The 69196-nt window shown below is 44.9% G+C and overlaps 5 protein-coding genes and 1 pseudogene across 9 annotated transcripts; 5 read left to right on the top strand and 1 right to left on the bottom strand.

The window, feature by feature from the left end:
- Positions 1–23639: 23639 nt before the first annotated feature.
- Positions 23640–33133, top strand: LOC136520375 (E4 SUMO-protein ligase PIAL2-like). 2 transcript variants are annotated; one of them, XR_010775228.1, is made up of 17 exons: positions 23640–23937; positions 24102–24174; positions 24505–24570; positions 25041–25106; positions 25241–25323; positions 25910–25961; positions 26132–26197; positions 26942–27009; positions 27091–27139; positions 27241–27325; positions 27418–27516; positions 29295–29346; positions 30177–30228; positions 30308–30424; positions 30496–31359; positions 31949–32059; positions 32255–32372. XR_010775228.1 is itself a non-coding variant. In XM_066513872.1 (16 exons), exons 1-16 carry the CDS (start codon positions 23726–23728, stop codon positions 32834–32836), a joined length of 2586 nt encoding a protein of 861 aa, XP_066369969.1. In that variant the 5' UTR covers positions 23640–23725; the 3' UTR covers positions 32837–33133. The 2 variants fall into 2 exon arrangements, 1 of the variants encoding a protein (XP_066369969.1); XM_066513872.1 differs by lacking the exon at positions 31949–32059 and having other exon boundaries at positions 32255–33133.
- Positions 33134–33795: 662 nt separating this feature from the next.
- LOC136519572 (uncharacterized) lies at positions 33796–38216 on the top strand. 2 transcript variants are annotated; one of them, XR_010774980.1, is made up of 11 exons: positions 33796–34247; positions 35088–35224; positions 35351–35524; positions 36190–36426; positions 36497–36597; positions 36691–36763; positions 36848–36916; positions 37005–37112; positions 37315–37440; positions 37632–37711; positions 37866–38003. XR_010774980.1 is itself a non-coding variant. In XM_066512956.1 (10 exons), exons 1-10 carry the CDS (start codon positions 33899–33901, stop codon positions 38058–38060), a joined length of 1569 nt encoding a protein of 522 aa, XP_066369053.1. In that variant the 5' UTR covers positions 33800–33898; the 3' UTR covers positions 38061–38216. The 2 variants fall into 2 exon arrangements, 1 of the variants encoding a protein (XP_066369053.1); XM_066512956.1 differs by lacking the exon at positions 37632–37711 and having other exon boundaries at positions 33800–34247; positions 37866–38216.
- Positions 38217–38336: 120 nt separating this feature from the next.
- Positions 38337–47030, bottom strand: LOC136519571 (subtilisin-like protease SBT6.1). Of its 2 annotated transcripts, XR_010774979.1 has the most exons (11): positions 46349–47030; positions 45138–45266; positions 43890–44042; positions 43497–43613; positions 42983–43167; positions 41941–42204; positions 40578–41661; positions 39525–40040; positions 39247–39307; positions 38989–39166; positions 38337–38937 (listed from the first exon to the last, which is right to left on the bottom strand). XR_010774979.1 is itself a non-coding variant. In XM_066512954.1 (10 exons), exons 1-10 carry the CDS (start codon positions 46898–46900, stop codon positions 39069–39071), a joined length of 3159 nt encoding a protein of 1052 aa, XP_066369051.1. In that variant the 5' UTR covers positions 46901–47030; the 3' UTR covers positions 38337–39068. The 2 variants fall into 2 exon arrangements, 1 of the variants encoding a protein (XP_066369051.1); XM_066512954.1 differs by having other exon boundaries at positions 38337–39166.
- Positions 47031–47380: 350 nt separating this feature from the next.
- On the top strand, positions 47381–47530 carry LOC136525084 (U4 spliceosomal RNA; annotated as a pseudogene).
- Positions 47531–48019: 489 nt separating this feature from the next.
- Positions 48020–53230, top strand: LOC136520113 (protein disulfide isomerase-like 1-5). Of its 2 annotated transcripts, XM_066513515.1 has the most exons (13): positions 48021–49117; positions 49248–49377; positions 49515–49680; positions 49996–50114; positions 50328–50408; positions 50505–50594; positions 50870–50941; positions 51026–51094; positions 51459–51536; positions 51638–51772; positions 52634–52687; positions 52786–52896; positions 52936–53230. In XM_066513515.1, exons 1-13 carry the CDS (start codon positions 48636–48638, stop codon positions 52939–52941), a joined length of 1593 nt encoding a protein of 530 aa, XP_066369612.1. In that variant the 5' UTR covers positions 48021–48635; the 3' UTR covers positions 52942–53230. The 2 variants fall into 2 exon arrangements, with proteins under 2 accessions (XP_066369610.1, XP_066369612.1); XM_066513513.1 differs by having other exon boundaries at positions 48020–49117; positions 52786–53230.
- A 91-nt stretch (positions 53231–53321) lies between these two features.
- LOC136520112 (probable auxin efflux carrier component 3b) lies at positions 53322–63006 on the top strand. Its single transcript, XM_066513512.1, has 6 exons — positions 53322–54757; positions 54860–55121; positions 55252–55337; positions 55429–55586; positions 55681–55757; positions 62556–63006. Exons 1-6 carry the CDS (start codon positions 53644–53646, stop codon positions 62623–62625), a joined length of 1767 nt encoding a protein of 588 aa, XP_066369609.1. The 5' UTR covers positions 53322–53643; the 3' UTR covers positions 62626–63006.
- The last annotated feature ends 6190 nt before the right edge of the window (positions 63007–69196 follow it).

Below are 69196 nucleotides of genomic sequence, written 5' to 3'. Positions count from 1 at the left end.
GCAGGCAGTCATCGTCCGGTTCATTCAAATTCAGTGTCCGATCACTTGATCCACGCTGGCATCTCCTCTGTCTTCTTCACCCTTGCTCAAATGTGCTAACTACCAAGTGTATCACCTTGTGCACATGTGTTAGCATATTTTCATAAACATTTTCAAAGGTGTTAGCACTCCACTACATCCTAAATGCATATGCAATGAGTTAAAGCATCTAGTGGCACTTTGATAACCGCATTCCGATACGAGTTTCACCCCTCTTAATAGTACGGCTATCAAACCTAAATGTGATCGCACTCTCTAAGTGTCTTGATCACTAAAACAAAATAGCTCCTACAAATTATACCTTTGCCTTGAGCTTTTTGTTTTTCTCTTTCTTCTTTTCAAGTTTAAGCCCTTGATCATCGCCATGCCATCACCATTGTCATGCTATGATCTTCATTAGCTTCTCCACTTAAAGTGTGCTACATATCTCATAATCACTTGATAAACTAGGTTAGCACTTAGGGTTTTATCAATTCACCAAAACCAAACTAGAGCTTTCACCAACTAACTCAAATATAGCTCCTTTGGGATACCAAAGGCCAATGCTTGGTGTGTGCTTAAGATACCTATGGATTCTTTTTACATCAATTAAATGAGTTTCATTAGGATTAGCTTGAAATCTTTCACACATACACACACTAAACAAGATGTCAGGCCTATATGCGGTTAAATATAACAAGCTACCAATCATAGAGCGGTAGATAGTTTGATCAACCGTGTTACCTCCCTCATCTAGGTCGAGATGTCCATTAGTTGGCATTAGTGTCTTGATTGGCTTACATTCATCCATCTTAAATCTTTTGAGAAGATCATTTGTATATTTCTCTTGAGAGATGAAAATTCCTTCTCTTATTTGTTTGACTTGAAAACCAAGAAAGAATGTAAGCTCTCCAATCATTGACATCTCGAACTCCTTTGACATCAATTCACCAAACTCTTTGCAAGAATCTTCATTTGATAATCCAAAGATGATATCATCAACATACACTTGACAAATGAAGATATGTCCATCAAGCCTCTTGGTGAATAGTGTGGTGTCGACCTTCCTAATGGTAAAGCCCTTCTTAATGAGGAAGTCCCGAATGCGCTCATACCAAGCTCTTAGGGCTTGCTTAAGCCCATATAATGCCTTGGACAACCTATAAACATGATTAGGATATCTAGGGTCTTCAAACTTGTGAGGTTGATCAACATAGACTAGTTCATTAATAAAACCATTTAAAATGCACTTTTCACATACATTTGATATAGTTTCATTTCATGATGTGATGCATATGCAAGGAGGATATGAATGGCTTCTAGTCTTGCAACTGGTGCAAAGGTCTCTCTAAAATCCAATCCTTCAACTTGAGAGAACCCCTTTGTAACTAGTATTGCCTTGTTCCTCACAACTATGCCTTGATCATCTTGCTTGTTGCGGAACATCCACTTTGTTCCAATGACTCTTGCTCCTTTTGGCCACTCTTTAAGAGTCCAAACTTCATTGCGGGTAAAGTTGTTCAACTCTTCATGCATGACATTTATCTAATCAGGATCTTGAAGAGCTTCTTCTACCTTGGTAGGCTCATAGCAAGAGATAAAAGAGTAATAAGCAATAAATGAAGCAAGTTTTTGTGAGCGAGTCATTACACCCTTTGATGGACTCCCTATGATAAGATCTTGTGGATGATCTTGTAGTAGAGGTGTATTTCTTCTATTGACCACTTGAGGAGGAGATTGTGGAGCATCAACATCTTGTGCTTGTACCACCATTTGATCATGGGAGACATGGGTGTCTTCATTTTCTACTCTCCCAACTTTATTATCATCTTGTGGCACACTTGATGAAGAAGGTGGATCAATCACTTGTACATCATCTTCATCATCTTTAGGCTTGATGTCTTCAACCGGAATGTTCTTCATAGCCTCCCTCAATGGTTTATCACCTACATCATCAAGATTCTCATGTGTTTCTTGGGAGCCGTTAGATTCATCAAATTCCACATTATATGTTTCTTCAACCAAGCCAGTGGCATGATTAAATACTCTATGCTTTGGACTTTGATGAGTAACCAACAAGAAAACCAATATCACAACGTCTTTGAAACTTCCCTAGGTGTTGCCGCTTCTTATAGATGTAGCATTTGCAACCAAACACCCTAAAGAAAGAGATGTCCGGCTTCTTCCCATTGAGCAACTCATAAGGTGTCTTGCCAAAAAACTTTTAAAAAAATAGGCGGTTGGATGCATAGCATGCGGTGTTAATAGCTTCCACCCATAGAGCTTCGGGGGTGTTGTACTCATCTAGCATTGTTCTAGCAAGTATGATCAATGTTCGGTTTTTTCTCTCAACTACACCATTTTGTTGAGGAGTATATGTTGCGGAGACCTCATGCTTGATCCCAACTTTATCACAATGTGCTTCTATGTTTGTGTTGTTAAATTCCTTCCCATTGTCACTTCTTATCTTCTTGAGCTTCACTTCAAATTCATTTTATGCTCTTTTGGCAAACTTCTTGAAGCAAGATGCAACTTTGGATTTGTCATGAAGGAAGAATACCCATGTGTATCTTGAATAGTCATCAATAATCACAAGACAATAAAGATTTCCTCCCAAACTCTTGTATGTTGTTGGCCCAAATAAATCCATGTGAAGGAGTTCTAGCACTCTTATGGTTGACATGAAAGCTTTGGTTGGATGAGTATTTGCAACTTGCTTGCTGGCTTGACATGCACTATAAAGCTTATCCTTCTCAAACTTCACATCCTTCAACCCTCTCACCAAATCATTCTTCATTAGCTTCTTCAGTGAGCTCATCCCAACATGAGCAAGTCTTCTATATCATAGCCACCCAAGTGTTGTTTTGGTGAATAGGCAAGTCTTTCAATTTATATCTTCAGAGGTGAAGTCTACTAGATATAGGTTGTTGCATCTAAATCCTTTGAATATTACTTGATCATCATCCTTTTTAGATACAACAACTTCCTTCTTAGTGAACAAGCATTGAAAGCCAAGATCACACAATTGTCTAACGGATAGCAAGTTGAAGCTCAATGAAGCAACATATAACACATTTGAGATAGAATGATCATTTGATATTGCCACTTTGCCCAATCCTTTGACCTTGCCCTTTGAGTTATCTCCAAATGTGATTCTTTCTTGTCCATCTACTTTTTCATCTAGTGAGGTGAACATACGAGGATCACCGGTCATATGTTATGTGCAACCACTATCAATAACCCAATGACTTCCACTGGTCTTGTAGTTCACCTACACACAAGAGATCAAGCTTTAGGAACCCAAACTTGTTGAGGGCTCTTCACCTTCTCAACAAGTGACTTAGCAACCTAAATTTTCTTAGGCCTATTCTTGTTGGGAGGTCCTAAGAACATGACTTTTATCTTTCTACTAGAATCCTTTCTAAGCATGTAGTGAGTATTGAAGGCAAAATGTCTAGCATGCTTGGGCAAGGGTTGTGGTGGTAGAGTTTGGCACTCATGAGCAAAGTGGCCTTCTTGTCCACACTCAAAACACTTCTTTGGCTTTGGCTTTTGTTGTTGTTGAGCTTGAGCCTTCTCTTTGTTTGCCATGTACCCAATGCCACTTCTATCCATCTTTATGACGGTATTCATTAGTAGCTCACTTTGAAGATACTTGCCTCTAGTGAACTTGCTTAATCTAATCTTGAGATGTTCTTTCTCCAACTTGAGCTTCTTGTTCTCTTCCTTAAGAGCATCATTGTTTTTCTCTTCCTTGAGCTTCTTGTTTTCTTCTTTGAGCTTCTCATTTTCAAGCATCAACCCACCATCATGAACAAGAGTTTCTAGTACTATAGACTTGTTGGTTTTGAGTTCTTCAAGATCTTTCTTGAGCTTTTCATTGTTATTCTTGAGCTTGACAAACTCATCATAATCATCGGCCTCAACCACTTGCTTGCCCTTGCTATTAGAACTTTGCTTAATGCTCTCAATGATCAAATCATCACATGATGTAGCTATATCAATCTTAACAACATTGTTAGTAGCATCATGTGGCTCATTGGATAAATATTCTTGAGCAATAACAAGATTATCATGATTAATCTTAAGAGTTGTATATTCTTCTTTTAGCTTGTTATGGCTAGTGATGAGCTCATTATGTGTCCTCTCAAGTTTATTATGTTTTTCTTTAAGCTTTTTCTTAGAAGATTTGAGCTCCTTGAGTTTGGATGATATAGCATCATTTGCTTCTCTAAGCTTAATACTAGCCTTTTCCGCCATATCACATTTTGCTAAAAGTGAATTATTTTTAGCTTCTAGCTTGTCATTCTTAGCTCTAGTCTTTATAATAATCTCAGAGTATTTATTTAGTAATTTAACAAGATCATCATAAGAAGGTGATTCATAATCATCATCATCACTATCGCTATCATCATTACTAGCATGTTTATCACCACTACTCTCATCATCATTTGATACCTTGCATTCACCCTTGGGCATAAGGCATAAGTGTGTAGAGGATGATGGTGATGGTGGCGGTGAAGATGATGAAGAGTTAATAATAATGGTGGGCACCTTCTCGTTGTCACTATCATCATCGGATGAGCCACTAGATGAATCAATGTCCATGAGCCAATCACCGACGATGTATGCCTTTTCCACTCTTCTTCTTGTGGAAGTCCTTCTTTTTGCCATCTCTCTTCTTGTATGGCTTGTCTTTCTTCTTCTCATCTTCATCACTTGAGTCATCTTTCTTACCCTTATTCTTGTTCTTAAACTTTTCTTTCTTGGGCTTTGTACATTAGTGAGCCAGATGACCAAGTTCTCCACAATTGTAGCAATCTATCTTGGAAATTGGCTTCCTTCTAGAGCTAGTGAAGAACTTCTTCTTCTTGCCATTAAACTTGATGCCACTCTTGTTGAGCTTCTTTAGCATCTTGGAGGTTTTTCTCACCATGAGAGCAAGGCTTGCATCATCAACTTCATCATCACTTGAGCTCTCATACTCAAGCCTTGCTTTGCCCTTCTCTTGACTAGCTTTGAATGCTAAGTCCTTTTCTTTCTTCTTGTTAGAGGATGAGCCATCTTGAGGTGTGATATGCATGTATATCTCATGAGCATTGATCTTTCCCAAGATTTGTGTCGGTGTAGCGGTGGAAAGATCACCTTGATGAAGCACGGTCATAATATGCCCATATTTGTCAATAGGGAGGACACTTAAGATCTTTCTTACAATATCGGAATATAGTGTATTTGAGTTAGTCCAAGCCCATTGACTTCCTCTACAAGAACATTCAAATGTGAATACATTTCATTAGCACATTCTTTAGGAAGCATTTCAAAAGAGTTAAGCTTTTTCATGACAAGATGATAGCGTTCCTCACGCTCACTCTTTATTCCCTCCTAGAGCGCACAAACGTCCGACCATAGTGTATGGACGTCTTTGTGGTTCCTCACCCGGTTGAACACATCTTTATAAAGGCCTCTAAATATAGTGTTTCTAGCCTTTGCATTCCATTTTTCATAATTCAACTCATCGCCTTATGGGTGTGCGGCATCCCGAGGTTTTGAGAAACCTTGTGAGGTGGCTCTAAGTATTCCAACATCTAAAGCTTCTAGATATGCCTCCATATGAATTTCTAATATGGAAAATCATCCCCCTCAAAGATAGGAGGAGGTCTATCCCCGTGAGACATCTTTCACTAGGCGGTTAAGCCTAAATACGTGAGCACGAGACTCCGATACCAATTGAAAGGATCAAGATGCCCAAGAGGGGGGTGAATTGGACAAATTTTAAATTTCTTTGCAATAATTAAATTCTACGGTTAGCCCAATTAACCCCTTGTGATGATGAAGGAGCTTATTGCACATGAGACATGACATTGAGTCGTGTGATCAAGGTGGAGAAGATTAAGACAAGACTTGGCTTGATGGACCGGTTGCAAGCGTGAAGGGCAAGTCGAAGGCTTTGGAGTGATGGACCGCGTGGCGGTGAAGCTTGAGCAAGACTTGACGCCAATGGACGATGGCAACGGTGAAGAGCAAGTAGAGTCAAGATCGATGAACCAATATGATCATGTGATGATATGAAGTGGATCATATCATTGTTGATCGTGTTGGTGCATGTGTTGCATCAACATTGAAGGAGATGGAATGGAATATGCAAGGCAAAGGTATAACCTAGGGCATTTCATTTCACCGGTCATAGGTGTGTAGAGAAGTTTATGACCGGGTTTAGGATAGATGGCCGTACTATCAAGAGGGGCAAACTTGTTTGCATATCGGTCATCTAGTGCCACTCGAGTGATCTAACTTTGCATTGTCACTAGGATCGAGTGGCGTGGCAAGTTGAGTGGCTAACATCCTTTGGGAAATGATTGTGAAAATGCTAACACACATACACATGGCGCTTTCGGGAAAATGGAATGCCTATTTTCTATTGCGCCGGATGCAAATTCTGGTGGTTAGCACATTGGTGCAAGGGTGAAGAAGTTAGAAGTGAAAGCGAGTTGATCGTGAAGATGTCGACGTCGGTCAACTGATCGGACGCTGGATCTGAATGCACCGGATGCTGGAAGGCTACGTCCGGTCAGGCTGACGTACGGTGACGCAGTAGCTAGAGTGTGACCAGACACTGGCTGTGTCCAATCGTGTTTGACTGGACGCGTCCGGTCATGCTCGGGAGCTTACTAGAAATGACCGGACGCTGGGGGTTCAGCGTCCGGTCAGTTGAAGTTGCTGCGTCCGGTCAAGTCAAGTGACCATTGGAACCGGGACATGTGGTCGTCTGTGAGAGACCAGACGCTAAGGTCCAGCATCCGGTCAACACGACCGGAGCGTTCGGTCGGCCCGACCGTTGCCCAGTGAAGGGGTAATGGCTAGTTTAGCCCTTAGGACTATAAATAGAAGTGGCCTTCGGCCATGGCTGGTGCTGAGCACCTCAAGGGACTTAGTGTCTATGCTTGTGAGTGTTTGGGAGCCCTCCATCACACATATACTTGATAGTGATCATTCGATTATGTGAGTGAGCGATTCCAGTGCGATTGCATCATGAGGTTGCATCGAGTGGCACTAGGTGATCGAATTGCAAACCGGTGGTGCTTGTTACTCTTGGAGGTTGCACCTCCTAGATGGCTTGGTGGTGGTCTCCGTCGAAGCGCGCAAGAAGCTTGTGCGGTGCTCCGGAGAAGTGCTTGTGAGGGGCATTGTGCTCGCCCCGTGGGAGCCGTGAAGAGCTACTCTAGTAAAGCGTGTCATTGAGATACCCTCACTCAAGGGGTAGGTTCTTGCGGCGCCCGACGTGCGGGCTTAGCGGATGATGCTAATTAGCCACCGAACCACTAAGTGAGTGGTCGACACAATGGGGACTAGCGTGTTGGCAAACACGTGAACCTTAGGAGAAAAATCATCGTGTCAACCTTATTCTTCCCATTGGTTTGCATCCCCGTTACACAAGCTTGCAATTACTTTTATACATATTAAGCTTGTGTAGTTGCTCTTGTAATTAGATAGCTTGTGTAGCTTGCTAATTACCTTCTTGCTTGTGTAGCATAGAAGTAGCTCCCTTGCGTGGCTAATTTGGTTTCAGTAACCTTGTTAGTCACATTGCTTAGTTTATGTAGCTAAGTATTTGCGCTCTCTAATTAGGCATTGGTTGCCTTGTTATTGAGCATTGCTAGTGAGCATCGTTAGCTTTGTGCTTTTACTTACTAGCATGTGTAGGAGCTCCCTTGTCGCTTAAAGTACTAGTGGCCTAGGTTTGTGTAACCTTGCTCCTAGAATTGTTTAGGAGAGCTCTAGCTAGCCCGGCACCTTTGTTGCATAATTGTTATCTTTGCAAGGTGCTAGTGAACATATATAGTGGGGTATAGTCTTGGCTAGACCGATAGTTTTAATTCCGCATTTGTATCGGTTAGCCGACGCAATTAAGTTTTAGAAAAGACTATTCACCCCCCTCTAATCGCCATCTCGACCCTTCAAGTGGTATTGGAGCCCAGTCTCTCATTTGTGGTCTTCACCGACCCGAGAGGATGGCGTCTAATGGGCTAGATGGTTGTGAGAATCACATTTTTAATGGCACTAACTTTGCACTTTGGAAAAATCATATGCTTGATCATTTTCGTGCAAAGGGACCTAAATTTTGGTGGGTTGTCACTAGTGGTCTCTCCCATGTCTTAGATCATAGAACTCTAACCAAAGCTCAAAGAGTCCTCTATGAATTTGATGCAAATGCTTGTTGTTTTCTATTGGATGCTTTACATTTTGATTTGATGAAGCAAGTAAACTACAAGGGGACCGCTCATGAGATATGGGACTCCATCAAGGACACCTTCGGTGATTCCTCCACATGGGATGATGACAAATTCAAGAAGGAGGATGAGCCTAAGAAGGAGGTGCATGAGTGTGTTGAGCATAACCACAATTTGGTGATTGTGGAAGATTGCTCCACCTCATTGTCAAGTGAGGATGATGATGATCAATCCACTACAAGTTCACTTGACAAGGTTGATGATGATGCTACAAGTGTTGCAAGTGATGATGCTACCCCATGCACACTTGATGGTGTTGATGGTTCATGCTTGAGCCATGATGATAATGCTACTACAAGCTCTCCATCTACATCACCACATTGCTTCATGTCACAAGGTGACACTAAGGTATCAAATGATGATGTGGTTGATCATGTTGATTCATATGATGAGCTTGTTAGTAGACTTGCTAGCATGACCATGTCTTTAGAAAATGAGAAAGCTAAAACAATGAAATTAGAAAATGAAAACTCATTTCTAAAGAACTCTTGTGAAGAACATAAGAAATTACTTAATACTTATAAATCTTCACTTGATGAGCTTAAATTGAATCATAAGACACTACTTGCATCTCATGATGAATTATTAGAAAAACAAGCTTCTCTCATTAAAATATTTACAAAGAAACTTAAAAATAATGAGAGCTCATCACATGGGTCAAATGATCAATCACATGTTGTTGCTAACCCTTGTGATGTAGTCAAGAAGCATGTATCCACCTCTTGTGATGATTTATTAGATATGCCATGCTCTTCACATATAGATGCTTGTTCCACTTCTATGTATTGTGAGACTAACCTTTTGAAGGAGAACACTGAGCTCAAAAATGAAGTGAAGAAATTGAGCAACAAGTTAGAGAGGTGTTACAACTCTCAAGTCACCTTTGAGCATATGTTAAAGATTCAAAGAAACTATGGTGACAAGTGTGGCCTTGGCTTCAAGAAGAAGATGACAAAGGGCGAAATGAAGAGAGAAAGAAAGATGAAGAAGCTACAACAAAGAAAGCTCTCTCATACCATGTGCTTCCGGTGTCATGAAGTGGGACACTTTGCAAATGGTTGCCCTAACATCGAGAAGCTCAAGAAGCTAAAAGAAGAAGAGAGGCTAAAGCATGTCAAGTGCTTCAAGTGCGGCACTTGGGGTCATCTTACCTCGATGTGCCCAACCAAGGAATTGGTGAAGCAACAACTGAAGCCTCAACCAAAGCCACAAGTTGAGCAAGAAAAGACACCCCAAGAGCAAATCAAGATCAACCATGAAGATGGTGATGATTTGATGATCAAGAAGAAAAAAACAAGAAGGGGTGGAAAGGCAAAGCATCTAATGCAAATTCAAGATGCCAAGATGATGAGCAAGAATGACAATGAGAACAAAGTCTATGCTCACATCAAGTGCTTCAAGTGTGGAAATATGGGACACTTTGCCTCTAAGTGTCCTACCAAGCTTGACAAGAAGGATCAAGCAATCCATGAGAGGCAAGGCAATGAGAAGCACAACATGAGCAAGAAAGAAAAGGCTCAATCAAAGAGGAAGTGCTACTCATGCCAGGAAAGGGGACATATGGCACATTCATGTCCCCTAGGTAAAATTTCTAAGCCTATTTCAATTAATGATCATGATATGCTTAGAAAGGATGAAAATGGTACCTCTATGATTGCCATTGTAAAACATCCCGCTACTCATACTAAGGCTATGCCTAAGTATGTTGCTCCTAACTTGAGAGGACCCAAACTTGTTTGGGTATAATCAAAAAGTGGATGAATGTATGTAGGTACCATTGGCATTAGAGGCTTGATTCAATTGTCTTCATAGTGATCATCATATGTTGAATCAAAATATGAAGCTTAGTCCACATCCAAATCCCAATGCCATGACAAATTGAGTGAAGTCCAAGTGCTATCAACATACAAGTGCTATAATTCAAGTTGTTGGTGATTCATTGGATATATTTGATGACTTGCAAATAATTAAGTTAAAGCTTGCTAGTTGGATGATCATGAGCTAACCAAGGTATATCTCTTGTTGATCATTTCATTTGGGTGCATATGAGTTGATTGTGTTGGATAAATTCATGAGATGACATTTAGTAAGAGGTTTGAATGGATATATGTCTTATGGAAGTATTCAAACAAGTTAGTATCAAGTTTGATTCATATTTGATGAAGAATAGCTCAATTGTTGAAATCTATCCTATATTGCAAAATCTGAGCTAGCTGTGAACTTAGCCATGTTTGAGTATTGAAAACTTATTGGATTGGCATGAAAATTGGTGTACATGCTCTAGATTTATGGTATGAGATTCTGTAGAAATTTCATGGAAATTGGATAAGAAATGCTTCGGTTTTGGAGTGGTTCTTGTCAGCTATAGTGCAACAGTTTTCAGCATGTAGCAGTGGTGGAAGAATTAAAATTTTGGCAGTCATATGAGATCAAATGAAGCTAAAATTTTTATGGCTGCTAGATAACTTAGTGAAGCTCATCTACACCAAATTTTGTGGTATTTGGATTTGTACTTTGAGAAATATGCTTAGTTCTTTAGAGAGTACAGAATCTGCCATAAAAGTGACAAGTATTGGATTGATCTAGAGTCACTTTGATTGAAAGGTCCTCAAGTTGGAAACATGTTTACAAGTGTTTGAGGTACCTAAGTTTGGTTTTGAGATGATCTAAAAGCATGACAAGCAAAGAGTACAAGGCCATTTGATTGAGGAGTGTACTTTGCACACTTTTGGTACTCAAATTAGAAGATCAAGATCAAACTCAAGATGAAGATGAAGTTTAAGTTCTAGTTGTGATTGGAGATCATTTGGTAGAAAGAAAAGGACTTAAACAAGTAGAAAGAAAAGGACTTAAAGAAGGAATCAAGTTTACTCATCAAGTTAAGTCCATCACTTGGATCAATCAATCAAGTTATTTCAAGTGAGTATCAAGAATGGTTCTTGGAGAGAGGTCACTCCTCCCTAGTGTAGGGGCTTGCCGCCTATGTATAGGTGAACCAAGTGTGGTACTTGGAAGGCTAACATGGAAGTGGTGATCCGAGGAACATTTAAGATGCTTAGTTGAAGCAATCAAAAGGATTGATCAAGAAAAGCAAGCAACACCCAAAAGAGAGATAGTTATTTCAAGTGGTATTTCAAATAGTTCTCTCATGAAAGCAAACATCAAAAGAGAAAGCAAGTCAACCACAACAAGAAAGTGCACTTGATCATAAGTGGTATTCATCTCATATGGGTGAAGAATGTAATTCAAATTGGTATCTATTGGTCCTCACCAAGCTTTTAATTGGACTTCACATTGCTATTGGAGTAATGAATTGGAATCTATGTGACTATCCTCTACTCCAACATAGCAAAGGTATCATTGTAATATGCATGATCATTTCATCCCTTACTAGTATGCAGTTAGTGCATATAGTACATGCTTTATAGGATCATGCATTACAAATGAAATGTTTGAAATTCATAGCCTACCATTATTGCTTGAATGATTACTTGATCTAGTGGTTAGTACGTGAATTTGTTCATGAGCTAGTGAACCCAAGTACTTGACTTAATTTGGATTGCCAACAAGTGACAAGTACAACATTGGCAAGATAACCCTTAAAAAGAGGTGTGAAGAAGCTTGTCATTGGTTCAAACCGGACTTGAAAGCTTAAGCAAATCAATTTAGTTCAAGTCACATAAGAAGCTCATGATAATGATAAGAGTACAAGCACAAGACAACAATGCAAATGGATATCTAGTTTGTATGTTTCAACTCACAAGTGATATCTTATAAGTGGTACTCATGAAGATAACAAATGTTCAAGAAATGGTCTTTATTGATAAATCAAATAAGTGGTTCCATACTAGAAGATTCTTTCAAATGATATTCACTTCCTACAAGTGGTATCTATACATAGTATCAATCATGCAAGATGATGGTTCCACAAGTGATCCTCAACTTTAAGTGATCATCAAATGAAGAATGCATCCCTCACCTACAAGAGCTTAAGTGAAATAAAATGGATGACCCATGCATAAGAATGATAAGATACAAGTAGTACAAGTTGCAAATTCTAAATGGTATCTACTTGTGGTGTCATTCCAATATTCAAGTAATGTCCATCAAAAATGCAAGTCTCAACCATCTACCCCAAAGAGCATACCTTTGCATCAATAAGAAACACACCTTTTATGGAAATTGATGACAAAGGGGGAGAGATTGTACAAAGATATGAAGCTTGATTGAATGGGAGTGAGAATTGTACAATGGGAGAGATGAGATACAAAAGAAATAGAAGGTTGGACATGGACATGGACAAAGAGGGAGCAACATTAGAGAAAAGAGAAGGATCAAAATTCTTGGACAAGAGAAGCACACAAGTAGGGGGAGCAAGCTCATGAACTTTGATTGATTGCATTTGATATGTGCATAATCATGTGCTTGCTTGCATTACATAAGCTTTTAAATTCAATATGTATGCTTGTGTGGTGTATGTTAGTTGTAGAACTTGGATGATGATTTGATAACTAGCATGCATAGGATGATAGCTAGACACTTGGTATGCTTTTTAAGTAATGCTAGTACCTTGCTTTTAATGTTGATCTCACAAGGTATCTAGTGTTTTATTATCAAGTGATATCTAGCTAACCATAGTGCTAAGGATGAACTTAAAGGTGCAACTCCGATTGGTACACGCTTCAAAGGTTTATTCTATACACCTTAGCATCATTTTGTAGTATTTACTCTCCCACAATTTCAATCTATGCATATGTGCAAGCTTCAAATTAAATACTTTAGCACATATGTAGGGGGAGCTAATACTACCATTTCGGGTTTGTGGTACTTGTCCAAAATCATTTTGACATGGTAAAATTGCTTGGGCAAGCAACATGAATCCAAAAGAGCTTAATTTATATATCTTTATAGAGTTGTCATCAATTACCAAAAAGGGGGAGATTGAAAGGTCATTGTTTGGTTTTGGTAATTGAGTGACAACTTAAGTGGACTAATTGTGTTTATGTGAGATACACAGGTGATTAGTCCATAGGTACATGTGTATGAGCAACATATGCCATGGAGGTGAAAATGGCTTGGAGACGTTGCAAAGCTCACACATGTGATGATGAAGGAGCTTATTGCACATGAGACATGACATTGAGTCATGTGATCAAGGTAGAGAAGATCAAGACAAGACTTGGCTTGATGGACCGGTTGCAAGCGTGAAGGGCAAGTCGAAGGCTTTGGAGTGATGGACCGCGTGGCGGTGAAGCTTGAGCAAGACTTGGCGCCGATAGACGATGGCAATGATGAAGAGCAAGTAGAGTCAAGATCGATGAACCAATATGATCATGTGATGATATGAAGTGGATCATATCATTGTTGATCGTGTTGGTGCATGTGTTGCATCAACATTGAAGGAGATGGAATGGAATGCGTAAGGCAAAGGTATAACCTAGGGCATTTTATTTCATCGGTCATAGGTGTGTAGAGAAGTTTATGACCGGGTTTAGGATAGATGGCCGTACTATCAAGAGGGGCAAACTTGTTTGCATATCGGTCATCTAGTGCCACTCGAGTGATCTAACTTTGCATTATCACTAGGATCGAGTGGCGTGGCAAGTTGAGTGGCTAACATCCTTTGGGAAATGATTGTGAAAATGCTAACACACATACACATGGCGCTTTTGGGAAAATGGAATGCCTATTTTCTATTGTGCCAGATGCAAATTCTGGTGGTTAGCACATTGGTGTAAGGGTGAAGAAGTTAGAAGTGAAAGCGAGTTGATCGCGAAGATGCCGACGTCGGTCAACTGACCGGACGCTGGATCTGAATGCACCGGACGCTGGAAGGCTGCGTCCGGTTAGGCTGACGTACGGTGACGCAGTAGCTGGAGTGTGACCGGACGCTGGCTGCGTCCGATCGCGTTTGACCAGACGTGTCCGGTCATGCTCAGGAGCTTACTAGAAATGACCGGACGCTGGGGGTTCAGCATCCGGTCAGTTGAAGTTGCTGTGTCTGATCAAGTCAAGTGACCGTTGGAACCAGGACACGTGGTCGTCTATGAGTGACCGGACGTTGAGGTCCAGCATCCGATCAACACGACTGGAGCGTCCGGTCGGCCCGACCATTGCCCAGTAAAGGGGTAACGGCTAGTTTAGCCCTTGGGGCTATAAATAGAAGTGGCCTTCGGCCATGGCTGGTGCTGAGCACCTCAAGGGACTTAGTGTCCATGCTTGTGAGTGCTTGGGAGCCGTTCATCACACATATACTTGATAGTGATCATTCGATTGTGTGAGTGAGCGATTCTAGTGCGATTGCATCGTGAGGTTGTATCGAGTGGCACTAGGTGATCGAGTTGCAAGCCGGTGGTGCTTGTTACTCTTGGAGGTTGCCACCTCCTAGACGGCTTGGTGGTGGTCTCCGTCGAAGCGCGCAAGAAGCTTGTGCGGCGCTCTGGAGAAGTGCTTGTGAGGGGCATTGTGCTCGCCCCATGGGAGCCACGAAGAGCAACTCTAGTAAAGCATGTCATTGAGCTACCCTCACTCAAGGGGTAGGTTCTTGCGGCGCCCGACGTGCGGGCTTAGCGGGTGATGCTAATTAGCCGCCGAACCACCAAGTGAGCGGTCGACACAACGGGGACTAGCGTGTTGGCAAACACATGAACCTCGGGAGAAAAATCATCGTGTCAACCTTATTCTTCCTGTTGGTTTGCATCCCCATTACACAAGCTTGCAATTACTTTTATACATATTAAGCTTGTGTAGTTGCTCTTGTAATTAGATAGCTTGTGTAGCTTGCTAATTACCTTCTTGCTTGTGTAGCATAGAAGTAGCTCCCTTGCATGGCTAATTTGGTTTCAGTAACCTCATTAGTCACATTGCTTAGTTTGTGTAGCTAAGTATTTGCGCTCTCTAATTAGGCATTGGTTGCCTTGTTATTGAGCATTGCTAGTGAGCATCGTTAGCTTTGTGCTTTTGCTTACTAGCATGTGTAGGAGCTCCCTTGTCGCTTAAAGTACTAGTGGCCTAGGTTTGTGTAACCTTGCTCCTAGAATTGTTTAGGAGAGCTCTAGCTAGCCCGGCACCTTTGTTGCATAATTGTTATCTTTGCAAGGTGCTAGCGAACATATATAGTGGGGTATAGTCTTGGCTAGACCGATAGTTTTAATTCCGCATTTGTATCGGTTAGCCGACGCAATTAAGTTTTAGAAAAGACTATTCACACCCCTCTAGTCGCCATCTCAACCCTTCAACTAGTCCTTGTTGGAGCACCCACGCAAGAGTGTAGCTCTCCCTTGATCTGCGTAAGGATCAAGTGCTCTCTATGGGTTCATTCTTCGACACTCTGTCACAATGAATCACCCACAACCGCTCACAACTTGAGTTGGGTCATCCACAAGCTCTTCGGATGATCACCAAGCTCTCAATCACCACCAAGCCATCTAGGTGATGGCGATCACCAAGAGTAACAAGCACGGACTCTCACTTGACCACGACAAGCCTAATGAGAAGGGTGGATGCACACTTTGCTACTCTTGATCTCACTAATGAGGGCTCTGTTTGGGATTCTCAAATCTTAATCACCTCACTAGGATCTTGCTCTTCTTGGCACTCTCAAAAATGTTTCTCAGCTCTTGAAATGAGCAAAAGTACCCCCACACACGAATGGAGAAAGTATTTATAACATGGGCTAAAAACCGAACCGTTATGTGCCTCTACGGGGTGACCGGACACTCCGGTCATGTTGATCGGACGCGCCGGTCAGTTCACCCTGAACTCCAGTGTTTACAGTGTGACCGGATGCATCTGGTCGTTATTTTCCCTCTCTGGAACCTTACTGGAGTCGACCGGACGCTGGCCCTCAGTGTTCGGTCACTTGACCTCTCAGCGTTTGGTTACTTCCAGATGACTTCACCTTGATCAAATGAACTGACCGGACTCTGCGCCAACGTCTGGTCACACCGAAGCCAGCGTCCAGTCACATGACCTCTCAGCGTTCGGTCACACCAGATGAAAACACCATGGTCAAATGAACTGATCGGACCCTGAGCCAGCATCCGGTCACACCGAAGCCAGCGTCCGGTCAGTATTTGACCCTTCATTCATTTCCAACTTTCGAACGTACGTGAATGAAGTTTGCTCCAATGGATCTAAGGGCATTTTAGGAGCTACCTAGTGCTAGTATTAGCAAGTGTGCACCACACCTAACCCACTAGACTCACCTAGGTCAAGCTACTCGTCCATACCCCCCTTAATAGTATGGCCAAAGGAAAAATAAAGTCCTAAACTACTCTAAGTGTCTTTTCAACTCTAATCGATACTTAGAACTAGTTCATCCTTAACCTCGTCGTTTATCCTTTGAAAACCGAAACGATTTCCATCGTAGGGGAATGACCACCATGATAGCCCAAACGATCTCCATTACCATGACCTAACTTGATTGCCTCTGCAAAACACACGTTAGTCATTGTAATCATGTATTATCATTAATCACGGAAACCCAACAAGGGGCCTAGATGCTTTTACGTGTGTTCATAGGAGTAAGTGTACGTATGTACTCATGTTGTTGGTACGAAAAGTGATCAACTAGTAAATATTTGTTGTTTTATTATATGTTGTGATCGAATGTGGCCTAGCACTTAATGACACAGGGTTTACACTGGTTCAGACAACGTGCCCTATGTTCAGTTTGAGTTGGTCGGTGACTTTATTCCTAAGCCTAGGTGCTCAAAGTTTGCTGTGGGGTTACAAACGAGTGAGAATAAGATGGGGGTATCAGAGGTCCAGTCGTACTCTGGACCGAAGGGCCGAGAATGACAGGAACTCCTATGTGCGCTAAGTATTGAAACGTATGCTCTATGTAGCTTTAGAGTGTCTAGAGCTAGCAGAGAGTGAGTCAGAATGATCCGTGTGTTGTCTATTGTTCATTGAATCGATCATCCTTTTAGGAGAGAGACCATCCTCTTTTATAGATGAAGGGGATGACCTTACAAGTGAGAGAGAGGGAGTGTGTGCTACCAAGTCTTGTTGCCCATGTCATCGGGTATGAGATGGTTTGTCGGCGCCTACAATATTGTTGATGCCTTGATGCATGTGGTTGGTTCCATCGTATTTTTCTGGTATGACAAACATCGGCGCCTACCATACTGTAGGACAAATGTCGTCATCCACAACACTGCTCATGGCCTAACATGTCTGGAAGGTTGCAAAGTACCCTTCTGACATAACCTCATAGTACTGTCCTGTAGGTGTGTAGGGTATGGTCTTTGGTAGTGCGGTTGACTTATGCGCCTTACCTTATCTGCTTCACCTGATTTTTTGGGTCCTCACCGAGCGGGCGCCCCCGTTCGGTCGTTCCTAGTTGGCTCTGACCGCGCTGGTCAGAGAAGAGCCACAAGAAGAGGTTTGGTGTGTTCCCGGTTGGAGAGGCAGGTCGAAGTCGGAAGCGAGTGTCGCCCTCCTGAAAGGCCCTTATGTGGTTTTGGTAATTGAGTGACAACCTAGGTGGACTAATTGTGTTTATGTGAGATACACAGGTGATTAGTCCATAGGTACATGTGTGTGAGCAATATATGCCATGAAGGTGAAAATAGCTTGAAGATGTTGCAAAGCTCATACATGTGATGATGAAGGAGCTCATTGCAAATGAGACATGACATTGAGTCATGTGATCAAGGTGGAGAAGATCAAGACATGACTTGGCTTGATGGACCAGTTGCAAGCTTGAAGGGCAAGTTGGAGGCATTGGAGCGATGGACCGCGTGACGGTGAAGCTTAAGCAAAACTTGGCGTCGATGGACGAAAGCAATGGTGAAAAGCAAGTGAAGTCAAGATCAATGAACCAATATGATCACATGATGATATGAAGTGGATCATATCATTGTTGATTGTGTTGGTGCATGTGTTGCATCGATATTAGAGGAGATGGAATGGAATGCGCAAGGCAAAGGTATAACCTAGGACATTTTATTTCACCGGTCATAGGTGTGTAGAGAAGTTTATGACCGGGTTTAGGATAGATGGCCGTACTATCAAGAGGGGCAAACTTATTTGCATATCGGTAATCTAGTGCCACTCGAGTGATCTAACTTTACATCATCGCTAGGATTGAGTGGCGTGGCAAGTTGAGTGGCTAATCCTTTGGAAAATGATTGTGAAAATGCTAACACATACACATTGGGTCATCCACAAGCTCTTCGGATGATCACCAAGCTCCCAATCACAAGAGTAACAAGCACGGACTCTCACTTGACCATGACAAGCCTAATGAGAAGGGTGGATGCACACTTTGCTACTCTTGATCTCACTAATGAGGGCTCTGTTTGGGATTCTCAAATCTCAATCACCTCACTAGGATCTTGCTCTTCTTGGCACTCTCAAGAATGTTTCTCAGTTGTTGAAATGAGCAAAAGTACCCCCACACACGAATGGAGAAAGTATTTATAACATGGGCTAAAAACCGAACCGTTATGTGCCTCTACGGGGTGACCGGATGCTCCGGTCATGTTGACCGGACGCGCCGGTCAGTTCACCCCGAACTCCAGTGTTTATAGTGTGACCGGACGCATCTGGTCATGATTTTCCCTCTCTGGAACCTTACTGGAGTCGACCGGACGCTGGCCCTCAGTGTTCGGTCACTTGACCTCTCAGCGTTCAGTTACTTCCAGACGACTTCACCTTGATCAAATGAACTGACCGGACTCTGCGCCAACGTCTATTCACACCGAAGCCAGCGTCCAGTCACATGACCTCTCAGTGTTCGGTCACACCAGACGAAAACACCTTGGTCAAATGAACTGACCGAACCCTGAGCCAGCGTCCGGTCACACCGGAGCCAGCGTCCGGTCAGTATTTGACCCTTCATTCACTTCCAACTTTCGAACGTACGTGAATGAAGTTTGCTCCAATGGATCTAAGGGCGTTTTAGGAGCTACCTAGTGCTAATATTAGCAAGTGTGCACCATACCTAACCCACTAGACTCACCTAGGTTAAGCTACTCGTCCATACCCCCCTTAATAGTATGGCCAAAGAAAAAATAAAGTCCTAAACTACTCTAAGTGTCTCTTCAACTCTAATCGATACTTAGAACTAGTCCATCCTTAACCTTGTCATTTATCCTTTGAAAACCAAAACGATTTCCATCGTAGGGGAATGACCACCATGATAGCCCAAACGATCTCCATTACCATGACCTAACTTGATTGCCTCTGCAAAACACACGTTAGTCATAGTAATCATGTATTATCATTAATCACCGAAACCCAACAAGGGGCCTAGATGCTTTTACGTGTGTTCATAGGGGTAAGTGTGCGTATGTACTCATGTTGTCGGTACGAAAAGTGATCAACTAGTAAATATTTGTTGTTTTGTTGTATGTTGTGATCGGATGTGGCCTAGCACTCAATGACACAAGGTTTACACTGGTTCAGACAACGTGCCCTATGTTTAGTTTGAGTTGGTCGGTGACTTTATTCCTGAGCCCAGGTGCTCAAAGTTTGCTGTGGGGTTACAAACGAGTGAGAATAAGATGGGGGTATCAGAGGTCCGGTCGTACTCTGGATCGAAGGGCCGAGAGTGACGGGAGCTCCTACATGCGCTAAGTATTGAAACGTATGCTCTATGTAGCTTTAGAGTGTCTAGAGCTAGCAGAGAGTGAGTCAGAATGATCCGTGTGTTATCTATTGTTCATTGAATCGATTATCCTTTTAGGAGAGAGACCATCCCCTTTTATAAATGAAGGGGATGACCTTACAAGTGAGAGAGAGGGAGTGTGTGCTACCTAGTCTTGTTGCCCATGTCATCGGGTATGAGATGGTTTGTCAGCGCCTACAATATTGTTGATGCCTTGATGCATGTGGTTAGTTCCATCGTATTTTTCTGGTATGACAAACGTCGGTGCCTACCATACTGTAGGACAAATGTCGGCGTCCACAACACTGCTCATGGCCTGACATGTCTGGAAGGTTGCAAAGTACCCTTCTGACATAACCTCATAGTACTGTCCTGTAGGTGTGTAGGGTATGGTCTTTGGTAGTGCGGTTGACTTATGCGCCTTACCTTATCTGCTTCACCTGATTTTTTGGGTCCTCACCGAGCGGGTGCCCCCATTCGGTCGTTCCTAGTTGGCTCCGATCGCGCTGGTCAGAGAAGAGCCACAAGAAGAGGTTTGGTGTGTTCCCGGTTGGAGAGGCGGGTCAGAGTCGGAAGCGAGCGTCGCCCTCCTGAAAGGCCCTTATGTAGTTTTGGTAATTGAGTGACAATCTAGGTGGACTAATTGTGTTTATGTGAGATACACAGGTGATTAGTCCACAGGTACATATGTGTGAGCAATATATGCCATGAAGGTGAAAATAGCTTGAAGATGTTGCAAAGCTCATACATGTGATGATGAAGGAGCTCATTGCAAATAAGACATGACATTGAGTCATGTGATCAAGGTGGAGAAGATCAAGACATGACTTGGCTTGATGAATCGGTTGCAAGCTTGAAGGGCAAGTTGGAGGCATTGGAGCGATGGACCGTGTGACGGTGAAGCTTAAGCAAAACTTGGCGCCGATGGACGAAAGCAATGGTGAAAAGCAAGTGAAGTCAAGATCAATGAACCAATATGATCACATGATGATATGAAGTGGATCATATCATTGTTGATCGTGTTGGTGCATGTGTTGCATCGATATTGGAGGAGATGGAATGGAATGCGCAAGGCAAAGGTATAACCTAGGACATTTCATTTCACCGGTCATAGGTGTGTAGAGAAGTTTATGACCGAGTTTAGGATAGATGATCGTACTATCAAGAGGGATAAACTTATTTGCATATCGGTAATCTAGTGCCACTCGAGTGATCTAACTTTATATCATCGCTAGGATTGAGTGGCGTGGCAAGTTGAGTGGCTAATCCTTTGAAAAATGATTGTGAAAATGCTAACACATACACATGATGGTGTATACTTGGTGGTGTTGGCACATTTATAAAGGAGATAAAGTTGGAGTTGATGTGGATCAACTCGGCGATAGAACTGAGGCGAGAAAGGTTTGAAACTCCACCGGCGCCCTATACAGAAAAGACAGGGTTTCGTAGAACTGATCGAACGCTGGCCTTGGTAGGACTGGCGTGTCTGGTCAGTGGTAGCAGTGAGCGTGCGGTCTTGGTCTCATGATCGGACGCTGGCGCGAAGAGTGACCGGACACACAGGGTCTACGTCCGGCCAGTGCTGACGTATGGTGACGTAGGCAACGCTGGAGTTAGGTGCGCGGGCACAGAACTGATCGGACGCTGGTCTACGTCCGATCATGGTGGACCGAACGTGTTCAATCGCAAAACAGAGGCTCGGGGAGCTCTCTGGAAACGACCGGACTTAGGCGCAGCAGCGTCTGGTCATTCACTGTGCAGTGTCCGGTCGCAACTTAACCGTTGAGATCGGGCAGCTCTGGTTGAACGCAGAGCGACATGTGGACGGCGTAGAGCGACCGGACGCTAGGGTCCTGTGTCCGGTCGATCTGACCGGAGCGTCCGGTCGTCCCGAGTTTTACCCAGTGAAGGGGTAACGACTAGTTTAGCCCGTGGAGCTATAAATAGAAGGTGGTCTTAGCCATGGCTGGAGCCGAGCACCTCAGGGTACTTTGTGTCCATGCTTGAGAGTGCTTAGAAATCCTCCATCTCACATATGCTCGATAGTAATCATCCGATTATGTGAGAAAGTGATTCTAGTGCGATTGCATCGTGAGGTTGCATCGAGTGGCACTAGGTGATCGAGTTGCAAGCCGATGGTGCTTGTTACTCTTGGAGGTTACCACCTTCTAGACGGCTTGGTGGTGGTCTCCGTCGAAGCCCACAAGAAGCTTGTGCGGTGCTCTAGAGAAGAGCTTTGTGAGGGGCATTATGCTCGCCCCGTGGAAGTCGCGAAGAGCAACTCTAGTTGAGCGTGTCATTGAGCTACCCTTACTTACGGGTTAGGTTATTGCGGTGCCCGACGTGCGGGCTTGGCGGGTGATGCCAATTAGCCACCGAACCACCAAGTGAGCGGTCAACACAACGGGGACATAGCATGTTGGCAAGCACGTGAACCTTGGGAGAAAATCACCGTGTCAACCTTGTTCTTCCTGTTGGTTTGCAATCCCTTTACATAAGCTTACGATTACTTTTATATACATTGTGCTTGTGTAGTTGCACTTGTAATTAGTTAGCTTGTGTAGCTCACTAGTTATCTTCTTACTTGTGTAGCATAGAAGTAGCTCACTTGCATGGCTAATTTGGTTTGTGTAACCTTGTTCGTCACATTGTTTAGTTTGTATAGCTAAGTATTTACGCTCTCTAATTTGGTATTGTTTGTCTTGGTATTGAGCATTGTTAGTGAGCATTAGGTGGCTTTGTGCTTTTGCTTACTAGCATGCGTAGGAGCTTCTTTGTTGATTGACGTACTAGTGGTATATGTTTGTGTGACTTTGCTTCTAGAATTGGTTAGATGAGCTATAGCTAGCTCGGCACCTTTGTTGCTTCATTAGTATTTTTGGTAGGTGGTAGAGAACATACATAGAGGGGTGTAGTCTTGGCTAGACCGATAATTGTAATTCCGCACTTATTTTGGTTAGCCGACACGATTAATTTTAAAAAGGACTATTCACCCCCTCTAGTCCGCCATCTCGACCCTACACCTCTTTGGCCAGGTCCTACGGTCGGAGAGACGGGTCGGAGTCGGAAGCAAGTGTCGCCCTCCTTGGCCAGGTCCTTCGGTCGGAGAGGCGGGTCGGAGTCAGAGGACTTTTGGTCGAAGACTGGATCACTCTTCCGGCCTATCGTTAGGTATCTGGGCCGGTCCAGGAGTTACGCGTCATCCGCAACGTCGTCTGCTGAGCCGAGCTTTTTACTGAGAAGCAGGTCGATTAGAGACCCCCGGTTTATAAACCCGATACATATAATTCGAAAAAAAAATATGTGTGTCAAATCTGAAACGATTTTGTGTGAAACCACCATGTCAGCTAGTGATTGTGATTCTCGCATCTAAACGGATCTAAAACGTTATCTAATATGGGATGAGGCATGGAGCCATGGAGTACTCCAATAAACGTTGTGTGTTACTCCTTTGGAATGTGAGTGCGTGACCTACCCAACTGAATTAGATTATAACATTACACCAACCGAAACAAAGTTCGAAAAGAAAAAAAAGAAGGAAGAATCATATTACAACAGTGAAAAATTTACTCGTTTTTTATGGCAAAAAGTTTACTCGTCAGTCCTCACTCCTCAGGGCTTTTGATTTTCCCTCCATTAATTATCCTTCCCACTGATTGCTGCACCAACTGTTAAGTGTCAACCACCTAACCGAATGGCGCTACTAATCCTTTTCCTCTTTCTTGTATCAGCCGGTAGCCAAAAAGCATCCGCCCAGCTCCCCCGCCGCTCGCGCTCCGGGGCCGCGCAAAACCCTCGGGTGATGGCGACCGCCGCCGCTACGGCGCCTCACCCGACTCCGCCGACGCCGCTCCAGCAGCAACAGCACCAGCAACACAAGGAACAGCAGCAGAAGGCGCTGTCCGTGAACGCAATCCGCCTGCAGGCGATCGGCGACCGCCTCAAGGCCCACCTGCGCGGCATGAACGTCCCTCCAATGGCCGAGTTCGCCCACCTCATCTACGCGTTTGCCAGGTGCGCCTCCGCACCGCCTCTTGCGATTCCGAGTTTCCTAGGGTTCCCGCCGCTCCCGCGCCCCCCGTCCCTCGCCCCCTTCGAGTCCCCTTTGTGGTTAGGGTTTTATGCCTGCCGCGCTGTTCATCGACGGCCTACTCACATTTCGTGTTTCGCGCATGCAGAGGGATTGACTTCGCGGTCTCAGCTGGTAATATTCCTCAGATGGCCGGTGACATACCCGACATTCTGAGAAAGGTAATGCTGTTTGCTCTCACCTTGTATCAGTCTTTTTTTTTTGGAGAATGGTACCTGATTGATGTATGTATACTTGGTTAAAATAGTGATCTAGTGGTTATGGTAAATTGGTATTTTTTTGCGCTGAGAAGCTAATAGTCCACTATAAGAGATTTTTTGGCCATGGCACTAGGCCCATATCCGCCCCTGAGTAGGATTACCAGGTTTGACCTTGAAGGCTTCAACTCTGTTTGACTCACATTACGGGGGATCGTATAATTTGTTCACAAATTGAGGTTTGGCCGCCAATTGTTCTTTGATGTTGATCTTAAATCTACCATTGTTGGCCAGGTATATGACCTGAGGAGAGAAATGTTTATACAATCATCGCTTATGGTACTAGTGATATCGTGCAAGGTAAAGTTTCGTTCCTTGTCAGTTTTATATGAGATGTCACATAGTTGCTAATTTTTCAACTGGAACCAAATTTTTTATTGGAAAAGAACTGCTACTTTCAACCTAATTTTTCAAAAGTCGTTTTATTTGCTAATCAGAGTTCCCAACATACACATACTTGTAGCGTTTGAAATGAATAATCTGTTCCATAACTGTACATTTTCAGTAACTTATCTATTTTAATCCTGGTGGGCTGGTGGTTGTCAAGTCAACAATGCACCAGCATTCATATCAGCATTCTGTTCCTTGTTTCGGGCCGAAGTTCCTGGAACAAGGAGTGGGGGTTGTTCCATGTCACAGGCTCCTTAGCATGTAAATATATAACTATATCCAAGCTATACAATCTGCTTTTGAGGTTATTGTTCCAGCATAATGTGCAGGTTAATCTACCAACAATGTTAAGGTAGTAATTTACACTGGCTGTTTTGCAGAATGCTTGTTCCAATAATTGGTTTCAACCTGCAGATTCCAGAGACATTTTCAGAATGGCCAATGAGGTGCGCACATAATATTTTTTATTTTTATATTTACTTTTCCATGAGCAGTTTTTCGTCTTTTTGGGCCCATTCTTGTGGTGGGACGGCCTTCAGACAATACCTTGACTATTTGTGTTTTTCCCCTTGGTATGCAGCTCTCTGGCAACTTCTGCACATCCACAGGCCAGGCAGCTAGTGACAGCACTGTGCTTGAAATTATATCACAAATAATGCCAAGGCACGCTATTATACTATGAAATGTCTACATATTAAAAAAATGTATTAATATTTTTTTACTGGGCAAAATATTTTAGTTCAAGTGGCTGTGAACCCTCAATATCTGATTTTTGAAATCCAAAATGTGTGTGCTTAAAAATGAAATGAAAACTTGCCGTTAGCATTGCATATTTTTCCATAATATACACAATTTAGAATAAAAACAAGCCAAGATACAAAACTCAACTAGAGTACAAAATACGATTGCATGCTTTCCTAGGTCATGGATGGACATGTGGATTTCTATCCTTGTTTCAATCCAAAGATATCCCTGATATTTAATACGGTATTTTGATTAAAAAAACTAGAATACTATATTCATGTTTACATAGAGCTGGTGATTACTTCTTTTTTTTGAAACTGCTGAATTTGAATCTGCACCAGTCTCAATAATTTGGTTAAATATGTGAAAGGTTAATTGGAATAACTCTTTGATTAAATCATGTCAGCAACTCAGCAGGTTGAAATCCTGAATCATAGATTAGAGCTATAGCACAAGCTATCTGTTCAAACATGTCCTGTTGTTTATTTATACTTATATTTTATAGGTATTACCCTCGGTTGAAGTTTGAGCGCCTAATCACTTCTATTGAAGCAAAGGTAGTTACTCTTTTAACTTAAAGCTGAATACCTAGTAAAAGTTGATCATTCACTATGTCAGCTTTTATCTAATTTGGAAATCATCATATGCTGTGGCATTCTTGATTAATGATAAAAAATTGTTTTATCTTTGAACACATGATTTTGATATTTTTGTCTACCCTATGTAGGTTGGCTATGATATATTAATGGCTGACTTCTTTATTGAGAGGAACCTATCTCGAGATGAAAAGATTGTAAGTATAGTTGGGGACTCAGGGAACAAATGTTATGGCATGCATATTCAGCAGGCAAAACATTATTGTTAGCTAATGGGCGTTTTCAGCAAGTTACTTCACTGTTATTTTAATTGTTTGTGTACTGATGCTAGTGTTTCAGCTGCTAAATTTTTGTACTTTATTGCCTATTTTTTTATCAAACGTGAATTGAACAAACCACAACTCTATTAGGTCTGTGCACTGTGTTCACATGATAACTTCGTGTAGCATGACGTTCTTTTTTGAACATTTAGTTTCATATGAGACGGTAATTGACACTATTTTCACAGTGCACTCTGCATTGATCTCTTGTAAAGTTACTGCATATTGGAGATCGTAATTTTGGGTGCATAAATGTTTATGTTTGCTATCCACTTGCTTTCCCTGGTAATACGAAAGAAAGCATCTAGCTTGCTTAAATATCTTCTTAATTGAATGCATTACCGATGATATCTGTTTCAAACTATAGAAGCCAGAAGACTGTTGACTACCTGCACTAGTTTGAAAACTACTGGTTGCATAGAGTTTGCCTCTACGCTTACTAATGCAAGGACTATCTATGAGCCGACACTTGTCGTGTCCAAGTATATATTTGTTTTTGTACATTGTACTAATTGCAGTTTGGGGCATACTTGTGACTGAAGTTCAGGACCGTTTATTTAGTTTTTTTTACAGGTAGGTTCTGTAAGTAACTTAACTGATTGTCTTACTTTTTTTTCCCAGAGACTAATTGTCGTACACAAGGAAAATTTAGATGCCTCGTCATGTGTTTCAAGCCCACCACATGTGAGGTTCGTTTCTTTCTCTGCTTTGATGCTCAGCACCTGCTAATGTTAACCCAAGAAATATGAGTGATCCTTTTTTCTGTTCAGCTTTTTGGTCAATGGGAGGGGTGTGGACAGGAGGACTAATGTTTCAATGGTTAGTGCCCCGTTACATTATCCTGGCTTCCATGCCTTCTGTAACCTCTGGTTAAGCTTCGTCTTTTTAATTGGAAAACTCAACTCGTGCATTTCAAACAGGAACCAGGACCCCAGTTCCCTACTGATATCACCAAAATGCTCAAATATGGGGCTAACATTATCCAAGCTGTTGGATACTTTAATGGTATACTTGGTCACCATGTACTTTATAACTATACACCAATCTGCCCATCTGCCCCAATTGTTTATTTACGCCTTTTGGTTTTAATTTTGCAGCTAATTATATCATAGCTGTAGCATTTGTGAACGATTTGACATCCTTCAGTGCTCCAAAACTGGATGACTATGCGCAACCTATCACTGTTTATCCTGCAGGTAGGTGAAATTCATTTCAGTTCTTTCAGTGCAGAGTGCATGTTCAGTATATTTTATGCTATGCGTCTGGTTTCTTGACTGAAACTGAAATATTTTTTTAAATGGCATTTTGTAGTCTCTCGATTGAAATGTACATGTAGATCCATTTAAACTTGTGTTTGATTCTTCATACCCACTGACATTACATTTTTTTTATGTTATTTTCTTTTTTTGGAAATAGACTATCATTTTTACTCCTATAATTATTTAATGCTTGCTACACCTTTTGAGTTCTTTCAGCATCGTCTATCTGCCCCTTTCTTTTTGTTTGACCTTATGTTGTGAATAATTGACTGCTCCGTCCCAAAAAACTTGATGTTTTTGTTTTGTCGTAAGTCTAACTATCTTAAGTTTGATGAAATTTATAGATAAAATTGTCAACATTATGGCACCAAATATATATGCTATTAAAATACATTCCATGACGAAACTAACGATACTTATTTGGTAATATAAACATTAATATTGTATTGTATAAAGCCGGTCAAACTTTAGATAGTTTGCCTCTTAGGACAAAACTGAAACATCAAGCTTTTTTCGATGGAGGTAGTACCCAAGATTGATTGTGATGTTCTGCATGATCATGAGGCATGTAAAAAATGAGCCTGGTGTCTGGAACTGGATTCAGTTTCCCTGTAAAGTGATAGGGGCTGGACTCAGTTTGAAGGTGGACAGTTACTTGTATAGTTTACTTGTTTAAACTGACTATATATTTGGTTTTTGGCATACACTTGACTTTCTGTCTGTTTGTGATATCCTGCAGCTTTTTAGAGACTTGGTTTCTGTCTGTTTGTGATATCCTGCAGCTTTTTAGAGACTTGGTTTTTTTGCCCTACGCAAAATAGACTTGTGTTTTTGCTCTAGTTCTTCCCATGGGCACATGAAATCTGTAAAGTTCAGTTTTGTTGATCCATAAAACTGAAATAACTAGCTTGTATTGAACAATCAGTTTATCTTGTGAGATGCCATGCTTGTAAGCAGATGAACCTATGAAACGACATGGAAAGGTGATACAAAAAAGCCGGATCATCTGCTAACAACCCATAAGACAAGGGGCTTATTTGCATAGTTATTGAAGCTGGATAGGTAATTGATCTGCTCAGGCAGGTTCAACAGTTTTCCTCTCCAACGACCAGTTCTCTTAGTACCAACTACCAAGTATACTTGCCTTGGTGACGTGGTCAGTGTGGTTGCATCGAAGTACCAAAACCCCAATTTTCTGCTGATCGTTTCAGTCGGTTCATGCAAAATCAGATGGCTCTGTGATACTTTGCTTTAAAAAATGGCTTAAGCACAAGATCTATCTGATGACATGAATCGTGCTGAACCTGGCTTCAGTTCTGCTACCAGTCTGTCCAGTTTTAATAACTATGTTTATTTGTTGATAGCATTTCCATACTTTTTTTGGTATCATGTCTTGCTTTCCTGTTCAAAATAATATGTTTTGCTTGCGTGAAATTTTTGTAGTGATAGTAAGAGTTAAACTTTGTGAGTCCTTTTTCTTATTGTAATTCTAATTTCAAGATTAGTAAAAGTTGAAGTTTGGAGTTTTGACATTGCCCGTTCTCCTGTATCTATTGTCTTCATGTAGTGTGGCCATAATTTGAATTGTAAGGAATACGTTTTCCATGATCGATGTATTGTATGACAGTAGTTTATACAGTATATGCATTTTCACTTTGATGACTTTTGAATAATTTCCTTCATTATAGTTATGATGTGTACTGATCTCTTTGTAGATTCTGATGTACTTGAGGGACCATCAAGAGTTTCTCTAAATTGTCCTATAAGGTACTGTGTTGCACTTTTCATGGAATAGGCTTTACTGTACCAATTTTCGAACATTGTATGTTGTGAAGTCTTATGCATATAGGGCCTGTTTGGCAGAGCTCCCAGAGTAGCTTCCAGGCTGAATCCAGCTCTGCCAAACAGGGTGTTACTGAGAAGTGATTCTATGTTGTGAAGTGATTCTCTGAAATGAACTATTGGGCTGGGAGCTGAAAAAAGTAGCTTTTCCTGATTCACTCCACGCACAAAGTCACTGTACGCATAGAGTTTATCCTAGATAATCATAGAGAAACATTTTCAGTTAGAGACTAACTTCTCTCAGAGAATCAACTTCCACAGAGAATCTATGCAGGAGGAGCTCTACCAAACATGCCCTAAACATATATGTAGAGGAACTACTTATGACCGACTAGGTCTAAATGGATTTTTGCTAGAAAGGACAGGGTACCTTTACCTTGAGGATAAATAATCTTTGTTTTAGATGAACAACTAATCTTTCTTAGTGTCTACTTAGTTGGGAATGGAAAAATTCTGCATATGGTTGGTGATGGAAAGAGTGCAAAAGAAATAATCATGTGTTGAACCCATATGATTGCAATGACTATGACTACACTCAGCCTCCAATTTAATACTGGACCATACATTCACAATGTAACAACTTTCTGGCTTTGTCTGTCACTCTCACTCGATAAATTTTAGATAGTTGGGTAACATTTTGAAATTTTGATATCTGCTTGACATATACTAATGGATTTAATATATTTGGTTCTAAAATACTAATGATCTGCCTTTTGATGTCGAACTTAATTTTTCTTTGCCTTCTCTTGTCGCAGTTTTAGGCGCATAAAAACTCCTATCAAAGGGCGTCTTTGCAAGCACTATCAGGTATTTATTTAATCTTGCCTTGTTTATATTGATTCTGTAATTTTTTATTGCAAAATGATAACATAGTTGTATTGTTTAGTGTTTTGATTATGATAATTACATGGAGATGAACTCGAGAAAGCCAAACTGGCGCTGTCCATACTGTAACACCTCTTCAAGCTTCACTGACCTACGTATTGACCAAAAGATGGTGAAGGCAAGTTACATTTTGCGCATATTTTTTCATCTCATTTTTTCTATCTGACCTCCCTTTTCCTTTGAACTCAGATACTAGAAGAGACTGGTGATGATGTCACTGGTGTCCTTGTATTTGCTGATGGATCTTGGAAAGCTGATCCAGCTCAGGATGAAAAATCTGATAGACATAGAGGTGATGCCATTCAGCAGACTGGAGATTCTATAGAAACTGATTCACCTTCTTCAGATGTCATAGATCTGATAAATGGCAATGACGATGGTGATTTGCAAATGGATTGGGTATCGGCTCTAGAAGATACTAAGCCTCTGTTGAATAGTCAAGATTTGTCTGTGTCAGACTATCTTACAGATCTCCCTATGGCAGTCCAGACAGAAGATCTGTATCGAGTGGATGGAAATAATGGGGGAAGCAACATGGCTTTCACTTCTCGTCAAAATTTGTTACTACCACCTACTAGTGGGCTGGGCTCAAGTTCATTTGGTACCTTGGAATCTATTCTACCTCAAAATGTTCTGCGCTCTGTTATCACAGATGCTGTCTCTCCTTCTCTTGAAACCTCTACTTCAACATCTGGCATGCAACATGTTTCACAGGAAACACATTGTGGAACTGTACAGTTGCCGGCACAAGTAGGTCCAGTACATGGATCAGAAGTGAGAAGGCTTCCTATACCTAGAAATCCCAGGAGAGAGCCAGTAGGAGTCCAGGCATTGGCAGTTCCACAACAGAATCCTGGGTCATCAACAAGGTTGCAGCCAAATATCCTCAATTGTCCACCTCCTATCCCGCTATCTAGTCCATCTTCTTCCACTTACCAAACACATCAAGTGACGAATCCAGACAGTGTCATTGCTCCAATGAACAGTGGTAGTGGGCCATTACCAAGGACTCCTAGTGCTGCTGCGTCATTGCACCTACAGTCAACGGCACGGGTAATCATCTTTTCAAGTCACTGTGTTATCATCTGTACTAGCATCAAACATAAGATATTATAACTATTTTCCAGTAGTCACCTTGAAAGTTGCAACCAGTATATTCTGTGATAAGTGGAAAGGCTAAGAGTGCATCCGAGCTAGGATAGTGAAGGTATTTCAAATGCATCATTCCATCTGCATTAGTTGTTAGATACTTGTATTGAAAAAAAAACTAGATCAACCTAGGAGGAACTAGGTGGCATTTTATTAAGAAGAAAATAGGCACCCAAATTTGCCTCGACAAGGACCTGGACTTAAACCTGGGGTGGTCTGGGTATACATCTACTCCCTCAACCAACAGAGCTAGTTCATCTTCCTCTTACTTGTATGTCAGGCCACATTGCAACTAGCTTGAATTGTTTTTTCTTTTTCTTTTTGAGAAAATCTGCATAACACCTGAAATATTAGCATAACAGTAATAATTTACACATAGTATTTTAATGAAATCCCAGAGGAAGCGAATGACAACCCTTGGCCTAATTCAACTGGAAGATAATGATACTAACACAAACTCCTTACTAACTGACCAAAGAAATTGTTGCAGCAGTGGTGGTATGTGGAGTGTTGTATCCCTACAAGACTACAACTACAAGCCTTCCTACAATGACAGTTTTCTTGCATATTCAGAAAAAGGGGGTCAAAGGAACCATAGAAACTGGTAACAACTAATAAGAATCACACACTAGTTTGCTATGTATTGCCGTCAGCATATAATAAGAAGCATTTATGTCTGTTGACTGAGTCCAGCACCAGCAGCCAGTGACAGTCTATGACAGGGCGAAAGGGTCTTTACTATTTTTTTACTATATATCATAGTAGCAACATGCATTGACATAATCATAATTGTTGGCAGGACATTCGCAACACATCGAGCCATCTACCCAGTCGACTTGTTGGTCTGCCTGCGCCACACCTCATGGGTGCACGACCACCACCAGCAATTTCAGGACAGGCTGGAGGAGCGAACGCCTACAGACCTATGCAACAGACTCCGACTCTCGATCAACTGAGGCACACACGGATGAACATGAACCAAACGGCACTGGCTGCCGCAGGCCAAACTACCTCTGCTGCACATGTCCGACCAACCCAAGCAGACATCCAAAGCCATCTCTTTCCCGCGCAGCAAAGCCAGGCACCGAGATCGCAACCAGTGCCACGGTCAGGAAGTCCTTCGCCTCTACAGCGGGCGCCACCACATCTGCAACAGCCTAGTGTACCACCCACTGTTCCAAGCACACCGCAGGCTGGATCTCCACATGGTCTTCCACCAGAGCTCCCTGTGGATGAGAGCTGGCGCCCCTCCGGACAGATGAGAGGGAGTCTGACAGGCAATGCTTACAGTTCTGCGATTCGGCACTATCGGGGCCAGTCTGAGCAGCAGCAGGGCCAGCCTCGGCCTCCCAGCACTTCTGGCGCGCGAAGGCCTCAGTAACTGCCGGGCATTGCGGTGTTGTGTTAATTATCAAGCAGGACTTGGGCAGCTAATTTATCAAGAGATTTTACTTGATTCTTTTGGCTCGTGTTTCGGCACTATGATGATCTAAGTTTGTGTAGGAGTAGTGATAGTGCTTGGCTTATCTACCACGCACCTGTTTGTAACCGGTTCTAGCACACACCTGTTGGTAATCAGCTACTATAGTTGGCAGCGTAGCATACGACCAGTGCTGTAAAGAGAACTATGATGATGTTAAATTAGTAGTATCAGGTAATCAATCACTTTTAGACCTAATTTGGACTGTGGGAATTTTTATCCAATGTTTTTCCTGTGATTGAACCGATTCATGTGCTAGTGAAAATAAGTGAAAATAAACGGTTAACTAGCGCATATGAACTAGTGTATATGCTTTCGTTACTGTGCTGGTGCGACGAAGGAAATGAAGTAACCAGTCAAGTAGTATCCAGTTGTGCTTTCTTTATCAAAGTATATTTCAAAGACAGACTGCGCTATAGTTTTCGTATAGCTTTGTTGTTTGCCTTAAATCTGTCCTTCGCTTCCCATAATTGCCGGAATCGTTTTTAAATTTGCTGTATCGGTTGCCAAGAATTGCCGGAATCGTTTTTAAATTTGCTGTACCGGTTGCCCCGTCTGCGTTCCGATTTGGGGCTCGTTCGGTGAATGATTCCGGCTGATGAAGCTTATACAAATTAGATAACTAATCCAGTCAGGAATCTTTTCAAGGAGAGTCATTCCCTTGGAACCGATCATGCCCTTGTCAGTTTTGCCAGAACGGTGAAGATCAAACTCAGTAATTCGCATGAAAGCTTGCACAGGCAAAGCTGGAGACACAAATAGAGACCAAAAAAAGGCGGAACAAATTTAATTTCACTTGCACAACTAGTTCATAGTGGTTTCCAAAAATGTGCCCGTATCACTTCACTAGCATGTAGACGTAAGGCTGCTGTTTCCGGCTCGTGCGAGTTGTGACGTCAGTCAAATAGGTGCTGGCATCCGCCTGATCCCACCCGCTATATATCGGATCGACGGCCGCCCCGCATGGCCGCAGCGAGACTCCGTTGCGCGGCCGCCATCGCCACCGCCACAGCTGTCCCCGCCGCCGCGGCGCTCCCGCTCCCGCGTCGCCGCCACCCGGCGTTCCCCTTCCTCCGCGTCCCCGCCGCCGTTTGCCTCCGGTTCTCGTCGTACCGGATCCCGGCGCCGAGGAGAGCGGCGGCGGCCATGTCGTCGTTAGCGGCGGCGGCGCAGAGGACGGAGCACGAGGCCGGCGCGTGGTACGCGGTGCCGGGCCTCAGCCTCCGCGACCACCGGTTCGCCGTCCCCCTCGATCACTCCAGTCCCGACCGAGGGGACACCATCACCGTCTTCGCGCGCGAGGTCGTCGCCGGTAGGTCGCGCTTGCCTGCTTCCCCTCCTCACCCGACTGCGATCCACCGTCCGCGCAGTGTTAGTGTTGGGCCTGTAGTTTCTGCTGGATGCATGTGTGGGTGTGTTACGTTGGTCACGTATGTTTCGGTAGAAATTGGAACGATGTGTAGGTGTGTTGTTTGGGAAGTACGGACGTATTTCACTAGATTTGGACATGAATCAAGAATCATGGCAGCGGCTTATCGGTGCTACTGCCTCAGGCCAGCCTGCTTAACTTAATTTTTGGTATATGTTTCTGACAAACTAGGAGCAAATTTGTTTAATTTGGAGAACTTGTCGCCACCAATGAAATTGTGTAAACGATGTCGCAACCTGCAAATGTGAAGGAGAAAAAAAGACTTAGCTTTGGTGAAGTCACTTCATGAAACAATTTACATGCTGTTTGGTTCTCTAAATTGTAACGCAAACTCATTACAGAGGGCATTCATTACCTTTACATATGTTTGCTTCCTACTCTGTAATCGGTTCCATTTCCATTTCCATGCACAGAGCGTAATCAACATCCCAACTGTGTTTACACTGTTATTTGATTCCATTTCCACTCACATTACCACTCATTGAACCAAACAGTACCAATTTAGCTGATGTATCTACTGGTTTAGGCTTGTATGTATGTGAATTTATCCTATCATGTTGGGAGAGCTGGAATCACTACGTGCTTTAGTGCTTCTGTAGTTATTAAAAATATTAATGACCCTCATGTTTGAACTGTTCCAGCTGAGAGCTGGAATCACTACGTGCTTTAGTGCTTCTGTAGTTATTAAAAATATTAATGACCCTCATGTTTGAACTGTTCCAGCTGGGAAAGAAGATGTATCTCTGCCTTATTTGTTGTACCTACAAGGAGGGCCTGGATTTGAGAGCCCCCGTCCCACGGAAGCAGGTGGGTGGTTAAAGAAAGCTTGTGAAGACCACCGCGTTGTGCTGCTAGATCAGGTAAAGAATGCACAGTAGAATTTGTGCACGGTAGAATTTCTTGGGTAGATCCTGAGTTCTCTCCGTCCTTGTTCGTTCTCCCCTTCCCCTTGGATTGTCTTGTGTTGACATCCTTCCTGTTTTCAGCGGGGAACAGGATTGTCCACACCGTTGACTCCATCATCTCTTTCGCAAATTAAATCTTCTGCAAAGCAGGTGGAGTACCTGAAGCATTTCAGGGCGGATAATATAGTTAAGGATGCAGAATTTATTCGTGTACGTCTTGTACCTGATGCCAAGCCTTGGACAGTCCTAGGACAGGTATGCTATCTGACACACACTTAGTAGATCAATGGTATCATCATAAGCTTTTAGGGACATGTATGTATCTATCTCTTCTCTATTAAATATTTCAACAGAAGAAGTATTTGTACTATGGGACAAATGCTCCTCAACTTGATTCTGAACTTCTAATAGTGGAAATAAAAAAAGGGCGTACCCAGTGCAGAGAGCTCCCGCTCTGTGCGGGGTCTGGGGAAGGGTGTTAGTGGCAAGCCTTACCCTCGCTTGTGCAATGCGAGGAGACCACGACTCGAACCCGGGACCTTCCGGTCACAGGCGGTAAGACTCTACCGCTTGCACCAGGCCCGCCCTTCTAATAAGGTTGATGATTTTTCACATACTTACCTTTCATGCCCCCATGTCTTTTCACATACTTAATTGATGTTAACAACTAACAAAAAATCATCAACCTTAATAGTGGAAATAAGGTTGATGATTTTTTGTTAGTAGTTAACATCAATTAAGTATGTGAAAAGACATGGGGGCATGAAAGGTAAGGCTAACTTGTCTGTACTTTGCTCCTCTGTAGATAAAGCCTTAAAAAGACACAGTGTTTAGTTATTGTTCTTCATTCACAAAGTCATGTATTCTTTTGGGGATGTAGCACTCTGCTTATGGCACCATCTACATGTTCTTAATTGCAGAGTTATGGTGGATTTTGTGCTGTTACATATTTGAGTTTTGCTCCAGAAGGCCTGAAATCTGTTCTTTTGACTGGAGGGCTTCCACCACTGGGAGAGCCTTGCACTGCAGATATGGTGTACAGAGCCTGCTTTAAACAGGTTCAACAGCAAAACGAGAAGTACTATAAGAGGTATCCCCAAGATATACAAGTCGTTCATGAGGTTGTAAGATACTTAAGTGAATCTGAAGGGGGAGGGGTAAGTCATTTTAACAGTCAATATATCTGTGATGTTGGAAACTTGTTCTTATGCAGCACTCCTTTTGCAGGTTCTTCTTCCATCTGGTGGCCGGTTAACCCCTAAGATGCTGCAGTGTCTTGGATTGTCAGGTCTGGGTTCTGGTGGTGGATTTGAAAGGCTGCATTATCTGTAAGAAATACGGTTGATCTTCTCATTCACGATTCGAGGGAAGAACACAATCTATCTGATCTGCACCATTTCTTGCTATTTTGTCCAGTGCAGGCTTGAGAGGGTGTGGGATCCTGTACTTGTCGCTGGAGCTAAAAAGAGCATTAGCTATTACTTCTTAAAAGAGGTGAAATCTCTATTACTCTTAATGTTGTACAGTGTTTACATTTTAATATTTACAATGCTGATAACCTAACATTATATTCTCTAGTTTGAAATGTGGTTAGGTTTTGATCAAAATCCTCTATATGCCCTCCTGCATGAGTCTATCTACTGTGAGGTAACTTGTGAACCTTAGACTAGTACTTACTATGTCATGGTACGACAACACTCCTGAAGTCTTATTTTGTTTATGGTCATGGATTCAGGGCTCTTCATCAAAATGGTCTGCTGAAAAGATTCATGGTGAATATGGAAGTTTGTTTGATCCTATTAAAGCTACAGAAGAAGGCCATGCTGTGTATTTTACTGGAGAGGTACTTGTTTAGACATCCTGCTGAACCCTTGGGTAAAATCAAGTTAAAAAGGAGCTTGTGCAATGTCAATAACCTGCCATGTGTTATTCTTTCATCTTGAGACAAACTATAAGCAGAAGCTGTCAGCCATCTGACTACATTTTTTTTACATACGCTTCCCTAAAATTCTCTATATTACCTGCATTCAATTTTTATTGCGCAGATGGTGTTTCCTTGCTTGTTTGATGAGATCCCTGCTCTACGAGACCTAAAGGATGCTGCCCATTTGTTGGCTGAGAAGGAAGACTGGCCTCCACTATATGATGTCAGCGTGTTGAACAACAATAAGGTACCTTCTTCTTTGTAACAATAAAAGAAGTTGACATAATATACATGATCATATTACTTAAAGTCCAGAAAAAAAAAACAATTCAATATTTCCAGCTGACTCCGTGACTTGGGCTCTTAGTGGGTTTCAACTTTAGTCTATCCCAACTTGCTTGGGACTGAAAGACTATGTTGTTGTTGTTGTATTTCCAGCTGACTCCGGTCTGGATTGCAGCTTGTTAAGCACTTGGAATCCTTTCTAAGCAACTTTAGCATCTGAATTCCCATGAAGGGTGCGGAGTCTCCAGACGAGTCTAGCGTACTATTAAGAATTTCAGTTGCATATGCTGTTGCCTGTTATACACGTTTTATATAATTTTAGAAAATTAGTGGGTGTGGGGTGTTGGGTATGCTTATTAGTTTGTTCATCGCAATGGCATCCTGCAGGTTCCGGTCGCAGCCGCGGTATACTACGAGGACATGTACGTTAACTTCAACATCGCCAAGGAGACCGCCTCCCAGATAGCGGGGATCCGGCTCTGGGTGACCAACGAGTACATGCACTCAGGCATCCGCGACGGCGGCTCGCATGTCTTCGAGCATCTCATGGCTCTTCTGAACGGCAAGAAGCCTTTGTTTTAGCTGTTTTTTCAAACCCTACTATGTAGGTTCGAGAATCAGTTGAGCTGAATTTACTATGATTGAAATGAGCAAATAATGAGGTCCTTTTGATTTCTTGTAAATTAAAGTGAACAAATGAATAATGTTTATGACATCCCTTGTAAACATTTCACGAATATAATGTTTAACATTTTGAAATTGGTCTGCTCGCCAGACACGTTTTGACTTCTGAGCAGTAATATGAAATGTTCATAAACATTTGTGTCCAAAGTCCAAACAGATCCAAAAGTCAGAGGCGCCATTGTGCCAAGAGCACTTTGTATCAAACAGGTTTGCTTCTTTTTTAACAATACAAAATTTTCTTTACAATAAGCCTAAGCCTCATTTGTACCTGCCAAGCTCATGCTGAGCCTCCCTGCCTCCTAAGTGCTCATGGATCTACAGAGAAGCTCAAATCCCCTTCACATATCCCAAGGAGATGGCAAACAATTAGCTCTAGCTTCTCCCCTAGATATTAGCTCTTAGCGATTTTTGTGGCTACTACTATGTGTGGTGAAGAACAAAATTGTGAAGCAACCGCCCTGTTTGTTTGGGCTTGTTTGGCTGATAAGTCATGGTTGAAAGTACTGTTAGCTTATTTGGTGTGTGAGAAAAATACTGTTCATTGGCTGAAAAAGTACGGCTTATAAGTCAATCAAGCCCAAACGAATAGGGCGAACAACAGTAGATGCTACAAACTGCTGAATCTGGGCAGACACGCAGCTTCCCATGTGTCCACAGAAGTGACGAGTCAGCTCTGTCTTAAGTTCTGCCTCTAGTTGCTGAGTTAAAATGTGTCTTGGTGATTCACCAGGAATTTCCGGCTACTAAAATTCTGTCATGCTGCGCAGATGGAGCGGTTCCTGGTAATCCATCATGGCTAATTCTGTCATGCTGCGCAGATGGAGCGCTTCCTGGTTATCCATCATGGCTGGAGGCCTGAAACTTAGATCTGCTGAAACCTCTATTCAGCACCCCACCAATGCCGCATTATACCATACTTGTTAGCCGACTAGCACTAGCCACCGACCCTTTCCTTCGTCGGCGGCGTTTTTGTTGCACTCTACAACTAAGATACAGCATAAGGCCTGCATGTTGGAGAAAGGAATAAGGAAAGGAATAACACAGCATGTATTCATAACTTAGTCAATTAGTGTTTGTTACTGACAAGCAGTGGCAGCGAAGCAAGGTACCATCCATTGGCTTGCCATTAACATTCCTATGTCAACCTGCAAAACAAAAATCAGCATATTCCAGCACTGTCCAGTGGATAAATTGCCAGTAACTGCTTCCCTCTTAAGAAAAGCTAGTTTATCGAATTCTGTTCACTAATATAAGCTCAAACTGGCCTCTTAAGTTACGATCATTCTTTCAGTAATATAAGCAAGTCAATTATTTTTCATGTATTGTAATTCAGTTAAAGAAGTCAAAGTTCAAGATGCAAACCTCCTCATGACCAATAAATCCAAAATAATCTCTTTTATCATCAAATTTAGCAGCATCTGGTGTCGAAAGATTTCTTTGAAGCCTTTCGACTTTATCTTGTCTACTGTCAGTAGTTTGTATTGTTACATTGGGAGAACTAGAACTTTCATGCATCTGGTACTCTGGAAGCTTTCTTGACGTGCCTGTTGGTTGGACACCATAACCTTTCGTTCCCCAAACCTCAAACCGGGAATCTTGGTGGCAGATCAATTCCTTGCCAACAACTGTTGAGTATGTTGAAAAGTTTACATCCATTCTACGTGACGGCTGATGGATATTCTCAAAAACTGGAAACTTTAACTGTGCTGCCTCTGAGAAAAGGACATGATCTTTCACTCTGTTGCCAGTGAACTCCAATATTTTTCTCAAAAGCCAATAGCAGTTTGTTACCATGTGACTACTGTCAAGACAATTTGAATCACCATAGATTGCAATCCTCCCTTCTCCTGCTTCCATCACTCCAAGAATTGAGGAGAGCTACAAGAGAGAGAAACCAATAAGCCTTACATATTAATACATACAGCAATACAGCAATATAATATATTTATATAATAATGTAAAACAGTACCATCAGACAAGATTATTGAGTCATACAATGTGATCAAAACATGTTTAAGCCACTAGAAGAATTGAACACCGAATGGCTAACAGTGCTCGTTAGAATTCAGTCTATTTTGAAGGGATATATATTTATTATCAGTTCTCATCACTAAAAATATTAGCTCTAATGGGTGTTCCATTTCCATACTTTCAAATTTAAATTGTACAAACTAACTGAGTACTTTCATTAGGACAAAAGCTTACATTACAATTTTCTTTTAAAATTTTGGAATAATACATTTTAGTAAACTGATATGTTGAGTAATCTAAACAACCGGACTTTTTATTTAGCCAACAGAGAGTAAAAAAAAAAACCAAGTTAGCACAGATCTTCATAATTTAGTTTAGAACCTTGCACCCGCAGATATAGAGATGGTCTCATAAGTACTGAACTAAAAGGCCATATCCACTAACCTTGCTTTTCCCCTGGGTGCTTTCTGTATCCAGTGTTCCTATGTGATCTTGCACCATCTTTGAGTTTTCCTGGAGCTCGAAGCTATGCAAGAAACCTCCCGCTGGAAATTGCACTATATCAGTTCCAGAAGCATAGTGGGTCTGCTCACCATTGATTGAGAAGTCACCAGTAAGTATTTTGTCCCCCAAAGCAATGCCAAATGGTGCCAGAAGTTCATTAATTGCAGGAATATTTGCACCCCCAGTAATTGGAGTCCACCAACTTCGGGTATTCTCATCAAAGAATGTCATCTTAACCATTGTATCAACATGGTACCACTCAGCAAAAACAGCAATACCAAGTCCCTTGTGTATAACATCATCCCTAAGTTTCAGAATCTCTTCATCAAAGTATTCGTCCTCAAGATCAACCATAAGCAATGTCCCATAATTGCTAGCATCAAAGCAAGTAAGTGGTGATCCAAGTGTCTCAATATAGTACCCTGCATCTCTTAACATGTTGAACAGAATGTGAAAGTTCGTGTGCAAGTGGTCACCATGCCAGTCAAGGATATCATTATGAACATTAAGGGAATCCCTTGGAACATATCCCGAGGGATACTTAATATTATGATATTGGTCCCACAATATCCTTTTTGACCTAACAGGTGTTGGAACTACCTTGATCTTCAAGTGAAGAACACATGTACTACTCCATGGGCTGCTTTCTCCATGAGCTGCTGGGGTATAAATAGTCAGAGTAACATTGCCACTAATTATGCCTGAAAACTGAGAACCCTCATCTTTAACTTGCAAATGTAGAGCAAGATATCCCGTCCAGGGCCAGATGACATCTGAGTAGGTGAAGTGAACACTAAGAAGATTGCCAATATCCTCAGAAGGTTGCCATAAAGGTTGATCCTTTACATAACCAATCACCCCCATCCCGTTCAGAATTGTAGCATTGAAGATTACTGGCATAGCTCCAGCATACATAGGTTGACGACAAAAAGGCCAGAAATATGGACAGTCAGTGAAGTCAAGCATAGTAGGAAATATGCTTGCACGTGGTTGGTAATTTTTCAAGATTTCATATGACTGCCAGCTGGAAACAAATGGTACAATAAGTGAGTATGATGTTGAGCAATGCAAGGGAATAAGATTAAGATAAATCTGAAAGCACTAATCGGAAGTTCTTGCGCGGCAGCTGCTGCTGCGGCAACCACTCCTGCAGTTACCGTTCTTCGCAGAAGAAAACAAGCAGCGGCAGCTGCAGAAGCACAGCTAAGCAGGCCGGAAATATCCAACAACAGGAAACAGACCTTGCAATTGCTGATTTTGTAATTTAAGAAAAAGGTATCCAAAAAGGGGATAAGGAACTCACAGATCAAGCTTGCCAGCACCTTGTTCATACATGTTCGGACCTGAAAGTTTAGAAGCACCCTCAACAAGGGCCTGTTTCATAGCAGCAGGGTTGAGGATCAATTTCCGCTTGTCTTCAGGTATAACACTAACAAGCAAGCATACTACACCAGCAACCACCGGGCTTGCTACACTGGTGCCTGAAAGGGTCTTACAGCCTGTGCTGATCTTCGATCCAATTATATCTCGACTATATGCAACAACATCAGGTTTCACACGACCATAACTGCAGAATAGAATACATAGTTCTGAGAATGATATTTTTTCAATGAGTGACATGAAGCGTGCGTAAAAGACAATGGTTACTCTGAAAGGTCAAACTTTTTACCAGTATACAATATGTATTCACCTTTGCATTGTAAAGTTAATTAGTACTCCAATTTTTCCAATAATAACACAAGCTTGTTAACGCTATGTCTACAAGTTGGAAGCAAAGAAACAGCTTCTCGTCATGCACCAGAAAAACTCACAATTAAATTCTTATGAAGCAAAATTCTCATAAAAAACCATGCACAAATTGAAGTAATTGCTGAATAGTGCTTCATCAATTCCACTATTCCCATGAAGTATCATAAGATAAAAGCAACGGAGCATAGCCACAGAAGACAATATTAAGATGTCATATGCTACTTCAAGCATGAGAAATAGCGCAGGACCATCTTATGTGCTAATGTGCAGACTACAGATAGTCATGTTTGGTAAGAATGAACCTGAAAAGTACCTCTTATATGTGGGAGGATACCATCATACATAACTTAAAAACACCCAATTAAATTTTGAAGAAGACTATATGCATGGGACCGTACACAATCATGATACCAGTTTCATATGCTTTGCACATTGATGAGACATGTGAGTAGCGGTCATGAAAGCTAATTCTTTTTTCAATAAAAGTCCAATCGCCATTGCCTTTACAGAAATGATGAAACCAGACCAAGATAAAATTAAAAAAAGAAACAGCAGTGAGATACTAAGAAACTGTACCACCAAGATAGAAAATGTACCCATGAGGAAGCTCCCACGTAGTCATGCCTCTTGAGGAAAATGAAGCTATATGGTTATTGTAATCAATACCACCAACACCAATAACATCGCTTTGATCAGCTGGGTTGTTTAATGTGCCATAAAGAGGCCCATCATTTCCAATAGCTGATACCATAATAATGTTGTTTGCTGTGAGCTCCCAGACCTACAGAACCAGTCCATAATAAAAATTTCAAGTTTCACTAGAGATCCTGTTTAAAATGCTGTTAACAAAAGGGATTTTTTTTTCACTCATTAAGCAGCAGATGTGATATAGCAATAGTTTTTATGTTCGTTTTACAGGGCCCCCTTTTTGCGCTCAATGGCAGAAAATCTGGATAGCAAGGAAAATTCATAAAAACTACAAATACAAAACCAAAATAAATGTCCATCATATTTTATAAAAAGGGCTATCAGAACAATCAGGTGGCTACAAAAACAGTTGAGATGTGTGAAAGCATAATGAAAAATAGTAAAATCATCACCAGGCTGTACCTTTTCCACAAAGGGGAGATCCAGGTAATCAGGTCCACCAATGCTCAAGTTCAAAACATCCATACCGGTAGCTATTGCGTAGTTAAATGCATCCAAGAACCATGATGTGTAGGATATCTGCACTGAGAACAAGACGAAATTCTCAAAATCTTACCAGTATGTACTCCAATGGACAGGTATTATGTACATTTGTCAAAAAATTAGTACGTCCATGATACTATAAGTTCACTATAATTCATAAAAAAACATGTTAGAGTTGGAATTCCTTTTCTTTTGTGACGGAAGTTGCTGAAAGTTGTGTTTTGGAGACCTTCTAGATATCAAGTGTCACTTTATGAGAAGGTAGTAGGATTCGACAATACCAAAAGTTGCATATTCAGCCAAATCCAGTACCTGAGCATCTGTGAAGACTCGAAAAGCATATATCTCGGTATCAGGTGCGAATCCAGGGCATTCTGCATCTTGGCCAGCAATAACTCCTGCTACAAATGTTCCATGCCCAAGGTTATCATTTAGTGTGTCTTCATTTGTCCAATTTGTGCGCTCCTACAAAATTAGCCTCTTAAGTAATGTTTTTCACCTTGCTTCAAAAGAAGAAGAACCCTGGGGGATGCAATTTCAAAAACCAATATGAGATTAAGATTTTCTGCAATATCGTCTAATCTGGCAGAAAGTTCTGGTTCTATTTTCCATGAGGGAATTATATATGGTCTGTTTGCTCCTACAGTTCCAATACATGAATATTTGACATGAATCAATGCAACAGATAAAGTGCTAATATGGTAAGAAAAATGGAAGGAAACGACACCAAACAGTGGTATGATATTACACATGTTATCCAGGCCCTGTTTGGCACAACTTAAACTCATTATAACAGTATAAACTGGCTTATGGACAGCAGCTGTGAAAAGCAGGTTTCTGAAGAAGCTACGAGCCTAAAAGGCTATAAAAGCTATACGTTTGGCAGCCTAGCTTTCTCCAGCTTTTTAATGGGTCCTCTCTTGTGGGACCCAGCCACCCAGGTGTCATTGAGAGCTCAGCCTCATTTGTCCCTCTCAGCCAATTGGAGCGGTGGTTGCCGGCGGTCGCATTGCACCACCCTGGATAAGTCGTCAGCTCCCAAGAGCTCGGCCAAGTAGGAATTGGATCGTGGCCACAGAATCGGCTCCGACGTCTGGGTTTGAGCAGACTCGAGTTGTGATTGGGGAGGAGCACACACATAGAGCCATAGAAGGAGCGGGGCCCGACGGAGTAGAAGTGAGAGGGGAAGCTTCTCAGCAGTGGAATGACTCCGTGGGGTCTGAGAGCTTGGGCTGTGGAGGGGCCTCGGGAAAGCAAATCTCGCTAGAGAAGTGGCCTCAGGCGAAACAAATCTCAATAACGGGTGGCGTAGGCATCAAGGGAGTGGGCAGCGAATCTTGATTCCAGCTCGGGCAGCAGTGAAGGATCTCATCGAGAGTCAAGACCAGACCAGCAGCATGAAAATAAGTGGTGCCAAACAGGGCCTCAAGAGTCAAGACCAGACCAGCAGCATGCACTTACTTCAAGGTCTGTTTCATTGCCTTCCAAATTCATGCCGTTTGAACTTCTTATGCTGGTATGTTAAGATCATTGTTGATGAAAACAAATGGAACAATGTACCTTAATATTGCGAAAGTGTGGATGATCGGCCCGAATACCAGTGTCAAAAATGGCCATTTTGACTTTCTTGCCAGTGAAGCCTCTTCTCCATAATCGTTCAGCTCCAAAAAGTGATGTAACTTGTGATTTCTGTCAAATGACACATTATATAATATTAAAACATGAAAACATAGGTCCATGTCAACTGACAAATTATGGACAGTTGACAGTGGAGATTTATCAGATCTATCAATCAAACATTGTATTGAAGAATCCATATGCATAAATCATATATGATCAATCGAGTTTGGTTATCAATATTGTGACTATATATCCTTTGATCATATACATGAAATTATGAAAATTACAATTATAGTCAAGAAGCTCGGTCAAATGAATATTGTCAACTGTCAGATTACCATAAAACTACCATTAAATATTTAAATTACAATGGGTAACTGAACTTCACCTCAACAAGCTGATATCAGAAAAGTAGCAATCCCCAAAATGGACTGAACAATTAAAACTTTAAAAGATAGGTGCTCATTATTTTGTGTCTTTCATGATGGATTGTCCTAATTTGCAGTTTGCAAGAAATGCTTGAAAGAGCATTGTAGTGATTAAACTGATATTTGACACAAAGACAATATGTCTTCAACATGAACCTGACAATCTGATCTGATGAATATAAATTTTCCATTTCCAAAGATAATGCCAAAAAAAAGGTAAAATATTGAGCTTCTAAGTATAAAGCATTCAACAGTCTAATCCAAAACTTTGCATGATAGCAGCTAGCTTTATACTTATCCATATGGTGCTGGTAGCTTTCAATGTATCACAATCAACTACTTATAACATTGATGAACCGGGTTGCATCTCAGTGCCATACAGCTATGCTATTTCAGAAATGTCCTAATTACAGAGCTGATTATACACTTACACTCATTTCAGACTCTAGACTACAATCTGAGACCATATCCGTAAACAAGTAACAAGAAGCTATATGGAATACCTCCATTCTTCTAATACCAAAGTTATGAAGTTGCCAACACTTGATTATCAAACACATAAAAAAACATCATTTCGATTAACATGTCCAATGCTTTTCACTGACAGACGAAACGATTATTCATTTGGCGTTCAAAGCCATAATAATACAAAGACATACTCAACACAAAGAAACAATCTTGCATCGATCTTTGTTGTTTGTAACATGAGCAGAGGTGTTGTACCTGCAAAAGAAGCCTCCGCCCCCAAGTAGCAGAAGACGAATTGCCCGCCTCTCCCTCTCCGCCACTCTCCTCCTCCCCCTCGAACGACATGGCGGTGAACAGCTTCCCCCGCCGGGGCGGCCGCGGCCGATCCGCCGCGGCCGCGGCCGCCGCCGACAGGGGGGAGCGCGAGTAGGTGGCGTCGGCGTGCACGTCCCGCACGCGGCCGAGCGCCCGCACCGCCGCGACGACGGCCTCGCGGTGCGCGTCGCGGATCTCGAGCACCGCGAAGTCGGTGGGGAACGCGGCAGCGGGGTTCCGCCGCTCCACCCACCGCCACGCCGCCGCGGGGGCGGCGGCGCCACCACGGAGCCCCGCGTCCAGGTACTCCCGGTGCTCCTCCGCGCGGCGGTACTCCAGGAACCGCACCACGTGCCTGGACGCGGGCGCCGTTTCTTCCCCCTCGCCGCCCACGCGGCTGCTGCGGTTGGGGGAGCCGGAGGGCAGGGGCAGGATGCGGAGCGCGAGGAGGAGCAGTGGGAGCAAGGCCGCGTACGCTAGCCGCTTCTCCATCACGGGAAGCGGCGGCGAGATGGACGGACGGATAGCCGCCGGAGATCGGCGGGCGGCTGGTCGCCGGCAACGCGTGGGTGCGGGCAGGGGAGGCGACAGTCACGAGACGCAATTAATTACTGCAATCGCCAACGACTCCTAAATTGCTGCGCCGGAGACGTTTACCACTGGTACTAATAAAAGTAATTATTCAGTGGGCTTCATTCGTCCTCCAATTCTGACTTGATCGTTGGATTTGTGAAAGCCCAGGCCCATGATGACCGACTGAGGGAAGCTGGGAACAGAGAGGATGCGGATTGGGCCCATGAAGAAATATAGCGCGAGACGAGCCCAGCACCAAGTAACAACTCGTCATGAGGCGGTGCGGGACTGCGGGAGGTCGGAGCTGGTTGTTCCGTTTAGTGCCACCTCGGAAGGGGAGAGACCGAGAGGCCCGGGGAGGCGGCTATAAGAGGTGGGGGTGGGCGACCGGTGGAAACCATCTTTGCGCTTGGGGCAATGACGCAGCTTATGAGGTCATACCGAGGCGCGTCAATTGCTGGTTGAAAACTATTTCCAAACCCCCTCTTTGGCCCTCTGGGCCACTGAGAATTTCTGGAAGGGCTCCTTCTCTTCGGAGAGGGGAAAGCCCTACAAATCAAGATTGGAACATTTTATTTTTCTGTATCTCAACAGGGTATTGGAAGTTCTGCGCAAACGGATGCTGTAGTTTGCAGATATGTATTTGTTCTCAGGATTTGAGCTCCATCAACTGCGTTACTACTTATTGTTGATGATGAACAATAAGCACTCATGGTTTGCTTATTCTTTTTTGGTTTTGTCAATAAATCGCGCCGCAAGGAGATGTTCTACCGTCAACTTATTCTGCTCATCTATCTTGACCTGGGAGTCCCATTGTTGTTTTTTGAGATAACAACAATTAAACATAGAGCACCACAATCATTTTTAGCAAGAGAGGACTTGAAAGGTAATGAAAGTACCGTTGACAGATTTGTTATGTGAGGAAATATTGTTCGTTGCTAAAAAAAAGTACGGCTTATAAGCCAAGCGAACAGGTCGCATGCCATCATTTTGCTAATATGTATGAAACGCATTTCGGCGAAATCTTGTGTTAGACTTTAGACAAATGGGACAATGATGTTGGGATGAACATAAGCGATTCGATCTAGATCTGAATCTTAACCCCATTTGAGGCTTTGACTTGCGTCCGTCTGAAGCTGAAGTGCTGACCTCCTCGCGCGTCCCTCTAATCTAATCACATGCAGATGCCCCTCCGTCACTCTCCTTAAACTGATTATTACGCGGTCGCCGTCGCCGTCGGCCACCGCCAGCCCATGTGCCCTCCCTCCCCCGTCGCGGCAGACACGTCCTCCGCACGGGGCCCGCCGCCCGCCCTATAATCAACTGACACCAGGCCCCGCCGTCCGCTAGGCCCACCCGTCATCCTCTGCGTTGCAGCTCCCCAGTTGCCCACCTCGTGCTCGCCTGGAGCCTGCTCGGGGAGTCGCGGCGCACGCCTCCCGTCCGCCTTGCCGTTTGAACACTCGAGCTCGAGATCCATTTACGGCATCGCATCGCGCACTCGTGCCCCGCGACTCCTTCGATCCCCTCGTGGCGGTGGCACGTCGGGCGGGCTCTTGCTGCTAGAGCTAGATCTCGGAGGAGCGGAAGGGAGATAGCCAGCCAGGGAGGGAAGGGAAGGGAGGCCGCGGCGCCGCGCATTCCGTCGAGCACGATGAGGGCGCGGCGGGTTGGGGCGCTTCTGCTGCTCGCAGTCCTAGCGCTCGCCGCGTCGGCGGCGCGACTGGACCTGGACGACGACGACGACTCGGGCGTGCTGGACGAGCTGCTGGCCATCGACGAGGAGGCGGAGCGGGGCGGGCTGGACGCCGACGGCGGGGGCGCCGCAGAGGCGGTGCGGCGGGCGCAGTCGATGGTGCTGGCGCTCGACAACGACAACGCGCGCCGCGCCGTGGAGGACCACGCGGAGCTGCTGCTGCTCGGGTACGCGCCGTGGTGCGAGCGCAGCGCGCAGCTCATGCCGCGGTTCGCCGAGGCCGCCGCCGCGCTGCGCGCCATGGGCAGCGCCGTCGCCTTCGCGAAGCTCGACGGGGAGCGCTACCCGAAGGCGGCCGCCGCCGTCGGGGTCAGGGGCTTCCCCACCGTGCTCCTCTTCGTCAATGGCACCGAGCACGCCTACCAAGGCCTCCACACCAAGTGAAGACGCTGCTTTGCTCTCTCTCTTGTCTCTTTTCGTTATATTATTTTACCAATTTATCGTTTGCTGGAGTGTCCTTTCACGTGTCTGACCAATTGACTGGGAATTATCTGTATCTCATGTTGATAGGGACGCCATAGTTACTTGGGTTAGAAAGAAGACTGGTGTGCCAGTCATTAGGCTTCAGTCTAAGGATTCGGCTGAGGAGTTCCTCAAAAAGGACCAGACCTTTGTTATTGGTCTATTCAAGAATTTTGAGGTACTAATGTAATATGAAACGCTGGATGTGAATAAATGTGTCATTTTTCAAATTTTAGTTCGCTCGAAATGTAAAAACTTGTGAAATAAACTTTATCATCTGTTCAATTTGTGTTCACCATATCCATATTTTGGCAGGGAGCAGAACATGAAGAATTTGTGAAGACAGCAACCACAGACAATGAAGTACAGTTTGTAGAAACCAGTGATACAAGTGTTGCCAAAGTTCTTTTTCCTGGTATTACATCCGAGGAGAAATTTGTGGGCCTTGTTAAAAGCGAGCCAGAGAGGTTTGAAAAGTTTGGTAAGTATTCTGTACATATATTTGGATGTATTTTATGTTCCTTCGGCATTCTTGTGCTCCTTGAGTAAAATTTTCAACGTGTTATAATGACATCTGCCTTCCTAGCTAATTCCGACAGTAACAATTTATCTTGCTCTTTTAGGGTAAAGTACCTAAGCACTCGTTAAGTATTTATGGATTTTCCATATGTTCTTGTTTAATTTACGAGACATAAAGCTTACTGGAGAAAAAGACACTGCATACTGAAACAAATATGCGGGGTTAAATTGCAATTCTTGTTCTATATGCAGTAACTCATACAGTGGGATTTTGCAGATGGAGAGTTTGAAGAAAAGGCAATTTTGCGGTTTGTGGATCTCAACAAGTTTCCCCTAATTACTGTTTTCACTGAGCTCAATTCGGGTAAAGTATATTCAAGCCCTATTAAACTACAGGTTGGCACTCTCTGCCTTTTCTCTACTTTGCTTATCAATCACATGTTTAGGATCCCAGGTGTGCCCAAATTTACTGAAAGGGCACCAGTTATTTATGTTTCTTTCAACTGCAATAAATCATTAAGTGTATAGTGACCAAAAGAAAATTATATAGTTGACTTTTAATCCTTATGAAAGGACAGTTGGATTTACTCTCTCGCAAATTTGTTCTAGGTCTTCACCTTTTCAGAGGCTTATGATTTCGAAGATCTTGAATCTATGGTTGAAGAAATAGCCAGAGCATTCAAGACAAAGGTGCCAACAGATCGATGCTTTTATTTTGTTTCTGACCATGATCACATCACCTGAATGGCTATTTTGGTTAAACATGTTTTTCCCACTGTGTTGCAGATAATGTTTATATATGTGGACACTGCTGAAGAAAACCTTGCAAAACCATTCCTCACTCTTTATGGCCTTGAATCAGAAAAAAAGCCTACTGTAAGTCTCATGTTGGACTCATAATTAATCTGTATATCCCTTTGGTCGTAAATGCATGAGGGCACATGTGTACTATTGCTGATGTCTTATGACTTATGAGTGGATATGGGTGGAGTCCGATTGGTTACTGACTCGGATAATTGATTCCTTTAAGGTAGTGGGCGATAATAATAGCAGTTACTACTCTGGAGACATGAGCTGACAATTGTCAAATCTTTTTCTATGTTGTTTAATTCCATAGATTTTTTATTTACTAAAATTAGAAAGTTCACCAGGTTACAGCATTTGATACAAGCAATGGAGCCAAGTATCTGATGGAGGCAGATATCAATGCAAAGAACCTAAGGGTATTGAGATTTTTATTTTATATTATGTTGATTACCTGACCACTCGAGGCAGTTACTTGACCGTATTGTGTTGCTGGAGAACAGGAGTTCTGCTTAAGTCTTCTGGATGGCACACTGCCGCCGTACCACAAATCAGAACCAGTTCCTCAAGAGGTAAGCTTTATTTATTTGCTTAAATCTTTTAAGGTGTATGTCGTACTGAGATTGAATTCCTGAAGCATTCTAACTTTGAAATAATCACAGGTTAAGGCTTTATAAGGGTACATCATTGTAACTTAGTATTTCTGAAATATGTAGTTCAACATTTCTCAGTAACAATCTCCTCTTGACATTTCATAAGAATGTTTAAAATTGGAAAACAACATCCAATGGGGGTTCCCGGGCGTGGGGTGTGTGAAAACCAACTTACATGGTCTTTATGTTGGTACTGAGCTGTCGTTTTGAAATGTTTTGGGTATTTTCCTTTTGTGAAATTTGTTTAACCACTAAGCAGTATGTTTGACCCTACATTGTGCAGAAGGGACTTGTTGAAAAGGTTGTTGGTCGTACATTTGATTCTTCTGTGCTCGAAAGTCATCAAAACGTCTTCCTTGAGGTATATGGCGTTTTTTATTTGTTATATCTCTTCTCATTTTCAATGTACATATTACATAATTTGTTCTTTAAATGATCTTACAATCCTTTTTTAAATGAAAGGTTCATACACCTTGGTGTGTTGACTGTGAAGCGATAAGTAAAAATGTTGAGAAGTTGGCCAAGCATTTTAATGGTTTGGACAATCTTAAATTTGCACGCATAGATTCTTCTGTGAATGAACATCCCAAATTGAAGGTGAGTCAATCTTTGCATTATCATCCAGGAAAAGGCATGGAATTATCAATAACTGACACTTTCTCTATCATGTTCATGCATCACAAGATGCCGACTTGCAGTGCAATTTTCTATCTAGTTATGTATTCTGTCATTCTGCGTTATAGCTTGATTAATGCTTATCAATGGCATTTCACCCACGCAAGGGCTTGTTTGGATGTTACTCGTATCCAATCTCAATTCCTCTGTGTTGGAGTGAATTGAGGTGGAAATAAAAATTTCACTCAAATCCACTCCAACACATATGGATTGAGGTGAATACGAGTGCATCCAAACAAGGTCTAAGTGTGCGGAGAATACTTTCTGAGGTGTAAACTTATATGGTTGTAACTACCTCTATAAAAACACAGCGTGCTCGCATGCACACATGCAGGCTGCCTGGACATTGCCCACACTCCACACACGTAGGCACACCACCTGCACACAAATGTTCACAGTTCACCCATTGTTCATGATTGATGTGCTGATGCATGTACTTGCAACTATAGCTTGGAAAATTGAAATTTTCATGAGACCCGTGTGTAGAAGTTGAGATTCTGGATGATTCACTGCACGTGTTGGCTATTTTTTTCTTCTTCTGGAAGTTTTCTATTTACTGTTCGGAAACAGTTTAAACACTGTACGAGATAACTGAATCGACCACGTCCAGCCAAAGCTAGCAAATATCATGAGAATATAATATAAATATATATGTAACTATTGGTTAGAGGTACATTGCTTTGGCTACTGGAAGCACAGTTTAATGCATCTGCATGCCTGCATCTCCAAGTTGATTTGTCAAATTTTAAACTTTGCGTTACAATCGTCCATGTTTATGAGCAGGTGAACAATTACCCGACGCTATTCCTTTATCTTGCTGAAGACAAAAGCAACCCGGTATGTCTACAGAAACAAATACAAACATCTGTTAAGTTGATTCTTTTGGACACGTGTTAGTGATGTGCTTTGTGCTGATTCTGTCTTTTGGAGTGCAGATCAAGCTTTCAAAGAAATCAAGTGTCAAGGGCATGGCCAAACTCATCAAGGAGAAGCTGCAAATATCAGATGTGGAGACAGTAGCGGCTCCTGACAATGTCAAGGATGATGTGGAGACAGTAGCGGCTCCTGACAATGTCAAGGATGAGCTATAACCTGTAGTAGACTTCTCCGGCGGCCTGAGTTTGAGTAAGCTAGGGTCCAGTGAAGGGAAACCTGCAGCATGTTTGAGTGTTTTGCGCCAACCTGATAACAGAACTTGCTTTGTCCGCGTGATGTAACTTGTGTTACGTTGACAACAGACAATCGTATAGAGTAGGTGCGTAAATCAAATGAACATGTAAATCAATTTTAATGGGGTTCAGTTCATACATGAATATCCAGGGTAGTATCAGGTTCTCATTTCTGATTCAACATAAATAAAACAAGAGCATCTTTCTTTTATCGGAAGAACTGGAGTGTTCAATAAAGAATTGACCTTCTGTGACTTGAAGTCTTGAAGGCCGCTGTCGCCGGCGAGGTCCTCGTAAGCCCAGTACGCGCTCGGGCCAGCCCATGTCGTTGGTCGCTGTGTCGTTGACCTCCTTGCTCTCCCTGACGGCGACGGCGCCGCCCTTGCGGAGGTTGCCGGAGGATCGGAGGAGCGCGAGTGGTGGCCATCACAAAGCTAATAGTAGTCGGTCCATCACAAAACTGCCTGCCTCTTCGCATGCGAATGCAATGCAACTGACTCGTTCACAGTCTCTCTCGACCAACCAGACTCATCACTCAACAAACCTCCCGCTCCCTGCTCCGAACCCCAAGAGTATCGGCAGATTGAGACTTCCCGTCGATCGACCGCCACGCCGCCGGCCGCCATGATCTCGTGGCACGACCTGTACACGGTGCTATGCGCGGTGGTGCCGCTGTACGTGGCAATGGTCCTGGCGTACGGCTCCGTGCGGTGGTGGGGCGTGCTGACGCCGGACCAGTGCTCCGGCATCAACCGCTTCGTGGCCGTCTTCGCCGTGCCGCTCCTCTCCTTCCACTGCATCTCCACCAGCGACCCCTACGTGATGAACCTCCGCTTCATCGCCGCCGACACGCTGCAGAAGGTCCTCGTCCTCGCCGCGCTCGCCGTCTGGTCGTACCTCCCGACCGCGCGCTGCGGCGGCGCCGCGGCGGCCGGCGGGACGAAGTGGGAGCCGTTCGACTTGTCCATCACGCTCTTCTCCCTGGCCACGCTGCCCAACACGCTCATCATGGGGATCCCGCTCCTCGTGGCCATGTACGGGCAGTACTCGGGCGACCTCCTGGTGCAGGTGGTTGTGCTCCAGTGCATCGTGTGGTACACCCTCCTGCTCGTCCTCTTCGAGTTCCGCGCCGCGCGGCTGCTCATCGCGGGTCAGTTCCTGGCCGGCACCGCGGCGGCGTGCATCGCCGACGTGCGCGTGGACCCGGACGTGGTGTCGCTGGCCGGAAGCCAGGCGGAGGCGCAGGCCGAGGTGGCGCCGGACGGCAGGATGCGCCTCGTCGTGCGCCGGTCCACGTCGGCGTCACGGCGATCCCTGGCGGCCGCCGCCGCGACGCCGCGGCCGTCCAACCTGACGGGCGTGGAGATATACTCGGTGAGGTCGTCACGGAACGCCACCCCGAGGGGGTCCAGCGGCATCGCGCACGCCGACATCGGCTGGGCCGCCGCCGCGCCACCGCACGGCGCGTCGTCGCTGCGCATGTCGAGCTTCGGCGCGGCGGACCTCTTCTCCCTGCACCCGACGCCGCGCCCGTCGAGCTTCGACGAGCAAGCGGTGCGGGCTGGATCGGCCGCCACGGTGGCGCCCAGCAACGACCCCAGGGACGTGCACATGATCGAGTGGAGCTCCGGCGCGTCCACGACGTCGGAGGTGCGCGGCTTGCCCGTGTTCCACGGCGGCGACCTCCACCGCGGCATGGATTCCCGCCGGCTGGTGCCCTCCGAGGCGCCCCCTAGAGGTCAGTCACAGGTGAACAATTGAAGCAAATACATAGATAAACGTGCAAGCACTGATGGTCGGCGCATGCGATTGCGTACGTACGGGGTTTTGTTTGTTTCAGCGATGCGGCCGGGGGAGCGCGTCGTCACGGCCTTCCCGGCGGACGCCGGGCAGGACGCGCTGGCGAAGCTGGAGTCCGGGTCGACGGAGGAGGAGCGGAAGGACGCCAAGCAGGACGCCGGCGGAGCGGGAGGGCAGCAAACGGCGGCACCGGCCGGCGTGATGATGCGGCTGATCGTCACGATGGTGTGGCGGCGGCTGATCCGCAACCCCAACACGTACGCCAGCGTTGTCGGCCTCACTTGGTCTCTCATCTCGTTCCGGTAATCCATCAAGTTCTTGGTCGCGATGCTAGTATATATTTTTTTCGTTTTCTGCATCTGAATTTTATTTCAGAAAGAACAAATAAAAAACGCCTCGTATTGCATTATCGTATCGGATCTGTTCCTGCAGATTCCACGTCGCAATGCCAGCCTTAGTGAAGAACTCCGTCAGCATACTCTCCGATGCAGGGCTAGGGATGGCCATGTTTAGCTTAGGTGAGTTGTCACCTCCATGTCTTCCCAACTAGTAATACACACATGTTGGTGGCTATCCTATCCTGCAATAATTCTTTTGCTGCCTGCCCAGGGCTCTTCATGGCCGTGCAGCCCAAGATCATCGCCTGCGGAAACACCATCGCGGCCGTCACCATGGCGATTCGCTTCCTCTTCGGCCCCGCCGTCATGGCCGCCACGGCCGCCGCCGTCGGCCTCCGAGGCACGCTCCTGCGCGTCGCCATTGTTCAGGTAACTATATTTAATTTCTGTGTTAAGGCTTTTGGTTTACACGTTGTGACAGCCAAAAATAGCGCTGATTTTGTATGCACATATGTGTTGGTAGGCCGCTCTGCCGCAAGGAATTGTGCCCTTTGTGTTCGCCAAGGAGTACAATCTGCACGCCGCCGTTCTTTGCACCGGGTAAACCAAGCCAAACAACTAGCCCCCTTCGTTCTGTTGCTTTGCAGGGTTGTCATCAGTGAGCTGTGCTTCAGTGTAGCATAAGCGTAGTGTTAACAGCAGATTAGGAAGGAACAGAGGAATTGGAATCTAGGCAGGGAAGCACAGCAAAGGGTCCGGAATAGACGACGAGTTCTTAGCAGTAGATGGTTTGTTCATTACAATAGATGATAACCCCTTCCACGAGAAGATACTAGGCTATATAGTAAGACGCACACACACGCATCTTCAGAGCTGGTTTACTTGGTCACCCAGGTCGGCCCGTAGTAGCGTGGGTTCACCGATCTGGGCCTTTGCGGACGGCCTGACTGTAGCCCATCCGAGCCGAGCTCATCTGTTGCCGGACGGCCGTCAGGTAACGAAGCCGTGGAGCCGGATGCTGGATCAGGGTCAGCTGGTGGAGTGCTGACATTCCCCCTCCCTTGCGCGCCATGTTGCCGCCACAAGCTGGCACGAGGGAACTGCTGCTGTAGGAACTCCAGGTCCTCCCAAGTAGCCAATGAAACTGGAAGATTAGTCCACTGAATAAGCCCTTGCTGAATGAACTTCTTACCGCAAGGCACCTGACGATGCTGGAGAATGCGTTCTGGTATACTCTATTTAGCAGACGCCGGTGGCAGGGTTGAAGTAACCGTGTGGCGAGCACCCACCGCCTTCTTAAGTTGCGACACATGGAATACTGGATGCACCGAGGAAGAAGACGGGAGCTCAAGCCTGTATGCGACAGTGCCAACACACTCTAGCACCTTGTAGGGCCCAAAAAATTTGAAGGCAAGCTTCTGGCTACTTCTGTCAGCAACTGACGACTGCACATAAGGCTGTAATTTCAAGAACACCCAATCATTGACCTGGAACTGACGCTCGGAGCGATGACCATCTGCATAACGCTTCATGCGCTGCTTGGCGCGAAGCAAATGTTGCCGGATGACTGCAGACATCAGTTCACGGTCTTGTAACCAGCTGGCAATATCCGTGATCGGTTGCTCATCTGCAGGACTAATGCCAAAATGGGAGGGAGCATATCCATAAAGCACTTCAAAAGGTGAGCGACCAAGCGCCGAATGCAAACTGGTGTTATACCAAAACTCTGCCAAATCCAACCACTGATGCCACTGCCGTGGGCAAGCATGAACAAAGCAGCGCAAGAAGGCATTGATTGACGCGTTCTGTCTGCTCATCGGATTGAGGATGATAAGCAGTGCTCATATATAGTTCCACCTTGTCCAATTTGAACAACTCCCGCCACAGCGCACTAGTGAAGATCTTATCACGATCTGAAACCAAGGCAGTGGGCATACCATGAAGACGATAAACTTGAGAGATAAACAGCTTGGCCACTGCAGCAGCTGTGAATGGATGGCGAAGGCTCAAAAAGTGTGCATACTTTGTGAAGAGATCCACTACCACCAAAATGCAGTTATACCCTTCCGACAACGGCAAGCCTTCGACAAAATCCAAAGACACCACCTTCCACGCAGGCACTGACAATGGTTGAAGAAGACCGGGTAACTTACTGTGATCTGGTTTGGCCTGCTGGCACACTTGGCATTCAGATACAAAAGCATGAATGACAGACTTCATACCTGGCCAAGCAAAATGCTGTTTAGCACGGCGGTAAGTAACTGGAATTCCACTGTGACCGCCGATTGCGCTGGAATGCATAGCATGGAGCAGACGCTTGCGCAATTCTGTATCATTCCCAATCCACAGACGGCCCTTATACCGAATGAGCCCATCTCTTAGTGTATAGTGAGGAGTACCGGTAGAATCAACACGGAGTTTGGTCAATAATTCCTGAGCCACTGGGTCATGCTCATAAGTCTGCAGAACCTCTAGCAACCACTGTGGTTGACACACAGTCAATGCCTCACACTGCACTACTGGAGCTCATGACAACGCATCCGCAGCCCCATTATCAGCTCCCTTTCGATAGACGATTCTGTACTGCAGACCCAACAACCGGGTGAAAACTTTTTGTTGCCACGGTGTATGAAGACGTTGCTCCTCCAATTGCACGAGGCTCTTGTGATCGGTCAAAATTTGAAACTCAGCCAATTGCAAATAGCTACGCCATTGTTCAACTGCCATCAATATTGCTAGATACTCTTTTTCGTATGTGGACAGACCTTGCAAGCGAGGGCTCAAAGACTTGCTCAAGAACGCTAATGGATGACCTTGCTGCATCAGGACCGCGCCAACACCCTGCCACTGGCATCCGTTTCAATGACGAAGGGCTTGGAGAAATCAGGTAGCGCCAACACAGGAGCCGACGTCAGAGCAGTCTTCAGAGCAGTAAAAGACTGATCCTGAACCGAAGTCCACACAAACATAGCGCCTTTCTTAAGGAGATCAGTGAGAGGTCTGGAAATCATACCGAAGTGACGCACAAAGCGATGGTAATAGCCGGCCAAACCCAAAAAGCTGCGTAACTCCTTAACAGATGTAGGTGCTGGCCAACTCAACACAGCCTAAACCTTCTCAGGATCAGTGGCAATGCCTTGCTCTGAAATAACATGCCCTAGATAACGCAACATGCGCTGAGCAAAGACACACTTCGATAATTTGACTTGCCATTGGTCACGTTGGAGCAGCTGTAGAACAAGTCGCACATGCTCAATATGTTCTTCCAACGTTTGACTAAAGATCAGGATATCGTCAAAGAAGACGAGCACACACTTGCGCAACAAGGGACCCAATGTAATGTTCATCGCCTTCAGGAAGGTAGCTGGTGCCCCTGTCAATCCAAATGCCTTGACACGAAATTCATACTGACCAGTGTGCGTCTGAAATGCAGTCTTAGGCTCTTCACCGTGTTTCAATCGAATCTGGTGATATCCTGCAGTTAAATCCAAACAGGCGAACCAAGACGCTCCATGCAGCTCATCCAGCAATTCCTCTATGACGGGCACAGGGTACTTAGTTTTGGCAGTAATTGCATTCAGATGACGAAAATCCACACAAAACCGATATGTTCCATCCTTCTTTTTGACTAGAAGAACCGAGGAGGAAAAAGGACTGTGACTGGGCTGCACAATACCAGAGTTGATCATTTCAGAGATTTGGCGCTCAATCTCATCTTTGACTGCCGGAGGATAGCGATAAGGTCGGACATTGACTGGAGCAGAACTTGGTACCAATGGAATTTCGTGAGCAAAAGCACGCTCGGGAGGATACCCTTGGGGTGGGTCAAACATGGACTGGTATTCCTGCAGAAGCTGCGAAATGGCCGGTATCTGAGAAGGAGGGTCAATGCTATTTTTGTCAGCTGCGAGAGCGGTGACCTGAACAACTGTACCCGGACGAAGAGTTGTCAATTCTCCTTGCAATGCTCGTGAAGCTCCTTCATAGGTATAGATGGCCAACAGGTCATCCCGGTCCGGCACGGCATGGGCCCGTGCCAGGCATGTCTTGGAGGGGGTCAGGCCGGCACGGCATGTTGGGCCGCCAGGCCGTGCCGAGGTCGTGTTGCGTGCCTGGCCGCCGGCCCAGGCACGACCCCTCGGGCCGATTTTTGGGCCAGGCTGACCCGATAAGCACGGCGTCTCCAGCAGGCTGGGCCAGCCTGAGGCCCGTGTCAGAAAGAAGGGAGGGAGGATCTGAGGCGCGGGGTAACGCTGCCGTCGCGTCGCGAAGGAGTCGAGGCATGGGGGAGTGCCGCTGCCGCGTCGCAAGGGAGTGGGAGAGAGCCACCGAGGCCTCGACGCCTCGTCGTCGTGGCCAAGCGCTGCCACTTCCATGCGCCGCCGCCTGTGCGAAGGAGCGCCGCCATCCATGGGGCAGGGAACACGAAGAAGGGAGCGAGGAGAGGAGCCACGGAGCCCTCGTCCTCGGAGGAGCGGGGGAGGAGGCGCGGAGCAAAGCGAGGAGCCGCCCGCACGAAGGAGCTTGAGGAGTCGGGGGCAGAGTTCGAGGCACCGGGCAAGCGAGGGAAGGGAAGGAGTCACGGGCGGTGACTCGCGAGTCGCGACTCGCGTGCGGCGCGGGGGATGGGGAGGGAAGGGAATAAAATTTAGGGTTAGGAGATTGTGCGCAGGGGGCTTTTACCAGGCCGCCCAAGTCATCGGGCCTGCTAGTATATGTCGGGCCATGCTGTGCCAGCCTGCGTGCTTGGGGTGCGGCCCAGACACGGCCCTATGCATCGGGCCGTGCTGGCCTGGGCCCGTACAATACCGGGCCGTGCCGTGATTGGGCCTAGCCAAAAAACCGTGCTTTGGGCCGTGCCGTCGGGCTACGGGCTGCATGGACATATATATTCATAGGGAGTGAACAACCACTTCTGAGCCCAATCAACTTGCGTCGGACTATACTGAACCAACCAATCCACACCAATGATGAGGTCATAATGAGCTAATGGCAATATCTTAGCATCTGAATGAAAGCAACACCCTGAACAGACCACTCAAGCTGAGCAAACTGACTAGAGCAATCCAGTATCTGGCCGTCAGCGATCTTAACACGCAGAGGTACAGGCAAATGAGACTGGCCTGACAACTTGGAGCTGAAGTCAATACTTACGAATGTATCGGAACTTCCGGAATCCAACAAAATCTTGGCCGGCACGCCCTGCACTGTCCCGTGGAACTGCATGGTACTCACTGCTGTGTGGCCATTCAGTGCAGCAAGAGATATAGCTAAGCGCATCAGCAGGTTCCTCCTCAGGATGCTCTTCATCAGAACACTCCTCATTGTGGCAAATATCCCAGAACTCCTGAAGTACATGCAACTGAATGTTCTCTGAACAACGATGATCCCGTGACCACTTCTCGCCACAGTGAATACAGAGGCCACGCACTCGGCGATAAGAGCGTAGAGTATTGAGCCGGTCTTCCACTCCCCGGCCACGCCGTTCAGGACCTGGGGTTGTCACAGGCTTGTCGGTCTTGTCTGTTTTGTCAGCATTGGGTGGTGCTGGCATTGGTCTGTTACCCAGAAACCTGGATGTGGTGTAAAGGTCTGGGCGGTGTCCCTCCTTGCGGCGGCCCGAATCCAACAATTCTTACTGCAACAGTGCTAAAAACATAGGCATCATCCAGAGAAGTGGGTAGCTGCATGTGAACTGCACTTCGTATGGCCTCACGGAGCCCATCCATGAAACGCATGGCAAAGAACAATGGATCTGTATTGCAGGTATAAGCCAACAACTGATCAACCAATTCCGCAAACCGATCAATATAGTCCTTCACAGTGGAAGTCTGACGAATCCTGAACAACTGACGAATCAGTGTCTCATACCGACTCTTACCAAAACGGTCAAGCACCAACTTACAGAATTGTTCCCAACTGTACCGGCGCCCACGATGGTCCAGAGGTTATACCCACCGTGCCACACCAGACAAGTTCATAGTTTCCGCCTTGATCCACATGTGCGGTTCCACAGAATAGAGCTCAAAATAATCTTTACAATTGGTAATACATAGCTTGGGGTTCTCGCCTGTGAACACCAGAAAGTTGAACTTCGGCAGCTTGCTGCTGGAATACTGAGGACCCAACTGCGTATGCTGGTCATGAACTCCGTTGATTTCCCCAAAAAACAAACGCCCATCAGTATCTATATGTGAACTCGACAGAGTACGTCGCAAACGAGAATTGGGTTGGGGAAGTGGGTGGGGCTTGAGATCGAGCGTACGCTTGACCGGGAGTGGAGTCAGGGACTCAAACTCCCGGCGATGTGTTTCGACGCGGTGCCCCGCAGAGGGGCCTGTGTTTGGGTGCCCGGCGGATGAAGTCGCCGCGGTCACCAACGGTTGCGACAGGATGCCGGCGGGCATGGCCGGTGAGGTGTCGAGCACCACATGGCTCAGGGACTTGCACAACGCCGTCATCTCCTCCCGCATCTTCTCGATCGCACCCTCCTGCTTGCGCAGGGTGCCGATCTCGGATCGGAGCTCCTCCACGGACGCGTCCACGGTAGGCTTCCAACCGTCGAACACCCTGACGGCATCCTCCACACACCCGAATCGGTCGGAGATGGAGCGGTCCATGGCGGTGATCCGGCTGCCCAGTGACGTCTCCACGGCGTCGACACGACTCTCGACACCGTTCACAGCGGTCTTCACGGACTTGATCTCATCGAGCAGGAGCTGGAAGTTGGGATCCATGGAGCCCAATTGCTTGCGGAAGCGAGTGAAATGCTCGTGATCAATTTGATGTGGCTCCAGGGTTACTCACCGTGTCACGACCGTCGACCACACCAACCTTGGCGCGGACCTACGGGACCTCATGATGAACACCGCAAGGGCGAAGAACAGATCGACCTGCCGTCGGGGATTACGGTACCAGATCAAGACGGAAGGAACGAGGAGAATTGCGGGTGGGTGGAGAGGGTAGGCTGAGGAATTCGTAGGCTCTGGATACCAATTTTGTTAACAACAGATTAGGAAGGAACAGAGGAATTGGAATGTAGGCAGGGAAGCACAGCAAAGGAGCTGGAATAGACGACGAGTTCTTAGTAGTAGATGGTTTGTTCATTACAATAGATGATAACCCCTTCCACGAGAAGACACTAGACTGTATAGTAAGACGCGCACACACGCATCTTCAGAGCTGGTTCACTTGGTCACCCAGGTCGGCCCGTAGTAGCGTGGGTTCACCGATCTGGGCCTTTGCGGACGGCCTGATTGTAGCCCATCCGAGCCGAGCTCATCTGTTGCCGGACGGCCGTCAGGTAACGAAGCCGAGGAGCGGGACGCTGGATGTGGGTCAGCTGGTGGAGTGCTGACACGTAGTTGTGATTCATATGTTTCCATTCTTTTTTTTCAGGGTCATATTTGGCATGCTAATCGCTCTTCCCATCGCCTTGGTCTACTATATCATTCTCGGACTACTGTGAATGGTGTGATGGTGTCCAAGCAACAACGACCGTTCCAAAGCCAGCTGACATGTTGCGAATCTAGATTGGCGGCCGTTCGCCCGGGCCGAACGCGCCTCTGCGCGCGGCTGTTCCCAACAGAGCCCACCTCTCTCTCTCTCTCTTCCCCTCCCGGCGCTGTGTCTAGTTGGAGTGAGTCGCTCGAGTACTTGCAGTTTTCACCCTTTTTTCTTCTTCTTCCTTTTTCTTTTAATTTTTGTATATTAACACATTTTTTTTCTTCTATATACTACGGACATATTTTTTAGATTTAGAAAATTTCCCGGAACAAATGATGTAAAAAATATAGTTAGACCAAAAAACGTATGTGTATAAGTTAGTTATTCGTAAACTTATTACACAAAAAATATGCCAGAAAATTTGTGTTGACAGATTGTTATGGTAGGTTTGTCTGCCAACAGTTATGAATAAGAATTAGGTTATAAAGGTAATATAGAAAAGTTGCCGTACTAAGTTATCCATAAAATTACGTAAAAAACTATAAAAAATTATGATAAAAAAATATGGTGATAAGTTTTGTTCCATAATGTTTACGCAAAAGTTACGAGTATAATTTTAGAACTTTCAAAGAAATTATGGTGATAAATTTTGTTCCACCAAATGTTATATAACTTCACTGTTTTAAATGGTAATATGTTATGGCTTTTTAAATACATAGTTTTTGTAATGTATCTAAATATAATATTTATCTAGGTACATAGTACGAGCAATATATTTAGAAAAACCAAAATATTTTACAATCTGAAATGCAGGAAGTACAAAATTTGTTACGGTAACTTCGCCACTTTCTATAAAAAGAAAAGTTACGGAAACACCTTTTTAAGAAAAAAAAATTGTGGGTTGTAATAACCATGCTTGCCGTTGGTTTGATCTATGGATCACACAACTGATCGAGCAACCGCCCTTGGAACCTCATGGCCAAGATCAATGAGTTCACTAGAAGAGCCAAGCGAATAGGTTCGTGGCAAATGACGCTGCAACGAAGTTTGGATTTGCTGTGGCAGGAAGCCTGTCCACACATGTGGTCTCTATATTTTTTTGGTGCAGTACCCTCACAATGCATATCTGAAAGCTATTTTGACGTGTAATTTGTTTTAAAAGTTTTTCCACATGTGTTCACAATCTCGTGGCAGACTAGACATGTTTTGTAACCACATTAATTAAACACTTTCTCAAATTCCCATACTTGACTAATTAATTATGTCAGCTACTGGTACTGTGGTACACAATCATATCGTGGCACACCGAAAATGTTATTTTCATCCGTACTGTTCCTAGCTGAATACTCACCCCGACCAAAAAAAAAAAGATGCAATTCTAGCTCTATCATTAGTCAGACTAAGATTATAGGAAAGTATTAATATTTACAACACGACAACGAGGTGCCTATGGTGACTTCATAAATCTCAAGATTTACCGGCTCAATCGTTTGGAGGTGCTCATAGGTGTAGTGTTTGTGTACGTGTATTCATAGGGGTGGGTGTACGTGCGTGTTGTAGGCGTTTACCTTGTACTGTGTAATTCTAAAAAAATAAATGTACGTACACCATGCAATATATTTTATAACAAATCTAATTGCACTTATTTAGTATTGTAAATCACGTATAGTTTTTGTATTTTTTTTTGTCAAACTCAAAATGGGTTTGACCAAGATTTTAGAAGATGTATAAATATTTTTCTTTAATTAGGAAAATATCCTCAATTATGGCCCTTGTCGGCATGGACATGGTCTTTTTTTTTGTAATTCTTGAAAAAGGGCGTCCGTATGCTCGGACGTTTCCATGGATGGGCCGTGACTTCACCCCAAATGTCCCCCATATCCATTCGTCTCTGCAGTCTAAAAAAATCACCGAAGCAGAGCACACGCTCCACCCATGGAGCTCATGGCGGCCGAACGGGGCGGAGGCCGCCCGCACTCATCCCGTGCTCGCCGCGGCTGCCCACGCTCATCTGAGCCAGGGCGGAGGCTGCCCAGCTCGCCGGCTCGCCACAGCTAGGGTGGAGTTCGCTCGCGTGCAGCTCACGGCAGCCCCGGCGGAACCACCCGCACACATCTCACGCTCCACCTGCCTAGCTCGCCGTGGCTGGGGCAAACTCGCCCAGAACTCGCCCGTGCGCATCTCGCGACAGCCAAGATGGAACTCGCCCAAGCATAGCTCGCGCTCCACCCGCACAGTGTGGAGACCCGCCGCGGCCTTCTCCACCAAAAGCGGCGAGGTACGCGCCACCGGCGAGCTCTACACCAGTGAACTCCACACGACGACGAGTCTCCATTGTCCCAAGCAGCAAGGAGATGTTGCGCTGAAACAACATGTTGCAAGCTTATATTTTAAGTGTTTTATGTTGTAACATGGCTTTGGCGGGTGGCGAAGGCCCCCGACAGTGGGGTGTCGCCAAGGCGTCTTCGAGCGTCTTAGGGCGGAGACCCGGCGCTGACTAAAGGAACTTTCCCGGCTATGCTCGAAGGGTGCTGAATCTCCTTTTTATCGTGGACTCCGCCAAGGCCAGGCACGCATCCCGCCGACCGCTCAGGCGGGCGTCTCCGGTATTACGGGCGGAGTCCGCCTTATCTCTAAACTAATCAAACAAACGATCTTGCCTAAGTGTGCGCAGGTACTCAAGCGCAGGCGCTCGCGGTCCGCACGAGCGCGCCAGCATGGCCCCTGCGCGGCCGGGCGGAGACCTACGGATGATGTCTCCGCCCGGACCGGCGGAGACTCTCCAAGGCGACGGCGTGCCCCTGAGGGCGGAGGCCAGCGGCCGGGCAGAGACCTACGAATGATGCCTCTGCCCGGACCGGCGGAGACTCTCCAAGGCGACGGCGCGCCCCTGAGGGCGGAGGCCAGCGGCCGGGCAGAGACCTACGAATGATGCCTCCGCCCGGACTGGCGAAGATTCTCCAAGGCAACGGCGCGCCCCTGAAGGCGGAGGCCAGCGGCGAGAACCATGGCCCCCGCGCGGCCGAGCGAAGACCCGCGGGTAATGTCTCCGACTGTCCGGCGGAGACCCGCCAAGGTAGCGACGCGCCCCGGGAGATGAAGGCTAGCGCCGGGGACCCAGGCCTTTGGGCCGAAGACCGAGCTACAGTGGGCCGGCTGCTCATGGAAGCCCATCACTTGAAGACGGTATGGTAGGATTGCCCTGCGAACAAGAGGCTAGCGGCGGAATATTCCAGGAATGTACTGTAGTAGTTGAGGGGCATTGTAATAAATTCTGTTATGTAGTAGTTGAGTCCTATAAATAGGGGACACTTGTAACCGTGGAAGTTGGTTGGTGGACGAATTAATGAAACCATAGCTTTCCGTGTCATTCCCTTACTCACCACTCTCCCCCTTATCGTTCTTATCCCGAGCCTCTACCCGAGGCCGACCGTCCGGCGGGCGAAGGCCTCGGTCTCTTCCATGTAGTTTGAAACCGCTAGTTTCAACATTGGCGCCCACCGTGGTTGGGCCAAGGCAAACCAACGATGGCAGGGAAAAGAAAGACCACCACCAGAGCAGCAGTGACCACGGGTCAGCAAGAAAGGCCTAGGTGCAACATCCGTAGCGCCTACGCAACCTCGCCAGCGGAGGATGACACCAGAGCAGATGCCCAGGGTCAACCACCGGAACCCCAAGACCGAGAGATTCAAGATCCGGAGGCCCAACCAAACTCAGCCACAACACTCGAGCAAGAACTGCAACAGCTGCAAGCACAGTTGCAAAGAGCGCAACAAGAGAGGGACAGAATGGCAGCAGCATTCGCAGCTAATCAGCAAGCTATTCAAGCGTCAGCACAAGCAGCAGAAATAAGGCAGCAGTTGGCAGTCCTACATGCTGAGATACTAAGTATGCAGCATGTAGTACCAGCGACAACCTCCGCAATCCCAGCCTCCGCAGCAACACCAACTGCAACCATGCTTCAAGGTTCTACGCCAGTGATCAGCCAGCCGACGATGCCATCTCAGGTGATGCGGAGGCCTATCGATCCTAAGTCCCCACTATCTGAACGCATACAACAGTCGCCATGGCCAACAACGTACAAGCCAATCACACTACCCAAGTTCAACGGAAAGACTGACCCCCATCAGTTCATTATGAGTTACGAGGCAGCAGTAGCCTCCACCGGCGGAGATGACGTCGTCTTGGCAAAGTCATTTGTCATTGCAGCTGAAGGCGACGCGCTGGCTTGGTATTCTATGCTCAAACCAAGTACAGTCTATTCTTGGGAGAACCTCCGGGACAAGATATTGGCAAACTTCAAAGGGCTAACAGCACAGTCGTTGACTTCCACAGATCTGTTTCAGTGCAAGCAAATGCAGGGAGAGACACTACATGACTACTTTTGAAAATTCGTGCAACTAAAGGCGAAGGCACCAGATGTCCCAGACGAGATCACCATTGAAGCAGCGATCAAAGGCCTCCGAATCAGGCCATTCGCAACACACTTAGCAAGAGAGAAACCAACCTCCATTCAGTAGTTGTATGACGAGTTTGAGAAGTACTGCAGATCAGACAATGACCTACGCAAGAGGCTAGAGGAGCAAGGTCAAAACAGACAACAAAACAACAGCAAAAATTCCCAGAAATCCTATACGAACCAGAATGTATCAAATCAGAAGCCAGGCCATGGGCAAGTGCTCAGTATCGAGGGTCAACCCCACCCCGAGCAAGGGCAACAGGCAGCGCCAACACGGCCAAAGAGCCAGACAAGGAACCAAGGTTGGCAAGGTTACCAAGGCAAAAACTAGAACAGAAACCAAAGCCAGAAACAACGCAGGCCATATTGCGTTTTTCACGACGAAAACGCAGGGCACATCACCAAAGATTGTCTGGAGACAAAAGAAACACAAGAAAGGATGAAGAACAAGCAGACTGCCCAACTTCCGACACAGCAGAGCGCAAGAGAGGTCAACACCACATACACAACTAGCCACCAGCAGTACTGCCCAATGTACCCAGCGCTAAACGCAACCCAAATACATCCCTCCACACTGGCCTTTGCCTATTACCCAAACTTCCTACCAGCATGGTGGTCATCACCTTCGCAGCAGCCTCCGGCGGGCAACTACAGGTCGGAGGCAAGCCTGACCTACATAAACCCAAAATCTCCCCATATAAGAGCACTGCCAACAATAGGCATGATATTGCCAATCGCCAGAGGATCATCAATGGAGTTTCAAACGAAAAAGCAGAAAAAGGATCACCTCCGCCTGGTAAACAATGTAGCAGTCCAAGGCCCGGCGAAACACATAGATTGGTCCAGAGTCCCAATCACCTTCACAGAAGAAGATCTCCAGCTAGAGAGCTACCCTCACGCAGACGCAATGGTGATCAAGACAAACATAGCAGCATGGGAGATAAGCAGAATACTGATCAACACTGGTAGTTCAGCAGATATAATCTTCGCAAATACCTTCAACCAAATGAAGCTCAGCAGAAATCAACTACAGCCCTCCGAATCCCCTTTAATAGGATTCGGAGGCAAGTAGATACAAGCATTAGGAAAAATCTCACTCCCAGTGTCGTTCGGAACCCAAGCGAATGCCAGAACAGAGTACATAACTTTCGACGTCGTCGATCTATATTACCCATACAATGTCATCTTGGGCAGAGGATTCACAACCAAATTCAACGCAGCCCTGCATATGGCCTACCTGTGCATGAAAATACCAGCACTCCATGGTATTATCACCGTCCGAGGTAGCCAAAAAGAAGCAAGAAACATAGAGAAAGCTATCTATAGAGCCCAAAGAAACATCAATGCAGTCGAGTCGGTGAACAAAGAACTAGAGCCTCCGGACATGCCCAAAGGAGAAACAGATATGGCAGGTCAAGAAGAGACAAAGCTGATCCCTCTAGAAAAAGAGTTACCAGACAGAAAAGTAACAATCAGCTCAAAATTGTGCAAGGCAGAAGAGGAAGAGCTCATGGCAACCCTAGTAAAAAACAAGGACATCTTCGCCTAGTCAGCCTCCGACCTCCAGGGAGTCAGCAGGGACATCATACAGCATGAACTGGATATCAATGAAAACATGAGACCAAGAAAGCAGAAATAGAGAAAAATATCAGAGGACAGAATCCTGGCAGCAAAGGCGGAGGTGCAAAGACTGCTAGATGCAAAAGTGATCAGGGAAGTCAAGTATTCAGAATGGCTTGCAAATGTAGTCTTGGTACCAAAGAAAAATGGCAAAATGAGAATGTGCATAGATTTCACAGATCTGAATAAAGCTTGCAAGAAAGACCCTTTCCCATTGCCAAGAATAGATGCCTCCGTCGACAAGGCAGCTAGATGCCAGAGGTTCTCTCTCCTAGACTGTTTCTCTGGGTATCACCAAATCTAGATGAAAAAAGAAGACGAAGACAAGACAAATTTCACCACCCCATTCGGGACATACTGCTACACCAGAATGCCAGAGGGACTCAAGAATGCCGGAGCAACCTTTGCCAGAATGACAAAGGAGGTTTTGGGATCACAGCTAGATAGAAACATTATAGCCTATGTCGATGACATAGTGGTCATGAGCAAGAACAAGGATGATCATGTCTCCGAC

Source organism: Miscanthus floridulus, chromosome 18 (assembly GCF_019320115.1).
Source record: "Miscanthus floridulus cultivar M001 chromosome 18, ASM1932011v1, whole genome shotgun sequence".
NCBI classification, from domain to species: Eukaryota; Viridiplantae; Streptophyta; class Magnoliopsida; order Poales; family Poaceae; genus Miscanthus; species Miscanthus floridulus.
The sequence above is the reverse complement of the archived record's forward strand: the minus strand, read 5'-3'. Positions and strand labels throughout refer to the sequence as shown.

What these genes read in the sequence shown, in the direction of transcription:
- LOC136519572 (XM_066512956.1), top strand. Translation starts at nt 33,899, where the DNA reads ATGGCCGCAGCGAGACTCCGTTGCGCGGCCGCCATCGCCACCGCCACA. An exon ending in CTTGGACAGTCCTAGGACAG is followed by an intron (nt 35,525 to 36,189) that starts GTATGCTATCTG and finishes TCTTAATTGCAG; the next exon opens with AGTTATGGTGGATTTTGTGC. An exon ending in CTGTGTATTTTACTGGAGAG is followed by an intron (nt 37,113 to 37,314) that starts GTACTTGTTTAG and finishes TTTATTGCGCAG; the next exon opens with ATGGTGTTTCCTTGCTTGTT.
- LOC136519571 (XM_066512954.1), bottom strand. Translation starts at nt 46,900, where the DNA reads ATGGAGAAGCGGCTAGCGTACGCGGCCTTGCTCCCACTGCTCCTCCTC. An exon ending in CACACTTTCGCAATATTAAG is followed by an intron (nt 44,043 to 45,137) that starts GTACATTGTTCC and finishes CTAATTTTGTAG; the next exon opens with GAGCGCACAAATTGGACAAA. An exon ending in GAGTCTTCACAGATGCTCAG is followed by an intron (nt 43,614 to 43,889) that starts GTACTGGATTTG and finishes TTCTCAGTGCAG; the next exon opens with ATATCCTACACATCATGGTT.
- LOC136520113 (XM_066513513.1), top strand. Translation starts at nt 48,636, where the DNA reads ATGAGGGCGCGGCGGGTTGGGGCGCTTCTGCTGCTCGCAGTCCTAGCG. An exon ending in CAGAACCAGTTCCTCAAGAG is followed by an intron (nt 51,095 to 51,458) that starts GTAAGCTTTATT and finishes TACATTGTGCAG; the next exon opens with AAGGGACTTGTTGAAAAGGT. An exon ending in CTGAAGACAAAAGCAACCCG is followed by an intron (nt 52,688 to 52,785) that starts GTATGTCTACAG and finishes TTTGGAGTGCAG; the next exon opens with ATCAAGCTTTCAAAGAAATC.
- LOC136520112 (XM_066513512.1), top strand. Translation starts at nt 53,644, where the DNA reads ATGATCTCGTGGCACGACCTGTACACGGTGCTATGCGCGGTGGTGCCG. An exon ending in GATGGCCATGTTTAGCTTAG is followed by an intron (nt 55,338 to 55,428) that starts GTGAGTTGTCAC and finishes CTGCCTGCCCAG; the next exon opens with GGCTCTTCATGGCCGTGCAG. An exon ending in TGCGCGTCGCCATTGTTCAG is followed by an intron (nt 55,587 to 55,680) that starts GTAACTATATTT and finishes ATGTGTTGGTAG; the next exon opens with GCCGCTCTGCCGCAAGGAAT.
- LOC136520375 (XM_066513872.1), top strand. Translation starts at nt 23,726, where the DNA reads ATGGCGACCGCCGCCGCTACGGCGCCTCACCCGACTCCGCCGACGCCG. An exon ending in TACCCGACATTCTGAGAAAG is followed by an intron (nt 24,175 to 24,504) that starts GTAATGCTGTTT and finishes ATTGTTGGCCAG; the next exon opens with GTATATGACCTGAGGAGAGA. An exon ending in TACTAGTGATATCGTGCAAG is followed by an intron (nt 24,571 to 25,040) that starts GTAAAGTTTCGT and finishes GCTGTTTTGCAG; the next exon opens with AATGCTTGTTCCAATAATTG.